The following is a 68,901-nucleotide window of genomic DNA, read 5'->3' as shown; positions in this document are numbered from 1 at the left end:
ACCTTGAGCCCATGCTCTGCAACAAGAGAAGCCACCGCAATGAGAAGCCCACACAGCGCAATGAAGTGAAGCCCCCGCTGGCCGCACCTACAGAAAAGGCCACATACAGCAACAAAGACCCAACGCAGCCAAAAATAAAATAAATTTTTAAAAATTAAAAAAAGAGAATGAAATCTTGCCATTTGTGGCAACATGGATGGACCTAGAGGGTATTATGCTAAGTGCAATAAGTCAGACAGAGAAAGACAAATACCGTATGATCTCATTTGTATGTGGAATCTAAAAAAACAAAGCAAAAGAACTAATGTCACTAAACAGAAACAGACTCATAGATACAGAGAACAAACAGGTGGTTGAAAGAGGAGGGTAGGTGAATGAGTGAAATAGGTGAGGGAGATTAAGAGGAACAGATGACCAGTTACAAAATAAATGACTCGTGGGAATGAAATATACAGCATGGGCAATACAGCGAATAACATTATAATAACTTTGTACGGTGACCGATGGTAACTAGACCATAACTAGATTTAATCTTGGTGATCATTTTCTAATGTACAGAAATATTGATATTATGCACCTGGAACTAACATAGTGTTGTAGGTCAGTTACATTTGAATTAAAATTTTTTAGTTCAAACGAAAACAGTAGTGTGCCTTGTTAACTAGAGATGCTTAGTCATACAGCAGTTCTCTAGAACATATTCATCCTGTGTAACTGTAACTTTATACCCATTGAACAACTCCCCATTCTCTCCTCCCCCATTCCTGACAATTTATGTGTGACTCTTTTAGAAACCTCACCTAATATAAGTGGAAACACCCAGTTTTGTCCTGTGACTGACTTATTTCACCTATCATAATGTCTTCTAGTTATATCCCTGTTGACACAACTGGTAGGATTTCCTTCTAATAAGTCTGAATAATATCCTACGTATATACCCCATTTTCTTTATCCATTTTTCTGTTGATGAAAATTTGCGTTGTTTTCCTATCTTGGCTCTGGTGAATAATGCTGTAATGAATATAAAGATGCATATATCGCTTCTAGATATTCATTTCCTTTTCTTTGAGTATACAGGCTCTATTATATTATATTATATTATATTATATTATATTATATTATATTATATTATATTATAATTATTGTGCTTCCTGGATCTTGTGTTTTTCACAAATTGAAGGCTTGCGGCAACTCTTTGTTGAGCAAGTCTGTTGGCACCGTATTTCCAACAGCAGTTGCTCACTTCTTGTCTTTGTGTCATATTTTAGTAATTCTCACACTATTTCAAACCCTCCATCAGCAAAGAGGTTACTGCTCGCTGAAGGCTCAGATGATGGTTAGCATTTTTTAGCAGTAAAGTATTTTTAATTTTCTTTTTGTTTTGGCTGTGCTGCACAGTACAGCACGTGGGATCTCAGTTCCCCGACCAGGGATCAAACCTGCGCACCCTGTATTGGAAGGCGGATTCTTAACCACTGGACCACCAGGGAAGTCCCTAAAGTATTTTTTTAACATGTTTATTGGAGTATAATTGTTTTACAGTGTTGTGTTAGTTTCTGCTGTATAACAAAGTGCATCAGCTGTATGTATACATATATCCCCACATGCCCTCCATCTTGCGTCTCCCTCCCACCCTCCCTATCCCACCCCTCTAGGTGTACACAAAGCACTGAGCTGATCTCCCTGTGCTATGCAGCTGCTTCCCACTAGCTGTCTGTTTTACATTTGGTAGTGTGTATATGTCCATGCCACTCTCTCACTTCGTCCCAGCTTACCCTTCCCCACCCCATGTCCTCAATTCCATTCTCTACGTCTGCGTCTTTCTTCCCGTCCTCCCACTAGGTTCATCAGAACCACTTTTTTTTTTCCTTGAGATTCCATAAATATGTGTTAGCATACAGTATTTGTTTATTTCTTTCTGAGTTACTTCACTCTGTTTCACAGACTCTAGCTCCATCCACCTCACTACAAATAGTTCAATTTCGTTTCTTTTTATGGCTGAGTCATATTCCATTGTATATATGTGCCACATCTTCTTTATCCATTCATCTGTCAGTGGCCACTTAAGTTGCTTCCATGTCCTGGCTATTGTAAATAGTGCTGCAGTGAACATTCTGGTACGTGTCTCTTTTTGAATTATGGTCTTCTCAGCGTATATGCCCAGGAGTGGGATTGCTGGATCATATGGTAGTTCTATTTTTAGTTGTTTTTTTTTGGTATAAATTTATGTATTTTATCAATTCATTACTTTTGGCTGCATTGGGTCTTCGTTGCTGTGCGCGGGCTTTCTCTAGTTGCAGCGAGCAGGCGCTTCACTGTTGCGGTGCGCGGGCTTCTCATTGCGGTGGCTTCTCTTGTTGCGGAGCGCGGGCTCTAGGCGTGCGGGCTTCAGTGGTTGTGGCATGCGGGTTCAGTGGGTGTGGCTCGCGGGCTCTAGAGTGCAAGCTTAGTAGTTGTGGCACACGGGCTTTGTTGCCCTGCGGCATGTGGGATCTTTCCGGACCAGGGCTCGAACCCGTGTCCCATGAATTGGGAGGGAGATTGTTAACCACTGCGCCACCAGGGAAGCCCTATTTTCAGTTTTTTAAGGAACCTCCATACTGTTCTCCGTAGTGGCTGTATCAATGTACATTCCCACCAACAGTGCAGGAGGAGGGTTGCCTTTTCTCCACACCCTCTCCAGCGTTTATTGTTCGTAGATTTTTTTTTTTTTTCTGTACGCGGGCCTCTCACTGTTGTGGCCTCTCCCGTTGCGGAGCACAGGCTCCAGACGCGCAGGCTCAGCGGCCATGGCTCACGGGCCCAGCCGCTCCACGGCATGTGGGATCTTCCCGGACCGGGGCACGAACCCGTGTCCCCTGCATCGGCAGGTGGACTCAACCACTGCGCCACCAGGGAAGCCCTGTTTGTAGATTTTTTGATGATGACCATTCTGAGTGGTGTGAGGTGATACCTCACTGTAGTTTTTTGGGTTTTTTTGTTTTGTTTTGTTTTGTTTTGTTTTGTTTTTTGCAGTACGCGGGCCTCTCACTGTTGTGGCCTCTCCTATTGCGGAGCACAGGCTCCGGACGCGCAGTCTCAGTGGCCATGGCTCACGGGACCAGCCGTTGCGCGGCATGTGGGATCTTCCCGGACCAGGGCACAAACCCGTGTCCCCTGCATCGGCAGGCAGACATTCAACCACTGCGCCACCAGGGAAGCCCTGTAGTTTTGATTTGCCTTTCTCTAATGGTTAGTGTTGTTGAGCATCCTTTTATGTGTTTGTTGGCAATCTTATATCTTCTTTGGAGAAATGTCCATTTAGGTCTTGTGTCCATTTTTGGATTGAGTTGTTTGTATTTTTTTTTTTTTTTTTTTTTTTTTGCGTTATGCGGGCCTCTCACTGTTGTGGCCTCTCCCCTTGCGGAGCGCAGGCTCCGGACGCACAGGCTCAGCGGCCATGGCTCACGGGCCTAGCCGCTCTGCGGCATGTGGGATCTTCCCGGACCGGGGCACGAACCCGTGTCCCCTGCATCGGCAGGCGGACTCTCAACCACTGCGCCACCAGGGAAGCCAGTTGTTTGTATTTTTGATATTGAGCTGCGTGAGCCGCTTGTATATTTTGGAGATTAATCCTTTGTCAGTTGCTTCGTTTACAAATATTTTCTCCCACTCTGAGTGTTGCTTTTTGTCTTGTTTATGGTTTCCTTTCCTGTGGAAAATCTTTTAAGATTCATTAGGTCCCATTTGTTTATCTTTGTTTTTATTTCCATTTCTCTAGGAGGTGGGTCAAAGAGGATCTTGCTGTGATTTATGTCATAGAGTGTTCTGCCTATGTTTTCCTCTAAGAGTTTGATGGTGTCTGGCCTTACATTTAGGTCTTTAATCCATTTTGAGTTTATTTTTGTGTGATGGTGTTAGGTAGTATTCTCATTTCATTCTTTTATAGGTAGCTGTCCAGTTTTCCCAGCCCCACTTATCGAAGAGGCTGTGTTTTCTCCATTGTATATTTTTGCCTACTTCATCAAAGATAAGGTGACCATATGTGCGTGGGTTTATCTCTGGGATTTCTATCCTGTTCCATTGATCTATATTTCTCTTCCCTAAAGTATATTTCAATAAAGATATGTACATTGTTCTTTTAGAACAGACTATCGCACACTTAACAGACTACAGTATAGTGTAAACATAAGCTTTTCATGCACGGGTACAGCAAAAAATTCATGTGACTCACTTTATGGCGGTATTCGCTTCATTGCAGTGTTCTGGAACTGAAGCTGCAGTGTCTCTGAGCTGGGCCTGTATACCCAGAAGTGGGATTGCTGGATCATATGGAAATTTTATTTAAAAGATTTTGAGAAAACTCCCTGCTGTTTTCCACAGTGCCTGCACGATGTTACATTCCTGCCTACAATATGCAAGGGTTACGATTTCTCTACAACCTTGACAACTCTTATCTTTAAAAATAAAAAGAAAAATTGTAGGCATTCTAACAGATGTGAGGTAGTATCTCATTATGATTTGGGTTTGCATTTCCCGGATGATTAGTGACGTTGATGTACCTGGTGCTGTGTTAAGTATTTCTAACACACATACACACCCACAAAGGGATAGAAGGAATCTTTTGGAAGTGATGAGTATATTACCGTGATGGTGGTGATGGTATCACAGGTGTGTGCATATGTCCAAACTCATCAAGTTATATAAATTAAACATGGGCTGGTTTTGTATATCAGTTGTACGTAAATAAAGCTGTAAAAGCCTAGCAACAAGTGGTGTATTTCATGAGCCGGTGAAGCCCAGGTACATCTTTTCTCCTCTCCCAGGGGCGAACCCAAGCAGCCTTTGAACTTGGCTCACTTTCTGTTTCTTTAGTTTCCCCTTCTATTACTTTTGTGTTTTCCTTTGTTTTCAGATTACAGCTCAGTGATTTCCCATTTGTCGCAGCAGTGATTCTGAGTTTGGCTCTGTCGTTTCAAGACTTTTGATGGTCTCTCCAAAGGATTAAGTTTCTACAGAACTAATCTCAGTTAGGTGAGAGGTAACAGAGGATGTAGTATGTTAGTCTTTTCTTAGTCTTTTCTGTTTGTCTGTTTGTCTACTTGGACAAGCTCAAATCAATTAAGAATCTCTTGCCCAATGGGAGGAGAATGGCTCTTTAATCTCTAGACTCAGGAGTGTTTATTCCTGACCCATGTCTAAGACTTTAGAACTGAAGGTAAAAGTTCCATTTCTCTGTATGTCTGTGTGTCTGTAATTCAAAAAGGTCTTTACCTCTGACAGTGCGAGTATGTAATCTTTTCCTACTTCTGGACCTATTAAAGTAGATTGTAGAGTCTCTTAAATTCAAGGGTTTCTGTCCTGATTGGCTTACAAAGATACAAATGTGCTTATAAAAATTATATATCCCTAAAATTCTCAGAGAGAAAGGAATTAGAACTTCTAATACTTTAAATGTGCTAGAAAAGTATTCTTATAGAAATGAAGTCAGGGAATTCCTTGGCGGTCCAGTGGTTGGGACTTGGTGCTTTCACTGCCAGGGTCCGGGTTCAGTCCCTGCTTAGGGAACTAAGATCCAGCCAGTGTCTCAGTGAAGCCAAAAAAAAAAAGTCAACTCAGAAATTTAAAGACTTCAAGTTTACATAATTTAGGTAAATCTTTGACAAATGAAGCTAGTTTCATATTTTGGGTTTAATAAAAATTTATTCCTATCTTATTTATCAGTGTTAGGCATACATTTAAAAAAATTCTACTTGGGTGTGTTCTTCCTAAATTTATATAGGTGTGCCCATCAAGTAAGCGAACATTACTTCTACTTAATATTTAAGGTTATGAAAAATGTAAATTTGTGTTTAACCACGTTTAATTTTTATTCTGACAAACTTTCTTTCAACAGTAACTATGTTTTGTACTGAGTTAGCTTGTCGATAAATTCCGAGATGTTCAGTTTACATAAACCCTTGAACTGTTATTAAATTGTGTTACTTACTGGATAATCTTTGGATACCGAGGTCATTTCTAAGCAAGACAGAAACCTGAAACACTGATTACTAAGCATAATCTCAAGTTCTATGCTCTTGCTGCATATGTTTACTTGTTACCTAGAGGCTCTGTCTGTGGGTGTGCTAATGAATGTGTTTGTCTCTGCCACTTGGAGAAGTTGTGTAAGGGATGTTTGTATCTGTGTAAAGTTGTGTTCTGTGTGTTCATGACCTCTGCTAGGCTGAAATGCTGATGTGTGATGGGCAGTTGTCAATTATTCACTTCTAGTTTTCTTCGTGAAATGGAAGTAACTTTGGTTCAAAGTTGTTATTATTATACTATGAATGAGACTTGACCAATAGTGATGTTATCAGCTGGAACCAAACTCAGGTTCAGCTGCTCATCGCTCAGAAGTCTGTGTTCCAGAGACAAGGGTTGGTGGAAGAAGAAAGACACTTTATTCAGGAAGCTGGCAACCTGGGAAGATGGTGGACTAGTGTCCCCAAAACCATCTCTCAGTTGCCAATTAGAGGGAAAAGGGGTTGATAGGGAAAAGATGGGAAGTCTCTGGGCTGTGCCGGTGGGGGCTACATGCAGAGTAGCACAGTCAGCTCTGACCATCATCTTGAAATTGGTCATGCAGTGGAGTGGTCAGTGTCATGCTGATTGTTTCAGGCGCAGTTAATCTTCAACTCCAGTGTTGGTTTGTTCCCATTTCCTTGAGGCCAGTTCCTGGAATTGTGTAAGCCATTGGTTCAGGTCTGCTCCAGATGGAGCAGCTCGTGTCATAGCTCCAGTCTGGTCATCGTACAGTTAGCTTTCTCCTCTTGTAGTGGTTTTAGTATCTGCAAAACAAGTTAGGAGTGTGTGTCTGACACTGTTACTTCTGTCCTTCGGGAGGAACTAGGGGTTCTGTGACTGCTGTTGTCCTGATCATTAACTGCTTGAACCTGTTCTTGTGTGAGTCAGGGGAGGCCTGCGAGGCTGCAGCTGTTTTACAAACAAGAGGCAGGGGAGATGGAAGGGCCCTGCAGGGTCCTGCTTGGTTCCAGCAACGGAGAGGTCCAACTTTGTATGCAAGATAATGAGATGTAGTTTTGTTTATTAACAGGAACAAAAATAGTTTGGTCCTAAAGTGAAATGACTGATTTTTCCAGCACCAGAGAGAGGATAGTGAAGGACACAACCTGAATGAATATAGAAAGGTGTAGGAGGTGGGTGGAAAGGGAATTTTATTTATCTGAGCCCAAGGTGGCTCAGTTTTGATGTTTATTCCAGAGATTTTCAAAAAAGAATTTATGGTTCTCCTCGTATCAAATATTATATTGATGCAAAGCTGGAGTTTGGTTTTCTCTCTGTATAAATGATACATTTTTTCATGGAGTATTGGTCTCTTTAATAAGTGGTTGGAAAAGTTGTTCTGTAAATCTGCCCAAACAGCAGAGATTCTGTATCTCACTGGAAGAGGTTTCTGCACCTAGTTCTGAATTCATCCAGCCTTATTATTTTTTGAAAATAAATGCACAGGGACTTCCCTGGTGGCTCAGTGGTTAAGAATCTGCCTGCCAGTGCAGGGCACATGGGTTCAAGTCCTGGTCCGGGAAGATCCCACATGCTTTTAGAAACTAGAGCACAGAAAGAGTAAGGTCATGTGAAATCTGACATGCTAAATATTGTCATAGTGTTAAGCGGTTTGAAGATTGTTGGAAGAAATTATTTGTTATTCATTCAAGAAATAAACATTTGATGAATAGTTGCAAAAAATAAAAAATTAAAAAAGCTCTAGAGCCCGCGAGCCACAACTACTGAGCCTGCAAGCCATAACTCCTCAGCCCGCGAGCCACAACTCCTGAGCCCGTGCGCCTAGAGCCCTTGCTCCGCCGCAAAGAGAAGCCATTGCAATGTGAAGCCGGCACACCGCACCGAAGAGTAGCCCCTGCTCGCCGCAACTAGAGAAAGCCTGGGCACCGCAACAAAGACCCAACTGAGCCGAAAATAAGTAACACAGAAATCTTAAGAAAATAAAAAAGAATTCTCATTGTTGTGCAACCATCCCGACCATCCATCTCCAGAATGTTTTCATCCTGTCCAACTGAAACTCTGTCCCCATTATACACTGACTCCCCATCCCCCTCCCAGCCCCTGACACCCACCATTCCACTTTCTCTATGAATTTGAACCCTCTGGGGATCTCACAGAAGTGGAATCATGTAACATTTGTCCATTTGTATCTGGCTTATCCACTTAGCATAATGTCTTCAAGTGTCGTCTGTGTGGTAGCCTGTGTCAGAATTTCCTTCCTAGACCCCAAAGCCAGTGTGGACAGTACACGGGGAGTGAGAAGGAAATAAAACCCTGGGTCTGAAGAAGTTGAGATGGATGCCAAGTGCAGTGGGAAACCAGTGGATGAGAGGTGTCGTGATCCAGTTTGCACTGAAAGGGAAACAGTTGAGTTTGGCTGCTGCATAAATGGATGGGGTGGGGATTCAGTAAGATTGGAAGTCGGGAGATCCAGATATGGTTAGGAATTTGGCGTGACAGTCCAGGAAGTCGATGTCTGAGAAGGTGGAGGGAAGTAAACAGGTTCTATTTGGAGGGAGAATCAGCAGGGCTCGTCGGGGGATCAGATTGGGGGGAGGTAGCGGGGTGGTATTTCTGTTTACTGTGTGTGCATGTGTGTGCTTATGCCTCTACTGCTGAGACTTAATTGTTTCTGCAAAGAAACACTACCCTCTCCTCTTAAAAGTGGAATTGTTAAATTTTCACTGTTTATACAAAGAAATGTCAAACAATCATTGAAAAATACACCAATGGTCTTTGTATCAATTAGAAACTTTCCTCCCTGTTTGTGGATGAATACTATCTGTTGTATGAATATACACACTACATTTTCTTGATCCATTCATCTGTCAATGAACACTTGGGTTGTTTCCACATTTTGGCTCTGAATCTTGCTTTTGAATTAGTGTTTGGGCTTTGATGAGAAGCATCTCTGTTGTTCAGGATGTGCCCAGAGTTTTCTTTTGTCTTTTGATCACTTCCATATTTCTAATTAGCCCAAGCAAAGCATACGTAGAGTCACATCAGGTCATCCAAGGTGCAGGGACTGAGTGTCTCTTTGGTTTGCACTCGTGGACTTTCTGAGATGTTCTAAGTCTCAGAGGCCATGCAAAGAGTGTCTGAGGTCCTCCAGAGCTACCACAGCCCGGCTCTCCTCAGGGTCCGGAATGCTGGGAAAAGCACTGCTGCTTGAGGACCTGTGTCCCTCTGCTGTAGACGTTGCATTGTTAGGAGGCAAATGAGTTCAGATTTGCATTCGTCATGCTTTCAACCATCACAGTTGTTTGGGTCCGTGTATAACAAAACCAAAGTTCACTCTTCCTCTTGGTTAACAGGCTTTCAAATATTAGAAGGTTGGTATTCTGTCCCCATGAAAATTTCTCTTGTATACTGTGAAATACCCTGATTGCTTTATCTAGCCTTCAGATCTGGATTTGCATAATTCCACAGCATCTCACCTTGTCCACATGTGCTACAGTCGGGTGGGACCCATCTTAAGATGTGTTGGTATGTTGTCCAAATATGGCGTAAACAGCCCAGATTGAATGTGATGTTGTAAGTGAGCAGGACCTTGTGGGGCCTTCCTGGGACGGATTCTCCCCATGTCTTCTGCCTGCTTCTTGTCGTTAGAAAATTTTAGCCTCCTAGCCTTCCGTGAGTTCAAAACAAACAATTTAATCAGAGAAGGGAGAAAGTGCAAAATGGAAGGAAAACAGTCTAAAAAGACCAAATAATACTAGTGTAGCCGTTAAACAAAGTCAAGGACCTTTAGTTCCTCCTCAAGGGCTGTAGATACTGTTCTGAGCCACATCCTTGGAGCTGTTTTGCAGAGACTGAAGCCCCCAGCCGGTGGAAGAAGTTAACTGCATGCTGCCCACAAGCACGTAGGCCCCAGACCAGCTGGAATCAGAAGGTTGATGATGTTGACCTCAGATTACCTCAATGCCAACCAATCGGAAGAATGTCCACAAGCTGACCACACACCCCTCAACCTGCCCTCCCTCACGCCCCTCTTTTGTAATTCACTTTAAACATTTTTTAAATTTTACATTGGGAGTATAGTTGATTTACAATGTTGTGTTAGTTTCCGGTATACAGCAAATGATTCAGTTATATGTATACAGATATCTATTCTTTTTCAGATTGTTTTCCCATTTAGGTTATTACCGAATTTTGTTTTTCTTTTTTCGTCGCGCTGTGTGGCTTGTAGGATCTCAGTTTGCTGACCAGGGATTGAACCCGGGCCACGGCCGTGAAAGCCAAGAATGCTAACCTCTGGGCCACCAGGGAACTCCCTAGGTTAATAGAGAATATTGAGTAGAGATCCCTGTGCTCTACAGGAGGTCCTTGTTGATTACCTGTTTTATATATAGTGGTGTGCATATGTTAGCCCCAACCTCCTGATCTATCCCTCTCCCCCACCGTTTCCCTTTGGTAACCATAAGTTTGTTTTCTATGTCTGTGAGTCTGTTTCTGTTTTGTAAAGAAGTTCATTGGTATCATTGTTTTAGATTCCACCTAGAAGTGATATCATATATGGAATTTGTCTTTATCTGTCTGACTTCCTTCACTTAGTATGATAATCTCTAGGTCCATCCGTGTTGCTGCAAATGGCATTATCTCATTCTTTTTATGGCTGAGTAGTATTCCATCGCATATATGTACCACATCTTCCTTATCCATTCCTCTGTCGATGGACATTTAAGTTGCTTCCATGTCTTGCCTATTGTCAATCGTACTGCTATACATATTGGGGTGCATGTGTCTTCTTGAATTATGGTTTTCTCTGGGTACATGCCCAGGAGTGGGATTGCTGGGTCCTGCGGTAGCTCTAGCTTTAGTGTTTTGAGGAGCCTCCACACTGTTCTGCATAGCGGCAGCCCCAGTGTACATTCCCACCAACAGCCTCACCCCATCTGTAAACACCTTTCCCTGAAGGCCACGGGGGAGTGGGGGCCTTCTGAGCCCTAGATACCTGGACCCCTTGCTTGTTGCCCTGCCGTAAACGCGGCACTTTCCTTCACGTGACCCGTGTCCGTCGATGGGCTTTAGTGCGTGCGGGCGAGTGGACCCAAGTGTGGTTCCGTAACAGCGTGTTTGGAGATCAGCAGAACTGTCACCTCTCCTCCTCTCTCTTCCTCCTGCGGATGCAGTTTAATACAACAACGGCTGTAGCTCTAGTGCAGAAATATCAGTAGGGTGAAGCAGAAGGGCTTTGTCAATACAGTCCTCTGGGCATGAGAGTCCCGTGGAGAAAATATTCCAACACAGATGCCTGGACCCAGCCTCACAGATTCTAATTCCACAGCACTGAGCCACGGCCTAATTTTAACCTTCTCAATGGACATGCTTCTGATGTGGAAATGACTGGGTGGGATGTGCCACCCAGGCTGGTGCAGTAGGGGGTCTTCAAGGCATCGTTGAATGCAATAAGCAGGAGGGAGGTGAACCGTGACCTGGATTTCAACCAGGCAGCCTCTGGCAGGGCTGTGGCCGGGCCATGGGTCCACAGCTGAGCAGACGTCTGTGTCAGCCTGCAGTCCTCCTGCCAACGGGTCCGTGACAAGCCCTCCAGCGGCCTGGTGCTGCTGCGGATGAGCAGCCCTGGGATCGGAGTTCAGCCCAGGCACCTACCTGCTACATACATAGTGCATGTGCTTGTGAGGAAACCGCCCTCTCCACCAGGAAGCCTGGAGCACATCCTCCCGTACAGCCCTCAGAGGGGACCAACCCTGCTGACACCTTGATCTCAGACTTCCAGCCTGCGTAAATGTCGGACAGAGCCTCTGTGTTGCTTAAGCCCGCCAGTCTGTCGTACTTTGTGACGCAGCCCAAGCAAACTGCTATGACCTGTATTTTGAATAAGAAGGAATTCACATGAGGCGGTCACTTTCCTGCTTCCCCAGCCTTTATTTTTTTTATTTTTATTTGTAAAAAAAAATATTTATTTCTATTAGGCTGCATCGTGTCTTAGTTGCGGAACACGGGCTTAATTGCCCTGTGGCGTGTGGGATCTTAGCTCCCGGACCAGGGTTCCTAGGCTTTGAACCCGCGTCCCCTGTATTAGAAGGCAGATTCTTTACCCCTGGATCACCAGGGAAGTCCCTCCCCTGCCTTTAAATTAAGACATGTCGCTGAGTTTCAAAGAAGAGACTGTCTTTTTCTGTTAGATGAGAAACTTGAGTTTTCTTCTTAAACGTTGCGTTTCCTGGTTGTGGTAGATGTGTTAGTGTTGAAAAAAATGGTTGAGAGACTGTAAGAGGAAAATGATTTTACAGATCCTGAAGATGGGTGCCAGTTATCTTGATAAAATTGGTATGTTAAGAGACCAAAAATAAACAGGAGAAAACACAGGTAACTACTTACGAAGTGCAGGATGGGAAAGAAAGGCTTCTTTAAGTACAGTGTCAAAGCAGATGAAAAGTATGAAGTGTAAGTGAAAGATTTGAACACAAAATATTAACTGTATAAGAGAATGTGAGAGTAAAAAATTAAGTTCAAAACATAAAGAAAACAGGATTTGACAGATACACACTTGTATATGTAAAATAGATAAACAATAGGGACCTACTGTATAGCACAAGGAACTATGTTCAATATCTTGTAATAACCCATAATGGAAAAGAACCTGAAAAAGAATACGTATATTCTTACATAAATACATGTAACCGAATCACTTTGCTGTACACCTGAAACATTGTAAACCAACTATGCTTCAATAAAAATAGATAACTGACAAAGTAGGGAAATTATCTGTATTTTATAGAAATGTAGGTACAAAAAGAGAAAGCTTTATATTGTAAATATCCATATATATGAAGAGATCTTAATGAAACCAAACTAAAAGGTGGCCATTGCTGCTTCTGGTCAAGGTGAAATCGCAGGGTCCAGGTTTACCCTCCTAGCTTCAACAACTTTGAAAAGGGGGAAATGTATGAAATGACGGCTTTTCGCCTTTTGGAGAGAGGGGTGAGTCGTGAGAGACATCAGCTCACTGCTGGACATCCTATTCATAGGGATGACTCTGTACTTATTATTCCCTTTTTTAGATCATTTCCTCAAGACAACTTGTAATAGAAATACTTGCAGAGAGTGTCCAGGGCAAAGTACAGGGCAGGGGGCTGGGGAGCCCAGCATGTCTCTGGGCTGAAGGGGTAGAGTGAGGTGTTGAGGTGGGCACAGCAGCTGGGGTTCACAGGTCGCCCCAGTCTTCTGCTGAGACCCGGTCAGTGCACGTGGGTGAGGTGAGAACTGGAGGCCTGGTGGGGGGCTGATGGGCGCACTGCCCATCCAAGGTGCTTCCAAGCAAGGTACTCAGTGTATCTGACGTCTTTACGTGGTGAAAATGGAAAATGTGAGAAATGGGCCCTGGATGTTTGCCAGGCTCAGGCTCAGAGGAGGCGTGGTCGCTGTCATCCCCACACAAGCAGCATTTCATCGGTGAGAATTCAGGCAGAGGCCACAGTCAAGGGCAGCAAGAAGCGGAAAAGACCATTCCTGGCTCTAAGCAGCCACTTCCAAGAGCAGTTTTGGAGAAGCACCCATGTTGTGCAGGATTAATTTAATGTGGCAGTTCAGCTGGGGAAACCAGGAATGGGTTATGTGCTTATTCATTTGGATGAATCATCACTTCTTATTTCCGTTTTTAGAGGATTTCCTCAAGACGCTTGTAATATAAATACTTCCTCTGTCCTTTTCGTAAGTATCTAAATCTTTTCAAAAGCTAAATCACTCTCTTGCCAGCAGTACGACCCAGGAATGTTTTTGTTAAGGACCTGAGAGCTATCTTCTTTATCTCTCTGTCACCAGGCGAGTTTAGGCTAGGTGTTAGGCACTTTGCTCTGAGCTGTAAGTACCTGCTTGTCCTAGAGATAGGAGAAGTTGTCTTTCTCCTTTGGATAAAGGGTATTAACTAGCATGGACAGCCACCGAGATTACCAGGTGAATTTAGGATGTACTCTGGAAGAATGTATGCCATTTTTCTGGTGTTGTCAGGTGTTTTCACATGAAACAAGTTCCCGTTTATCTTGAGAACATGTATGCAACAGATTTTATCTGCTGAGCTATAAAAAAAAAAGATGAGATTGATTTCATTTGCACAAATATTAGTGGTTCGCCTTTGGTGCACAACACAGTCCGGTTTAATGGTTATTCAACAGTAAAACGGTTTTCTTTATCTCTACATTTGTGGAGAGGACTTTCTCGGTTGGCGGGAGATTTTATTTTTATTTTTATGTTAATTACTTAATTAATTAATGAGACTGCGCTTCACAGCATGCGCGGTCTTAGTTCCCAAACGAGGAATCAAACACGTGCCCCCTGCAGTGGAACCTAGGAGTCTTCCCCACTGGACCGCCAGGGAAGTCCCTGGAGATTTTATTTTTAACCTTTCCCCTAGCACCCCTTAAGGAACAGTTGGCCAAGAACAGTTATATTATTTCACCCCCAAAATGTGATAAATCATTACCCTTATGATTCCATTTTTGAAAAATGATATTTTTACCTAACATAAACAGTATCCTGTTTAAGAGGTAAGATCCCAGGTATCTGTTTTCTGTTTTCGGTTTGTGTGTACCTTCTGATTTTCGTACAGTTTTGAATGCGTTGGTTGTGTAATCTAAACAGCTACAATTTCTATTTTCTTTTCCTTCCGTGGGTAATATTAGTTTGTATCATGGCTGGGCATTTATTGTATCGTAGGATTTGAATGAAAGTTGTAGCGTTTCAGTTAAGCGAACATGATACACTCCTTCCCCTGTCCTGATGGTGGGGGAATCTCAGATGTAACCCGAAATGTCTCAGAGCAGGGAAAGGACCAGGGACCCTGGAGGCCATCACACAGCCCCCACTTGAGGCCACACCTTTCCTTGATCCCTAACACGAGTGAAGACAAATGGGCAATTGAGCCCCTGGTCCAGGCGGCCCACCCTCGCAGCACAGCAGCTCTTCACCGCCAGATGACATGGAGATACTGAAGTCGCTGATTAACTTGACGGCGCGGAGACTTCTGGGAAATAGAGTCCTGGTACTTGTCCTGCTCTCAGGGCGGGCTTTGTCAGGCGGACTTCCGGCGTCCTCCTGCGCAGGTGCGCCTCACGGTTTGTGCGTGTTGGCGCACGCGCACCGTCGCCGCGCCGCGCTCGCTTCCTGTGCGTCCCCAGGTCGTCGCTGGCAGTCGTTCTCCCGTCTCGGCCTCTTGCGGGCGGGCATTTCGGGGCCTGCGGGGCTGGACGCAGTCCGGCCTAGGCGGCAGCCAGCAAAAACGGGCTGTGCGCGCGAGGATTTTCGCGGGCCGGGCGGAGGCTGGAACTGTGACCCCCGAGCTCGAGCCGCGGAGCCCGCGTTTGGGCCGGAGTGGCCGAGCGGCCGGCGGCGGTGCAGTGCCCGACCGTCTGCAGCGCGCGGCAAAGCGAGGTCCTGGGAGGGACGTGGGCCTGAAGGGAGCTTGTACCGTAGGCCCAGAGCCGGCTCCTCTGGCCCAGTGGTCTCGGGAGGCGGAGCGGAGGGATCACGAAAGAGGAGCGCGCCTGAGGAGCAGCCCCCGGACCGGATCCTCGGGAGTCCGGGTCCGGTCAGCGAGTCGCGACGGGGTAGGTGTTGCGTCTGCAGGCGGTCGTGGACCCTGCGGCCCTTGGAGAGCGGGGCTTGGGGTAGCCCGCCCCGGGCCCCGCGGTAGAGCCACCGGGAGGGTTTGACCGCTTCCCGGAGGTGGAGGGGCCGGGCTGGAGGATAGGGCCGGCTGCTCCGGATGGGGCTCCCCTGGGACTTGTGAGCTGCGGGTGTCCTGGGGGAACAGGGGCCACAGGCTCGGCCGGGACGTGCCGCGTCCTCCCCTCCGTCCCAACCCCAATCCTCCTCCTCCTCCCCCTCCTGTCGCCGTCTCGGCATCTCGCACGTGTGTCTCAAGGCGCGTCAGCACCTTGGTTGTCTAATGTAAGCGTCCGCTGCCCCCCTGGGTTGTGCCCTGTGGAGTCGCACAGTGTACTTGGTGCAGGATGAGTCTGCAGGGCTTCTGTCCTGCTGCCTTGGTTGAGGAAGGAAGCGATTGGGCCTGAGAAGGGAGGTAACTTGTCCTAGATCCTCACCGGGTGTGCACGTGGGGTCGCTCACAGGACTTCAAACTCCTAGGGCAGGTGTTCTGTCCACTTAAAGTCAGTTTTAATAAAAGAGTTTTTTGAGCGTCGCACTTAAGTTTGTAAAGTTTGTACAAATAACTGAAAGACTGAAACGCACCTGAGTGTGTCCCTTTATTCTGGGTGTCCTGTGGATTTTCTGATCTAAGTTGTTAACAGGCTTAGAACAGATAAACTGTAAGCATTTTTAAATTTCGTATTTAATGACGGAGGTTTATTTTAATAGGATTCAATGTACACTCGCTACTGAAAACAAAAGTATCCCTTCAGGTACCACAGTCACGTGGGAGTTACAGACCTGAGGGTGGTCGCTCCCTCCTTATTCTAACAGGCCCTTCTGAAGGTGAAAGGGCGGGTCTCCCACAGGTGTCTCTTGTGGAGCGCGGGGCGGGTGCTCGTGCACCCCGAGGCGCTTCAGTCGTAGCTTCACTGCCTGCGTTTTCCTTCTCCAGGTCCGCCTCCACTGTCACAGTCCTGCACGTTGTTCCAAGAGCAGCGGAAAATGAATCGGCCTCTGGTGAGTTTTGCTGTTTACATATTTACCTGCTGCTGTTCTTTTGTGATAACACCTTGGGAGGCGAATAGTTCAAACTTTAAAATGGGAAAGTAGGAGTAAGTAAAAGATGTGGTTAGACAAAGCGTAGAGGAGGAGGTCAGTACCAAGTGTTTCTGGCAAGTTCTATGTGTAGATCCCACGTTCCTCTTATAGCCAAAGTACAAGCCTCGTGTTCCTGACATTTGTGGCAAAACACCCTCCCTTGCTGACTTACATCGTCCTGCCGAAGCACTTTTGTTCTCGGGCGTTAAAGGTTTCCTCGAGGATCCCGCTGTAGGCCGCGAGCCTTCCTGAGCGACAGCCCCTAACGTGTTGACATTGGTGCCTTCCTTGTGCTTCCTGTAAGCCGAGAGCGTGCTGTCCAGGGAGCACTCAGTGCATATAAGTTGTCTGTTCAGTAGAACACCGTTGTCACATAGGTACATTGTTTTCAGTGCTCAGTCGAGGGATGCAATGAGGATCATCTGGAAGAACAGCCTTGTCACCCTTCCAGTAAATTTCCCTCTGTGTCTCTTACAATCTAACAGGGTCGCGTTACACACCGTGCAGTGAGGTCTCTGGCAAAGATTCCTGGTTTCCCAGCTGAACTGTAGCGTGCAGCCTGCGGTCTTGGTTCTGCCCCTCCCCGGAACCTGATCCGGTTGAGGTGACCTGGCATCCAGCATACAAACCAGTGGAGATTTGCCAGTCGTCACCTCAGACCACTGTCGCCTTGCCATCCGCAGAGTCTGCTCTGTGGGTTTCTGTGACAGGTCTCTCCTTGCTGTCTTCCTGACTGACTCTGTCTTCCGCCCTCTGTGTGTGTTGTCTTTTCACCCTTGGTCCATGACTCTCCACCCCGTCTGATCTCACCCTCTGGCGCTTTTCCCCTGCAGCTCTGTCAGTTTTCCCACCTGGACCAGACAGATGCCTCTGTCCAGCCACTCGCCAGCATCTCTATGGAGTCTGTCCAGAGGGCACCTCAGATTACTAGATCCAGTAGATCCAAGAATGATTGTTTACAGCTCCCCCGCCCCCTTGCCTTCTTGTTTTGTCGCTGGCGGCTTATCGTTGCATCATCCAGCCTGTCACCCTACCCAGAAAAATGGGTTCATTCTAAAGTCCTTCTCCATCCTCTGTTACCACGTTGTCGTATTAGGCTTGTTAATGTCGTCTTCTAAATGGTTTTTATTCGTTCTCCTCCATCCCATACTTGCTACCATTAAAATAGCTTATCTTTTCGTTTCTGTAGTTACAGAAACTTTTTTTCTGTGCTGCTCCGTTTCCTCCAGCAGCTCAAGTGTATTCTTCACGCTGAGTATTTCTCCCAAAATATGAATCACAGCGTTTTGTCTGCATGTGGGAAGCACTTTAGAGGTTCCCTGGGTGACTGGATAAAGGAGGTTGCCGTTCTATGGAGCCATTAACCATCGAGCCCAGCACTGGGGGGAGGTCGTACCTCGCTGATGATGCGTTTGGATGGATCTGTGGGGTAAAACCCTGATCGGAGAGGCTTAGGAGAGAGGAGCGGGAGAACTGGGTTTGTTCTGTTCCCAACTTTTTCAAGACGTTTTGCTGTGACGGGGAAAAGAGAAATTGGACAGTAGCGGGGGTAGGAGCTGAGGTCCGGGGAGGATGTTGTGTTGTGTTGTGTTATGTTGTGTTGTGTTGTGTTGTGATGGGAGAAATAACTGGGAATGATCCAGTAGATGCGTGTGGGGGAGGGGAGAGCTGCTGCCCGGGGTCCTGGAGTGGGGAGGGGATGGCAGAGCTGGGTTGCAGGTGGGCAAGCCCTCCGATGGCTTCTCTGTTCTCAGGGAAGCAGCTCCTCAGCTGAGGGTGAGGGTGAGGTTGGGGGTTTGAGGAGAGGGCAGAGCTCTGGGGCCCAATGGACATTTTCTGCTCTGCTGATGGAAGGGTCCCCAGAGGAAGTGTCCTGCTTGCCTCGCTCTTGGCTTGGAGACCATTCACACCATCTAGTGTTGTGTCTTTTTTCTTAGACATAAACATCAAATGTTTTCAGGTTCTGCATGTGATCTTAAGAAGCAGTCCTGTGCTTCCAGGAGCTTCTCTTCTCCTCAGGGAAGGCACTTCACAGACGTAATTACAGGAGAGGAATAAAATCCTGCCCGTCGATGCATAGGGAAATCCGGAGTGCTGATAAAACAGAGCCTAGTTTTATTTCTTTATTTATTTTGACTTTTATTTATTTATTAATTCATTTTTGTCTGCGTTGGGTGTTTGTTGCTGTGCGCGGGCTTTTTCCTCTAGTTGCGTCAAGCGGGGGCTCCTTTTCATGTCGGTGCGTGGGCTTCTCATTGCGTTGGCTTCTCTGATTGCGGAGCTCACCTTCTCGGCATGCGGGCTTCCGTAGTTGTGGCTGGCGGGCTCAGTAGGTGTGCCTCGTGGGCTCTAGAGCGCAGGCTCAGTAGTTGTGGCTCACGGGCTTAGTTGCTCCACAGTATGTAGGATATTCCCAGATCAGGGTTCGAACCCATGTGCCCGCCATTGGCAGATGGATTCTTAACCACTGAGCCACCAGGGAAGTCCGAAAGCCTGGTTATAAATGCATTTTCAGAGCTCAGGGCTCAGTGACTCGGGGAAGGGTGACGGCCCTCAAGTGACCAGGACTTGGGTAGCTGCAGAGGTTAACGAGGCTCTCAGAGCAGCGTGAGGTGGACTGGATGAGGCTCCTGAGTTGCTGGTAAGGACCTCCTTCCTTAGGATGTGGGCCTCCCGTCAGGAACAGCGGGACGTGAATGCAGGCAGACCCTGAGGTTGACTGAAGAGCCTCCCCTCTGTGCTGCTTTTGGTTTCATCCTGTGGAGAAACTGAAACCTTGTAATTGGGACCGTCAGTCATCTGATCAAAAGATGTCATGTGTAGAGACGGTGGTCGGCATGAAACGCGGGGTGGGGTGCGGTGGGTCAAGTCAGGGGGACTCTGGGCTCCAGCGCGATGCCCGACAGGAAGGGGCGAGGCCACAGCGTGTTCCCGCTCATCCTGGGCCCAGGTAAGCAGTATGGACGTTCCCTTGGGTTTTTTCTGAATCGTGAATGAGGTTGAGAGTATTTTCACGTGCTTAGAAGCTGTTTCTTCTTTTTAATTGATAGACAGTTTTTAGAGCAGTTTTAGGGTTCCAGGAGAATGGAGCAGACAGCTGTTTCCTATCCCCGTCCCTCTGGGTTCCCTCCCTGGGGAACATCTCTCGCCTGTGTGGCGCGTCATCTCAGTGATGGATCAGCATTGACACCTAGTTCTCCCCTGGAGTCTGTAGTTTATATTAAGGCTCACTCTCAGCCACCACTGCAGTGCCACCCAGAACCATTTCACTGCCCGAAACATCCCTGGGGGCCACCTGTTCACCCGCCCAGTGCCCCCAAGCCCCTGACAGCTGCTGGTCTTGTTACTGTCTGTGTATTTTTGCCTTTCCAGAATGTCACATAGTTGGAATCCTTCAGTCTGTGGTCTTTTCAGACTGGTGTATTTTTTTTATATGAAGGGCCTGTTCATGTCCACTGACTGTCTTCCTGCCCCAGGACTGTCTTGTTTTGTTTTGTTTTGTTCTGTTTTGTTTTCCTTGTTTTATGGGCTTTCAGAGGCGTCTTAAATGTTTCTATATTTTTCCAGTTGGGGTCATGTTAGTAAACATTGTTTTCCAAGGTTTTTTGTCTTTTTCCTGTATTTTCCAGCATTGCTATGTAATTCATTACTTTTTTTTACTGTGAGAATTTGAATACTATGCACTTCAAAAGTTTCTCAAAATCAGCACATTTTTGTTCATAAGATTTCTAGTTGAAGAGCACCCTCCTTGGTCAGTACTGGGGTGCAGCTTCTTTGTGGGGGAAGGCGGGGGAGGGGGGAGGAATGCATCGGTCTCCTGGTTCCCTTTCTGTTGGGTCTCAGTTCCCCTTTCTGGTTCTGGGCACTGCATCAGCCACTCTCCTGGGACAGGCCAGGCAGGTGGGGTGCTCAGTTCCTGGCTCTGGAGGCTGTGTGTGTCTGAGAACACCTTTGTTTTTCCCTGACGAGCAAGAGGATTCTTGGTTGGGGAGTGGCGTCCTAGGACTGTGGCCCTTGGGTTCCTGCCGTTCTGTGTCATTTGGGCTGCAGCCACGCGTGGGAGATCTCTGGCACACAGACGCAGCTGTTAAAGTCCTCTTGGGGTTTTGTCATTTACAGTCCTCTGAGGAATACTCCTTTTCTGTAATGGAATTCCATTGCTTAAGCTTTCTAGCCACTCATGAAAAGAATCTCAGAAAGGAAAGGAGACCAGTCCTCTCTGCCCCCAAGCAGGGCAGTGAGCCGACACTGTTAACCTAACGCTGAGAAAGTGGCTTGTGGGAAATGTGTAACCAGTTCTGAGTTCTGTGATGACAAGGCTGTCTGTGGAATCTTACTGTACCAAGTGCTATTTTTTTTTAATTAATTTATTTATTGCTGTGTTGGGTCTTCGTTTCTGTGTGAGGGCTTTCTCTAGTTGTGGCAAGCGGGGGCCACTCTTCATCGCGGTGCGCGGGCCTCTCACTGTCACGGCCTCTCTTGTTGCGGAGCACAGGCTCCAGATGCGCAGGCTCAGTAGTTGTGCCTCACGGGCCCAGTTGCTCCGCGGCATGTGGGATCTTCCCAGACCAGGGCTCGAACCCGTGTCCCCTGCATTGGCAGGCAGATTCTCAACCACTGCGCCACCGGGAAGCCCCCAAGTGCTATTTTAAGACACATACATCCTGGGTTGTTCCCTTGTGTTTTGAAACTAACCTAAAATCCCTAAATATTTGCGGTTCTGATTGCTTTCTTAATTTGTTAACCAGGTTTCCTGAAATCCATTTTCTTAAACTTTAAGATGAAACAAGAGTACAATTTTCTAATCTTCCCTTTACATAGAAGTGAACGTGGGCAAGCCACTTAACCCATCACCAAATAGAAAATCATCTGGAACATTCACATTAATGCTGTTTTCAAGCAGCAACAGTGCATATATTTTTATGCCCATTACCAGTGAAAACTATAATGTTTTCTTATCGTGCTGTTTTTTTTCTCATCAGGCAAAATGACAAGCAATTAGAAAAGCCCCACAAATCACACATTTTGTGAAATTACAAATGCAGAACCGGAAAGTAGCATAAGGTGTGCGTGATTCTACTCAGGCATTAAGATTAGAGGAGTTGATGGTCTCATCCCGCACTCTCTTGCATTTGGGAATAACTTTCAGTGTGTGAACGTGTGGGCCCTCAGTCTTCATCCGGGCAGCCACAGGTGTGGCCAGTGACGCCTGAATGGAAGATGCACAGAGCTTCTGGAAGACTTGCTGTCAATTTCTGAGTCAGGCTTCTCGAGGCTGAGCCGAGGCAGTTCTGCACAGACGCTCGTCTGCCTTGGGTGGCAACCAGCTCTTCCCCCCGGCCCCCCTCACCCCCCCCACCTGTGTCCTGTCAGCAGCTGGGCACCCTCAGCCTTCCCAGGCCAGCAAAGCCTGGGTCCCGGACATCTCTGCATCTGGAGCTGGGGGTCAGGTGACCTGGTGTCTCAGGGGACCTTGCTAACAGGACCCATCCTGCCTCTTTGATTGTTCCACATAAAGAACTTTGATTTTCAGTCAATGTCAGGAGTTTGTGGCCATCTTAAACGGCCTCTGAGCTTGGCATGGTCTTTTCCTTAACCTCTTCCACACCATTCCTCCCTCCACGTTCTTTTGAAATCACCTGAACTTTTTTGTTTTTAACATGCTGGTCCTGTGTTGTATTCCTTTCTTGGCCATTGCACAAACTTAACAGCCACATTACATTTAGTTTTTACTTCTCTGTTTTCTGCTCATATCTCTCCTCCTTTAAAGAGTAATGGGATACACTTTAGATTATCAACAATAATAGTAGGTATCACTGAGAAGCGTGTTATGTCCAAAGAACTATGTTAAGTTCTTTCCATGGATGAACCCATTTGATACTGGTCTGTATCATTATGTGATAGGTACCATTATTATCTTTATTTCAGAGGTGATTGTACAGAAGGAAACAGTTTGTAATGACTGGTGTGAGTGTTTGTGAATTTATTCAAAAGATCCTCGCTAAAACGTCTGGGTGTGGCAATCTCTGGTTCCTTTGTGAGCTCTTGTCCCTTGTCAGGAGTGTGCTCCTCCCCTGGAAGGTATTGGTGGGAAGAAGGCATTCCAAGTCCCCAGCTGGGAATTAGGGGCCCCTGAACCAAGCTGTCCCCGACAGCTCGTTTGGCAGGTCAGGGTCAGACCGCTGCAGGCTTATCTTCATAGTAAAATACGGAACTAGGATGTGTTGCCTGGCTTGCTTGTTGCTTTGGTAAGTGTGGCAAATACTGCAGCTCGGCTCCTTCTGTGAGCGGTAGGAGAAGCTTAGGGCAGGAACGGGACACGTGTGTCCGGAGTTTAGGAGAGAAGCCTGGGCTGGTCATATAAATTTGGGAAATGTTGACATGTAGATGGTAATTAAAGCCATGAGGCCAGATGGGATCACCATCAAAGCAAAGTGTAAAAGAAAATAATTGATCCCCAGGCCCCTCTAACTTGAGGATGACTCAGGGGAGAGGTGTAGCCAGCCAACGAGACTGAGAAGGAGTGGCCGGGGAGGTAAGAGGAGGAGGACCACACTGTTAACAGTCTGGAAGCAAAGCCAAGGGGCACAGTGTATCCCGGGTTTGCACGCATGCCCTCAGGCCTGTGCTCCTCGGGGGCAGGGGCTTTGTCTGCTCTTGTAGGCCCCCAACAGCCAGGATTGCTCCTGGCTCACAGTGTAAGACAATATTTTCTTTCTTTGCTGCACACTGAACGAACTCATGGCAGTGTATCGTATTTATTTTCCTCCCACGAGATCCATAACATAAAAGAGGTATACAGTGTTAACTTCCCCGGTGAGCTGGGTGAGCTCTTGTCCCCGTCTTCTCCACGTCACCCAGTTCCCATCACGGTGCCATTGCAGGGGCCAGTGTCATTCACGGACGTGGCCGTGGACTTCACCCAGGAGGAGTGGCAGCAGCTGGACCCTGAGCAGAGGACAACCTACAGGGATGTGATGCTGGAGAACTACAGCCACCTGGTCTCCGTGGGTGAGCAGAGCCTGCTTTCTGAGTTGCTGAGATAAACAGGAGTTCCCTCTAACTTACTGACTTTAACTTTGAATTGAATGGGACAAATGTGAGTAATCTGGGGCACCAGGCAGGAGGGCATTTGGTCTTTGCCTCCAAGTAGGTTCTAATTTTGGTACAGCACAGATGGCCACTTCTCTTGTGTAGCTCGAAAGGCAGCCCTTCGCTTAGACGACAGATCTGGAAGCCCAGCAGCCAGGCTCAAGTTCTCTCTCATTTCTGTTAACAGGGTGTCACATTATCAAACCGGAAGTGATCACCAAGTTGGAGAAAGGAGAAGAGCCATGGATAGTGGGAGGAGAATTCCTACTTCAGAGTTACCCAGGTGTGTGAGTGAGGCAGTGAGGAGGTCGGTAACTCGGAAGTGTTTTTCCCTGGAATTGTGTAATGGTGCCAAGCCTTAGACGTGACCAAGGAGAGTTGCTTGTGTGCTTTAGCTACGCAGATCTCGCTCCCAAAGACTTCCTCCTTCCCCACAAAAGCTTATGTTGGTAGAGCTTCTCCACGCTTGCTTCTACCCAGAACCAAACCCACTCACTTCTTCTTCCTCTTAAACCTCAGATCTTCTTGTTCTTACAGCATATTCAGTAACCTCTTATCGTAGGTTCTTTTTGCTTTCAGGCATTCATAGTCTTACTAGAGAATAACTCGTGACTCTCCATATTCTCATTACTTCCCTTTTTTCTTCTTTCCCTTGAAATGCCTCAGACTTGTTTCTGTCCGCAGTTTCACTTCTCACTTCTCCTTCCTTGAGGTCAGAGGTCAAACCCCCGTCCTGTGCATAAACCAGTAAACTCAGTTCACCTTTGCTGTCATGAGCACGGGTGCTGGTCATTCCTGAGACGAGTGCTGCTGGAGTTCGGTGTCTCCCCCTTCCCCCAAATGCCCATTTTCATCTTGCCTCCTATTTACTGTTCTGTGGCCAGGGCCTGGAATGCTGTCCTGTTGGAGTAGGTGCGGAGTCGTGGGTCATTTATCCTCCCACCCCCGCCCCCTCCAGAAATTCCTCTGAAGGATCTGCTTCGCCCTTTGGTGGTTTGTTCCCCGACTTCTTCAAAGGGCTCCTCCTGTCTCAAGTCTTGAGGGTTTTTGTCTGTTTAATGCTGCATTGTCCACCCTGTCCTTTGGTTCAGTGTTTCCCGTGGGAGCAGTAGGCGCTCCTTCATTCTGACTGGATTTGCAAGATGTGTTCATCTGCTTTTCTAATCCATCTTATCACTAGTCTCATAGGGTAAGCCTACAGCGATTCCCTGTTGATTCCTAAAAGGAATTTACATTCCTCCTCCTTTAAGGATTACCCAATATTGGCCCTGTGTTACCTGGAAATATTAATTTTCTAGTGTTTCCCGGAACTCTGGATAAACTCCCTTTGGTCCACACTTTCTAAATGTCTTGTTTCATTGGGGTGTGGGTTATTTGTCCAGATGACACATTCTTTAAGTCTGAACTCAAATATTCAACCCCTCCTTGAAGTTTTTCCTTCCAGCCCTAATCATCACTCCAGTCTTTTCTTTCTCTTGACTTTGACTCCACCTCATCATGGTGATGCCTTAAAAAAAAGCTAGGTCTGATCAAGGAATCTGTTATTTGATTATGTATTTTTTGCTTGAGCTTCTGCACACACACACCCCAAAATCCAATAAAGAAAAGGCCATGTTCTCTCCCCTCATCATAGTATGTAACATATAGTACATGTTTATTTCTTTATCTGAGGAGCCAGGTAGGTGAAAGAACCTTCTTGTCCATTCAGTCAGAAATAATTTATAGGCAGGTATTTCTTTTTACTTTATTATTTTTATTTTTTATTGAAGTATAGTCAGTTTATAGTGTTGTGTTAGTTTCAGGTGTAGAGCAAAGTGATTCAGATACAGGCATTTATTTCTAAATATGCATGTCTAGGTTGACATCCCATATATTCTGCTGGTAGTCGGAAGATGTCCATATGATTAAGATTAAGAACAACTATGATTTCTATTGAGGGGTTCAAAAGAAATAGGAAATAGAGCCATACTTTCTAAGAGGTTTTGGTTAAGAAAAGAGAACAGAGATGCATGGGTAATTTAGAACTCAGCATTGCACATGGGATGTTAATGTTCCAGTGCAAGGATGAATCAAAAATGTATGGAGAGTAATCATTTTCAACTTTAAGGGGAAATGGAGCTAATTAACTTGAGAAAGGACTTGAATAGTATTTTTTTTTAAGCATGGACACACCCTAAAAGATAGGGTTTGAGTGGATCAAGGCTGGAAGTCTGGCAAATTTAGTAAAACAATAGGAGCAGAGATCTGTGGTTGAACGTAAGCTGGGGCATTGCTGGTACCAGACATTTCGGTGTAGGTGACAGTGCCTTAGCCTGTGATCTGTCTCTCCACTTGATGTGAAGTGTCATGGTGTAAAGTGCTGATCCATCTCCTGAGACTGATTCCTCCTTGTCCTTGTCGAGTGGCTAAACTCATTGTCGCCCCATCAGTTCACCTGTTTGCTGTGAGTCCTTTCACATCTAAGAGTTGGTCATTCACCCAGCATCCTTTGTCTTCTCATCATTGCTCCACGTTTGTATTTTACCTTCTACACCCAGTTTTGAACAAAATCTTAAAAGTAGCAAAGATCAGAGGTGCTTGTGTTTTTTTATATTTATTTTTAATTTTTATTTATTTTTGGCTGCGTTGGGTCTTCGTTGCTGTGTGTGGGCTTTCTCTAGTTGCGGCGAGCAGAGGCTACTCTTTGTTGCAGTGTGCAAGCTTCTCATTGCGGTGGCTTCTCTTGTTGCGGAGCATGGGCTGTACATATGCGAGCTTCAGTAGTTGTGGCATGCAGGCTCTAGAGCGCAGGCTTAGTAGTTGTGGCACATGGGCTTAGTTGCTCTGTGGCATGTGGGATCTTCCCAGACCAGGGCTTGAACTCGTGTGCCCTGCACTTACAGGCAGATTCTTAACCACTGCGCCATCACGGAAGCCTGGTGCTTGTGCTTTTGTCAGCTTTCCTCACCACTGGAGATTGTGGAGGTTGTGTGTGTGTGCATGTGGGTGCTTATTCCAAACCAAAAGAATAAGGGAAAAAAGTAAACTTGGAATTGTTTTCATCTGTCCATGAAGCTAGCACCTGTGCCACAAAGAAATGGCTTGTGACTTGAAATGGCTTGTGTACAAGTCACATCTCATATCTTATATAGGAAGTTGTATAAAAATTGGTTAATTTTGCCTCTTTTTAGAAGAAGACTGGGAAGCCCATGATCTGATAGAGGGAGCCCAGGAAAATGAAGACAAACATTCAAGGCAAACTGAATCTGTCAACAACAAAACCCTGATTGAAGAGAGAGGTAATGTTTTTGATAAGACTTTTAATGTGGAAACAAACCCTGTTCCTTCAAGAAAAATATCCTGTAAATGTGACTCATATGGAAAGAGTTTAAAATCTACTTCAGAATATATTAGTAGTGATGGAAGCTATGCAAGAATGAAGCCTGATGAATGTAGTGCATGTGGGAAATCACTTCTCCATGTTAAGCTTGAAAAAACTCATCCAGGAGATAAACCTTATGAATTTAATCAAAATAGGGAGGCTTATGCTCTAAATGAAGGAAGTTTTTATCAGAACATTCATGTTTTAGAGAAACCCTTTGAATATATGGAATATCAGAAAGCCTTTCAAAAGGGTACAGTGTTTGTTAATCATATGGAGGAGAAGCCCTACAAGTGGAACGAATCTGAAATAGCCTTTCTCCAAATGTCAAACCTCAGTGTGCACCAGAGAGCTCATATGGAAGTGAAGCCCTATGAATGCAATGCATGTGGGAAATCCTTCTGTAAAAAGTCAAAATTTATTATACACCAGAGGACTCATACAGGAGAGAAACCTTATGAATGTAACCAATGTGGGAAATCTTTCTGCCAGAAGGGAACCCTCACTGTACATCAGCGAACACACACAGGGGAGAAGCCCTATGAATGTACTGAATGTGGGAAAACCTTCTACCAGAAGTTACACCTCATTCAACATCAGAGAACTCACTCAGGAGAGAAGCCCTATGAATGTAGTTATTGTGGAAAATCCTTTTGCCAGAAGACACATCTCACACAACACCAGAGAACACATTCAGGAGAGAGACCCTATGTTTGTCATGACTGTGGAAAAACCTTCTCCCAGAAGTCAGCACTTAACGACCATCAGAAAATTCACACAGGTGTGAAACTCTATAAGTGCAACGAGTGTGGGAAATGCTTTTGCCGCAAGTCTACTCTGACTACACACCAGAGGACACACACAGGAGAGAAACCCTACGAGTGCAATGAATGTGGGAAATTCTTCTCTCGGTTGTCATATCTCACTGTACATTACAGAACTCATTCAGGAGAGAAGCCCTATGAATGTAACGAATGTGGGAAAACCTTCTACCTGAACTCAGCCCTCATGAGACATCAGAGAGTCCACACAGGAGAGAAGCCCTATGAATGTAATGAATGTGGAAAGTTATTCTCCCAGTTGTCATACCTCACTATACATCATAGAACTCACTCAGGAGTGAAACCCTATGAATGTAACGAATGTGGGAAGACCTTCTACCAGAATTCAGCCCTTTGTAGACATCGGAGAATACATAAAGGAGAGAAGCCCTATGAATGTTACATTTGTGGGAAGTTCTTCTCTCAGATGTCATACCTCACTATACATCATAGAATTCATTCAGGAGAGAAGCCCTATGAATGTAATGAATGTGGGAAAACCTTCTGCCAGAATTCAGCCCTTAATAGACATCAGAGAACACACACAGGAGAGAAAGCCTATGAGTGTTATGAATGTGGGAAGTTCTTCTCTCAGATGTCATATCTCACTATCCACCATCGAATTCATTCAGGAGAGAAACCTTTTGAATGTAACGAATGTGGGAAAGCCTTCTCTCGGATGTCATACCTTACAGTACATTATAGAACTCATTCAGGAGAGAAGCCCTATGAATGTAACGAATGTGGGAAAAAATTCTACCACAAATCAGCCTTCAATAGCCATCAGAGAGTTCACAGGAGAGGGAATATGAACATACTTGATGTGGGAAGGCTTCTCTGAAGTCACACCTCATTTAATGTCACAGAACCCTCAATATTCCCACCATCCTAAGAGAGTTCACACAGGTGAGTGTGGACAAGCCTTCGAGTCAGACTTGGAATCTGGAAGTTCACAGGATGGAAACCACAACTGTAACTAGGCCCCATGATGGGTTGACAGGAGTAAAAATTTATTGATACTTAAATTGTACATAGTCTCACCATGGATTCAAACTGTTTCACCTATCAGGGAATTCAGACCAAGGGAAAATCTCTCAACTTAAGGAATGTGGAGAACATATTCTGTTGGAAATTATGAATACTGAAAGTTATGTTTCTGATAAAATATAAAGCTTTTGTAAAAAAGCCACAGAAGATGGCTGTTGTGAATAAACATGCTCCTTATGTAAATAGAAGCTGTAAAGTTGTCAGGTAGCTAATCAAGACAGCAACATGGCAACATTAAGCTCATACATGAGTGGGTCCTGAGGATGTAGGACTAACGCTTTTGAGGATGTTTTGGTCTGTTTGCTTTTTAAGATGCTGCATTCCAGGAATTGTATGTTCAGTTTGAATCATGTTTGAAAGGGCATCCTATCCTTATTAGAATAGTTTCTAAGGCATATGGTAATGACCCATTTTAAGTAGCACTACTATGTTAGTATCTTAATATGCATTGTTACTGAACTAATATTTGAAAGATATGCAGTATGCTTCTTTTTGTAATCTTCCCTGGCATTTATAAATGCATTTTATCATTGTTAATGAACTAAGTCTTCCATAAGGGAGCCAGTGTTTTTAATAATGTTTTCAACTGTATCTGAGTTAGCAAGAGAGAGAAATCTATGCAAAAAATAGAAAATGGCATAGGTAATTTACAGTTGTTAATGCCAGAAGTCTGTAGTGAGGAACATGGGACTCATTGCACTCAGTACTGTTTTTTAGATGTACCTAAAATAGTTTAATCTAATTTTTTTCACCTACTGTTTTTTATTTAGATGCTTACGTAAGTGTAAGTGTGCAGAGCACACATGATGTGTAACCTAGGAATTAACTGTAATTTTATTTGACGCGATGGTGTTTTTAAACACCGTGCTTTGCTCCTTCCTGAATGGATTAAGAGTGGGTTCATACGGGTTTGTAGCTGGCATTGTTGGGTGACCACCGTACTCACTCGCTCCTTGTTGTTGGCTGGCCAAGTTTGGGTATCCATTCCTCCTGACAGAACAGAAAAAAGCCTGGTTAGTTTCAGTCGATAATGATAATCCCTTTCTCATGGCCAGCAACTGGCTTAAGAGTGGTCCAAGGACCCAATTCTAGACAAATAAAGGAATCATCTGACAGGTTATTTCTGGAAAAGTTTTCTTCAAAGCTTCAAGGAATCATGCTGGGGGAAATGGAACCTTGTTGAACTTTTCCTTGTCCGGATGTGATGCCTGGCTCTGTCTTTCAGCAATGAATTATGATGTAATTTGCACATGGCAGAGCAGAAAGATTGGAAGAACCTGGGACCTGGACAATGCTCTTGAGCCACTGAACCAGCCAGCCATGTAGCCATTCCACCTCTGGACTGTTTCTTTTCTGAAAGACTAAATTTATTTTTAAGCTGATTGATTTAGGTTGCTTTTAGGGATAACTAAAGATACAGAGTTTGTAGGAGTTACGCGATTGAGAAGTGGACTTTAGGCAAATCATTTATTTTGAGCTGTTGATTTCGAAATTATCTTATTTTCTGTAAATTTTGGTGTGAATAGTTTAAGCATTACAAAACCCGAAACCATTAAATGTGTATGTTTCCCTGAATTGTTATGTTACTGACCTAAGAACCTCTGGAACCTGATACGATGTCAGGTATATCTTTCTTTTGATAATGCATGACATAAATTTTGTGTAGGTTAATTTGTTATTCATGGATCATTGCTACCATGTTGTTGACAATATATGGTGTGAGGTAAGGACCTACTTCTGTTGTCCAGTGATTAGCCTGATAGCCTGTATTATTTGAGTAATTCACCCCTTACCACAGAGATGAAATGCCATGTTTCTCATGTATTTCTATCACTCATGGCACCTGTTTTTGTTGCTTATCACTTTTCCACCTTATTTGTCTAGATGATCTTGAGTCTGCTACATAACAGGAATTAAAATTCTGGTAGAGTGTATAATAGTTTTGTGTAGCAAATACATATGCATTGTATATTTGTTGAAATGATATTTACAGAGGTTTCCTACACTAGTGGGAAGTAGCTTCAATACACAGTATGCATTTTAAGTAAAATATTTGAAAAGTTTAAATGGTTTACCACATTCTTTTTCTCTTACGGAGTGCCTGACATGAAAGGGTCCTATACATGTAAGTGGTCCTCAACTGCCTCTTCAGTAATGCAGTCGTGGGATTTATTGTTTCAGAGATGTCAGTGTTTTCATATTATTACATCTCTGAAGTTAGGATCTATAGCATGTTCTGATTCAACTGGCATTGATTTTTTTTCTTCCTTAGAGGTACTTAAAATAATGGGTTGTCTTAGGTTTGATGGAATGCAATATTTGACAAGTTTTTAACTATTCCCGGCAAGGCCTCAGTTCATGAAAGAAGGCCCTACAGGGGATGGTTCTGTTTCCCCACCCAGCAGCAAACCGACTGTGGGATGGGGGCAGAGCAGGCGTACGTGCTCTTCATGCACAGCGACCTCAGACTGTGGAGTGTGAGCAGATGTGGAGCTCCCAGGGGGCTTCCAAGGGCTGAGCAGGAGGTCGACCCCCCCTGGCACATAGAGGTGAGATTCCCCCGGTTTTTTTTGTTTGTTTTTTCAGTTATCCTAGTGTTAGTGAAATGGTGGTTCATTTGTTGCTTCTGTGGCCTCTCAAACAGGTGAAAATGAAGACGATTCCTAACACCAGGGCCCTCTTCTGAGGCCAGAGAGAGTCACCCTCTCTTTATTCCACCTCAGCGTGGCTGGCTGGGCTGTCCACTCTAGCGCCCCAAAGAAGGTTGTGTGGATAGATATTCGTAAGGATGTATTGGTATGTTTGTATACTGTGGAAGTATGCAAAACAATACAGGCATCTGGGAAACTAACCTGGAAATACCTTTTAAATTCAATAATATGTGTGCTTTATCATGCAGTAGTACCCCAATCTGTTGATAGATCCCAGAGAAATTCTATACACAGGAGGATGTATAGGATGTATATACAGGGAATTTCACCACAGCAGGACTTCTGAGATATCCTAGGTGACGTTCATTAGAAGAGGTGAGTAAAATGTGGATCAAGCAGTGGGGTGGTGTCCGGCAGTTAGCAGTGTGTGCTCTGTTGTAGCACAGCTGATTGACACTTTTAGATATGAATGAAAAAAAAAAAGGATGGAATGAGATTTCATGCAACTAAAAAATGTTTACGTCAATTAAAGTTACACACACACCCTCATAGAGGCTACAGTAGTATGTGCTTAAGGTCATACCTTCATCAGTGTGAGGAGTACCTGTGGGGGGAAGGGATGGAATTGGGGTTTGGCATGAAGAAACAGTGGGGTCCACACAGAAACCAATGCTGATAATAAGTGTGTTTTTACCTGAGTAGTACAGTTAACACTGTGCCCAGGACTCCTCCAGAAATATGAAAACATGCACACAGGAAAATTAAAGGCCCCTAATTAAAATCCCCAATAATGTTTTATTCTATTCAGCTTTAGCCAGAATTTTAAAGCTTAGGTACCTAAATGATGCCTCCTGTGCCTTTTCTGGAAACCAAGCCAACTTTCAGGGAAATGGCACAGCGGCTTGTAAAAAACGTCCTTGCGATGAAAGAGTTGAGCATGTGGGTGCATCACGTGGTAGAACTCGGTGTAATAAACCGGGCTGCCGACTGTACTGCAGTGCCACCCTGCTGACTGTACTGCAGTGCCACCCTGCTTTGTTTATTTCCCCCTTCAGTTTCAACTGCCACATCACTGGAGATGTGACTTCTCAACTTACCTTTCAGGTAGGTGTGGCCAGGTGCTTATGTTGGAGCCCATTAGGGAAATCTGTGTCATCCTCTGGGTCACATTCTTAAAAGTTGGTTCTTCACTGCCTTTCCTCCTTCCCTTGCTCGGGCTGTGACTGATAGAACTTATTATTATTTTGATTTTTAAAAAAACTAAAACATATAAAAACCATCCTTGGTTTATGCTGTACAAAACAGAGGCAGTGGGCCACATCTGGCCTATGATCCATATTATTTTGCCTGCTCCTGCTTAGGGGACGGAAAAGTAATACGTTAAAGGGAAACTCTGCTCTGGATAACACCATGGAACGGGATGGGGAAGGTCCCCTACCTCCCTGGACCCCCTGGTTTGGAATTGTACATGAGATTTCAACCTCTCTTGGTTCAGCCCCTTTGCTTGGCAGCCAATCTGACACTTACACAGAATTAGCCAACAAAAAATGAACAGCAGTCATGTCTTCTAAAATGCAACCTATGCCTTCCTCCAAAACTTAGTGGTGCACTAATGATGAAATACAAGAGTGACTCTTAGAAAGTAAAAGGCAGCCCACTCAAAATCTTTTCAACAAAAATCAACAAGATTATTTGTGGAACCAACAGAATCCTAATAAATACTAGCACACTATAATAGTGTTAAATTCCTAATAAAATATGCAGTATTTTACCTTCAGAAAAATGTGTGCGCACCACCCCCCCCAAAGAAAAGGAAAATGTTCACCCAGATCTTGGTTTGTAATTATTCTCCACTAAATGGAACCAGAGCTCTTAAGAGTAAAAGCTTATTCCAATGCTGATTAGGAAAATTAAGTGTAGAACAGTCATTTGTACTAGTAATCAGGAGGTGCTCGAAAACTGACAGGAAGTAATTTCACCAAAAATGGCAGAGTAGAGAAATTTGTCCGTCCCCCCACCCCCAACATGAACGATTAATGAGCTGGCAACGTTGGCAAAACTCTAGAATCTAGTCCAGGACTTAGAACCACCAAGGAAGCTTGAGAAGGGTAACGCTTTGCAATGAGAAAGCTGCCCACCCACCGTCCCCCACATCTCAGGTCAGCAGCCCGACTGATGGCAGCCTGAGTCCCAGGCACAGGTGGGGGCAGGGCAAGAATGAGACTTTACCCCACAGGGCTGTGCTTGTGGGCCTCACCTGTGGGCTGCTGTCTGTAACTCAGTAACAGGGCTTCCCTTTGTTGTTTCCTTGACTCGGACCAGTCTTCCCAGAGGGCTGGTGCTGAAGGCATTTAAAGGCACAAGTCCTGGGGGTGGGGGCAGCAACCTGGGGCAGGATGACAGTCAAAGTGAGCAGATGTATTGAGAAGCCTGGGAAGGGACAGGTTGGAAAATGGAGTTGTGTGTGGCAATACGGGCTTTTGGAAAGCTTCCTAGTGCACATCGTGTGTGCCCAGGTGAGACACAGCTCAGAAAAGACCTGAAAAGTCCCTATGCTCTCACCTGGACTGGCCTGCAGGCTCCATGTAAGCTGGAAGTGAAGGTTAAGGCAGAGTGGAACCAACCTGGCTAAGTGCTGAAGGAGTGCCCAACACAGAGCCAGCCTGCAAAACTGGGGGAATGTCCCCTTTTTTTTGGCTCCAGGTGTTTACAGAAGCTGAGAAGCTAATGGAACAGAATTAAGTGGTGACACAATATACAGATTCAATGCAATCCCTAACAAGTTACCAATGGCATTTTTTACAGAACTAGAACAAAAATTTTTTATGTTTGCACAGAAACACAAAAGGCCCCGAATATCCAAAGTAATCCTGAGAAAGAAAAATGGAGCTGGAGGAATCAGGTGCCCTGACAAAGCTATAGTAATCAAAACAGTATGGTACTGACACAAAAACAAATATAGAGCAATGGAACAGGACAGAAAGCCCAGAAATAAACCCACGCACCTATGGTCACCTAATTTACAACAAAGGAGGCAAGAATATACGAGAAGACAGTCTCTTCAATAAGTGGAGCTGGGAAAACTGGACAACTACATGTAAAAGAATGAAATCACAACATTCTCTAATACCATACACAAAAACTCAAAATGGATTAAAGACCTAAGTGTAAGTAAGGCCAGACACTATAGAACTCTAAGGGGGAAAACATAGGCAGAACACGCTTTGACATAAATCACAGCAGTATCTTTTTGGATCCACCCCCTAGAATAACGAAAATAAAAACAAACAAAAAACCAAATGGGACCTAATTAAATTTAAAAGCTTTTGCACAACTAAGGAAATGATAACAAAAAGTCAACCCACAGATGGGGGAAAAAATATTTGTAAACAAAGCCACTGACAAGGAATTAGTCTCCAAAATATAAAAACAGCTCGTGCAGCTCAGTATCAAAATAACCCAATCAAAAAATGGGCAGAGGATCTAAATAGATATTGCTCCAAAGAAGACATACAGGTGGCCAAAAAGCACATTAAAAGATGCTCAGCATCACTAATTATTAGAGAAATACAAATCAAAACTACAGTGAGGTTATCACCTCACACTGATCGTAGTGGCCATCACCAAAAAGTCTATAAACAATAAATGCTGGAGAGGGTGTGAAGAAAAGAGAACCCTCCTGCACTGTTGGTGGGAATGTAAATTGGTGCAGCCACTATGGAGAACAGTATAGAGGTTCCTTAAGGAACTAAAAATAGAACTACCGTAGGATCCAGCAATCTCACTCCTGGGCATATATCCAGAGAAAACCATAACTCAAAAAGATACATGCACCCAATGTTCATAGCAGCACTATTTACAATAGCCAAGGCATGGAAGCAACCTAAGTGCCCATCAACAGAGAAATGGATAAAGAAAACGTGGTACATATATACAATGGAATATTACCCAGACACAAAGAATGAAATAACACTATTTGTAGCGACATGGACGGACCTAGAGATTATCGTACTAAGTTAAGTCAGTCAAAGACAAATATATCACTTATATGTGGAATCTAAAAAAAAATGTTACAAACGAGCTTATTTACAAAACAGATTCACAGACTTCAAAAACTTATGGTTACCAAAGGGGAAAGGTAGGCGGAGGGATAAATTAGGAGTTTGGGATTAACATATACACGCTACTATATATAAGGTAGATAACCAACAAGGACCTATTGTATAGCACAGGGAACTATATTCAATAACATAATAAATCACAATGGAAAAGAATATGAAAAAGAATACATATTTTATGAATTTTTATGAATCACTTTGCTGTACACCAGAAACTAACATGACACTGTAAATCAACTATACTCCAGTATAAAATAAAAACTAAAAAGAGTTAAGTGGCCACACATGACAAAGAATATAGACTTATAAAAATAGTTTAGGGCTTCCCTGGTGGCGCAGTGGTTGGGAGTCCGCCTGCCGATGCAGGGGACACGGGTTCGTGCCCCGATCCCGGAAGATCCCACATGCCGCGGAGCGGCTGGGCCCGCGAGCCATGGCCGCGGAGCCTGTGTGTCCGGAGCCTTGCTCCGCAACGGGAGAGGCCACAGCAGTGAGAGGCCCGCGTACAGCAAAAAAAAAAAAAAAAAAATAGTTTAGAAAAATCAATAAGGACGCAAACGACAAGAACCCATAACAAAAAATCCCTGTGGCAGGGGGAGAATCTGATTTCCAGAGTTCCCATGTTATATTTTAAATGTCTAGTTTTCAGCAAAAAATTACAAAACATGCAAAGAAAGTATAGCCCACTCACAGGAAAAAGACCAACAGAAACCATCTCTGAGCCCTGCCTCTGGTTGGGGGGGGAAGTGGTCCAGCCAGTAGGATTAGGAGTGCAACTCAGTAGGCAGCTACTTTAGACTAAATTTAAATTCAATCAATCCCAAAAAGCTCTGGAGAGGAGCCCAGTAAATCCGTTCTAAAGGTCGCCTCTAAGAACTAATGTGGGAAAAGCCAAGAAAGTCTTGAAAAATAGAAATGAAGAGGGACTTGGAGAAGTGTTACAAAGCAAGAGCAATTAAAATGCCACTTTAGTTAATTAACACAAGTGTAAAATATGAACTATATAAATAAAACAAAAATCTGGAAAGAACCAGAGTACTTACAATCTGTGAGTCAGGACATAGAAGGCAAATAAGACAATGTAACCAAGCTGCCTGCAGCTCCAAGGTCAAAACAGACCAACCACTGGTCTACAATCACCTGCTGTTGCAAACCCCTGTGAGAACTCCCGTTGGCTCTCCCTGGCCTCCCAGATTAAGTGTCCATTCTGGGAACAACCAAACTGGGCCAGGAGGACGGTGCTGTGACTGGCCCACCGGGGAATGTGCCAGCTCTGGGGTCTCAGCTTCTTTCTGGAAGGATGTAGGGAACGGTGCTGAGCAGGCAGGAAGCAAAGCCACTACACATGAAAATTTAAGCCACAGTAAAGATCGTATTTCAAATCAGCGACAAAAAGATTAGTTAAATGGTGTAAGGACAAGTAGCAATTCATTAGAAAAATAAAAATCAGACCCTTACTTACATCAAGCCACATCTGGTCAAGAAAAAAGTGGTTAAAGATCAATGAAAAATTCATTTAATTTTTAAAAGGTTGTTTCATATAAAGAGAAAGAATACTTAATATGTAACCAGGTGCCAGGAGGAAACCTCCTGCACTCTATTTCTCTCAAACAAGAAATAACATTATTTCTTCATTACATGGAAATTTACAAAGCAGAAAACAGCTGGCTGAATCATTTTCTCAAAAGAAATTATTCTTGCCTCCAAATTCCTATATCTAACACTTGTGAATGACATAATTTAAAAAAATGCAAACCTCTGCAATGTTAGCATGCCTTACAGCCCCAAGTGACAGAAAAATCTCAACTCCAACAGGCTTACACATGACCTCAAGTCTTCCCAATACAGAGCAGCTTCAGAGCTGGTAAGGTCACCACTCTGGGTCATCACTGCCCACCTTCTTCCATCTCTCTGCTCCCCATCTTCAGAGGACTAGCTCTGAGTCACAAGATGCAACCAACGGGGGGCTTCCCTGGTGGTCCAGTGGTTAAGAATCCTCCTTCCAATGCAGGGGGACACAGGTTCTAACCCTGGTCGGGGAACTAAGATCCCACATGCCGTGGGGCAACTAAGCCTGCATGCCACAACTACTGAGCCCGAGCACTACAGCTAGAGAGAAGCCCAGGCACCGCAGCCAAGAGCCCACATGCCACGACAAAGGCCCAACGCAGGCAAAAACAATAAATAATATTTTTTTAAAAAAAGCAACCAAAGGCTTGTATCTGGACAGACAATGCCATTCTGCTCATGACTTAAAAAAATCACCCAGAACTTTCCCCTAAACATCCTAGGGGCCATTGCCAGAGATAGTCCCTGGTGAAGGGAGGAAAAACAGGCCACATCAAGGCTCTCCCAAAAGGAGGGAGTTCAGAGTAGTAGCCTTCCAACCTGCTGCCAGGAAACAGGGAAAAGCAGAAAGCAAGAGTCAGGGCACAGTACCCAGCACTCTATTAGGCAAATGGTTCCGGGGTTCCTAATGCCTGGGCTACAAGCACTGTACCTCTGTAGGTAGCCCTTAGAGTCCCACCAGCAGCAGGAAAAGTAAGGGTGCATGTGGCACAATTCTCAGCATAAGGAGCACTGCTGTTCTCAGTACTGCTGAGCACAGCCTTGTGCTGGTAACATTGCTGTACCCACATTCGCATATTTAGTGGACATTTTCATCACACAGCTAAACCCAAGACACTTTTTTTTTTGGAAAGGCATTGTTTGGCTCTTTGCTTGTTTGTTTTTGCGGTACTCGGGCCTCTCACTGTTGTGGCCTCTCCCGTTGTGGAGCACAGGCTCCGGACGCGCAGGCTCAGCAGCCATAGCTCATGGGCCCAGCTGCTCCACGGCATGTGGGATCTTCCCAGACCGGGGCCCGAACCCATGTCCCCTGCATCGACAGGCGGACTCTCAGCCACTGCGCCACCAGGGAAGCCCTGTTTGGCTTCTTTATTGAAGAGCAAATCAGTAACAATGGGAACTTTTATATACGTACACCAGAAGACAGTAAGAGAGTAGATGAGTGATGTGATACTTTTCCAAAACCTTTTACAAAAATTTTCAGAGCTCTTTTAAGAAAAATCTAGTGAATACTCATGTGCCTACCACTAAGTTCAACACTTGCTATAATTTTGCTATTTTTACTTCATTTACTTACATATGCATTTTTCCCCTGGACCACTTCAATGCTGCAGATATCATGAGCTCATCTCTCCAGTCAGCAAATGTGTCCTCAGAAACACACACTAACATTCATAACCACAATTATCACTTAAGAAAATTAACTCTAGTCCCCTAATATCATCGAATTCCCATCCCACATTCACTTTCCTCCAGTTATCTCCAAAGTATCCACGTACTGAACCAGATGTGTTTTGGATCCAATCAAGGTTCATGCACTACATTTGATCATGTCTCTTTAGTTTCTCTGAATCGAAAAATCTTTCCCTGCGTTTCTTTTTAAAAATGACACTGACTTGTGAAGACCAGGCCAGCTTTCTTGAAAAATACCCTGCATTCCAGATTTGTCTGTTTTCTCCAAAAAAAAAGCTGTTCCTCTATCTCCTGTTTCCTGTAAAGACTAATAAACACTTGATTAGATTCACATTAAATATTTTGGTAAGAGTACTCCACGGTGCAGTGTAAGTACTTCATATTACATCTAATCAAAAGACATAATGTCACTGCTGCTCATTTGATCACTTGGTTAAAGTGGGGCAATCATTCAGTTGTCCAGGTTCACTTTTCCTAGCTTCAGTGTGTAAGATGTCTGTGGGGGACACTCTGGCTCTATACAAACACCGCTTCCTTTCCATCTAATGATCTAGATGCACCAGAGGTTGCAAATTAGCAGTCAGTCCTTCTACATTTATGAGCTGGCATTTTTCTACAATAGAAGTCTTCCCACAACTGGAGATGAAAAGCTGCTCCTACTAAAAGGACAGGGTGAAAACCTAGTTCTTCTAATTACAGAGTAAGGAGTTTTAAGATTTGCCTCCAATGCTGGAAATGAACTGAGCTGCAGACTCGGATTTTTGTTTATTCAAATGTGATAGTCATTTTGTCTGACCATCAAATTACCTCACCTTTGACCTCTGACACATCCCCATTGACGTTCACGTGCTTCCTTGGTTTTTGACCAAGATGTCCCAGGCTCATCCTGCACACTCAGGGCCCAGACCTAGACTCAGCTTTCTCCAGGGAGTCCTGGTGCCTTGGAGGGGGCAATGCTGGACAGAGCTATGAAATACATAATTTTTTAAATGAGCAATATTTTCAATCTATATTTCATTATAGGGAGTTTTACATAAATTCTTTGATTTTTATGGTTGTCTCTTTTAAACTGGAAGTTTTAATTCCTAGTAACTTTAATAATGTATTTTTGCTTTATCCTACAATATATACAAAATAGATTCAAATAAATACCAATATTATTAAGAAGAAAATTGATGATTTTATAATTTTTTACAGGTCTTTTTGTCCTTAAACACATCCCATTAAGGGTGTGTAGTCATAATATGGAGTTCAGAAGTTTATTCAAAGAATTATTTCTTTTGTGTGGTTGAGTTGCCAATTTGATATCTTTTGTGTGGTTGAGTTGCCAATTTGATATTAAGTTGTTTGTTTTCAATTTCAGAATCTTTTATTTTTACTTTTGAATATATAAATAATTTACATTTGTTCAAAAGTCAAAACTTCATGAAAAGGTAAAATCAAAGAAACCCTGCTTCCACCCCTATCTCTACCACCCTGTTCACTTCGGCCTCCATAGGTATTTAATAGTTTGTAGTTTATCCTTCTAGGGTTTTCCTTTGCAAAAATAAGTAATTGTGTATATGTGTGAGAATCCTCTCAATTCTTACACAAAAGGTAGCACGCTGGATAGTTTTCTATACTTTGATTTTCTCAATAATATGTTGTGGTAAAGTACTTCAAATATGTCAGGTATTTCACTTAAAATGTATACTGTATACCAAAATACAAACACTGGTGGCATTTAGTGTGAGAAATCTGTCATAATAATTATTGAGCTATGGGGAGATATCTCCTACTGACAACCATTTTGACATCCACCATGTAAATCAAACACACAACATAGGTATGTTGCTAACACGCCTAAGCCTTCTTACCTCAGGTACACTTCACGTGCCTAATGCTGTCAGTCTGCTGCTGCAACCTGTGTTTCCAAAGGCTTCATATTACAAAAAGAGTATCATTGGCATTAGACAGATCTTAAGTCACATTTTCAAAAGTTGGTGCCACATGAGAATCATGACTTCCAGTATTACATTATTCCTGGAGGGAAAAAATGTATCCATATTTCCTAAATTGATAGATTTCCCCTCAGTATTAACTCCTTATATAATAAAGTTTGGTTTTCTTCTTGAACGCTTATACATAAAACATTTATACAGTTTCACTCCAATATCAATTATCTGATGTTCAGTAAGTTGTGACTTTGTAAATGCTTTAATGTTTCTGATGCCTTTCCCCTGTGATTTCTCTGAAGCATATAGTGGATCTGTAGGTGGATACTAATAACGTCCTCAGGGAATCTCTCTCCTGACAAGTCCTCTGATATGAGAGCTTACAGTTTCTCCTGTGAGTTCTCTCAGGTGTGACAAAATATGACTTTATACAGGAGTATTTTCCACATTTGCTGACACTTTGGGTATCTCTCTTGTGTGAATTACCTCATGTTTAGAGAGAGTTGAATTCTTGCAGAAGGCTTTCCCACATTCATAACATTCATAGGGTTTCTCCCCCGTGTGTGTTCGCTGGTGCACCATGAGTGTTGACTTCATACAGAAGGATTTCCCACATCTCTTACATTCATAGGGCTTCTCCCGTGTGGGTCCTCTGATGATTAATGAGGTTTGACGTCACGTAAAATGTTTTCCCACATTTATTACATTCAAAGAGGTTCTTCCCTGTGTGAGTTCTCTGATGTACAGTGAGGTGTGATTTCATAAAGACCTTACATTCATTACATTTATAAGGTTTCTCCTCTGTATGAGTTCTCTGATGTATGGTTAGGGCTGACTTATAAGAGAAAGATTTCCCACATTTATTGCACTCATGGGGCTTCTCTCCAGTGTGTGTTCTCTGATGTTCAATAAGGTGTGACTTCTGGAAGAAATTTTTCCCCCATTCTTTACATTCGTAAGGTTTCTCCCCTGTGTGTATTCTCTGGTGCTGACTGAGGGCTGACTTCATATAGAAGGCTTTCCCACATTCATTACACTTACAGGGTTTCTCCCCTGTATGAGTTCTCTGGTGTACAGTTAAGGTTGACTTATGGCGAAAGGTCCTCTGACATTCATTACATTCGTAGGGTTTCTCTTCTGAGGGTGTCCTCTGATGCTCAGTGAGGTTTGACTTTCATAGAAGAGGCTTTCCCACATTCTTTACATACATGGGGTTTCTTTCCTGTGTGATTTATCTGATGAATATTAAGTAGTGACTTCACATAGAATGACTTTTGAAAGGTTTCTCCCCAGTGAGTTCTCTGGTGTATAATGAGGGTTGACTTCGTAAGGAAGGCTTTCTCACATGCATTACGTTTGTGTGGTTTCTCCCATGTGAGTTTTCTGATATTTAGTGAGCGCCGACTTTTTGTAGTAGCACTTCTCACATTCATTGCACCCGTAGGGTTTCTCCCCCGTGTGAGTTCTTTGATGTACAGTGATGATCGAATTCATAGTGAAGGATTTGCCACACTCATTACACTCAGGGTTTCAATCCCGTGTGAATTTTCTGATGTTTAGTGAGATTTGACTTCACACAGGTTTTCCCACATTCACTACAGGCATAGGGTTTCTTTCCTGTATGGGATACTTGATGTATAATCAGGGCTGACTTATAGCAGAAGGATTTCCCTCATTCAGTACACTTATAGGGTTTCTCTTCTGTATGCTTCCCCTGACGTACTTGTAGGGTTGACTTATAGTAGAAGGATTTGCCACACTCAGTACATTTGTAGGGTTTCTCCCCTGTGTGTGTTCTCTGATGATCAGCAAATTGTGACTTCTGTGAGAAAGTTTTCCCACATTCATTCCATTTGAAAGGTTTCTCCCCTGTATGCATTTTCTGATGCTTAGTTAGGTTTGATTTGACACAGAAGGATTTCCCACAGTCCTTACATTCGTATGGTTTCTCTCTTGTGTGAGTTCTCTGATGATGGTTGAAGTTTGATTTTGCATAGAAGGACTTCCCACAATCCTTACATTGATAGGGCTTCTCTCCTGTGTGAATTCTCTGATGGACCTTCAGGGCTGAGCTATGACAAAAAGATTTCTTGCATTCATTACATACATGAAGCTTTTCTGACTGTGTCCTCTGCTGGTCAGTAATGGCTGACTTTCCAGGGGCTTTATCACATTCATGGGGTTTCTCTCCTGTGTGAGTTCTCTGAGGGTCAGTGGGTTGTGATTTCTGGAAGGTTTTCCCACACTTATTACTTTCACATGGTTCCTCTCTTGTGTGTGTCTTCTGATGTTGAGTGAGGTGGGATTCCTGGTAAAAAGATTTCTTGCAGTGACTGCATTCGAATGTTCTCTCTCCCGTGTGAGTTTTATGAAGTTGAGTGAGATGGGGCTTCTTGCTGGAATTATTCTCATTTTCATTTGATTTGTGGGTTTCCTCCTCCACGTTAACTTCCTGATATTTAAAGAGGGTTGACTTCTCACACTCATTAACTTCAGAATGATTCTCCCTTGTGTGAATTTCCTGCTGGACTTTAAGGGTTGACTTGTCACTGGTATTTTCCCCCTGTTCCTTATAATCCTGGGGCTTCTCTTCTGTTTGGGTCCTCTGAGGTGTGATGATGGCTGCCTCACTAAGGACAGCTGACCCACATTCATGACCTTCAACAGGTGGTCCCAGAGGCTGAATTTTCTGTTGCCCAGTAGGGTCTTCATTATGACTTAGAGATTTTCCATCTTGGTTATGTTCATCAGATTTCTTTCCAGGATGAGTATTTTCTTGATTATTATCAAGAAGCAACTTCCCACATGCATTAATTTCATTAAAGTTCTTACTTGAATGATTTTTATCACTAATAACAGATTCTGAAACATTTTCAAACTCATTCCATGTAAGTCATATTGACAGGGTGTTTTTCTGAAAACATTATCTCTCTTCTTAGTCAGTGTTTTTTGTTGATGAGTGAAACTCGCCACAAATGTTTACCTTGGTTTTCCTGGCTTCTGTCTATAAGGTCATAAATAAGAAAAATTAGGTGTACTTTAAAAATGCTAACACATTTCCAATGTAAATAAAATTTATTACATCAGTGATTCTCATTTTTTAGTCCCAAGCTCCTAGGATGAAATCCCCAAATCCCAAGCATATGTATCTCCTTAGATCAGAAAAAAGAAAAATAGAAAACACCTGCTATAGTGGAAAAGGGAGAGTAAAACTATAATGCACACACATATATTTGCTGTCTTGAAAATAAGACCTTCAGAACTAAAAAGAGAAGAAGAAACTAAACACAAGGAACAGTGAGCTGAGGGAAACTCATAGATAACTGGGTTATTATCCCAATGAAAACCATGAACAGGAAGTAGAGTGAGAAATATTAGTGTACATAGATTTCAGGAGAAATATCAGAGGAAGTCTTAGGTGTGGGATAAAACAAACTATCTGTACATATACAGATACAACCCACTATCTGTAAGCCAATGGGCAAAATAAGACATATTAGTTGTTCAAGATATCCTTACAAAAATACACAATAACTATTTTTTAAAATATTTATTCCCAATCACAAGCCACAAGTCTGATAGGTTCTTACATTCAGAAGTCTGCTTTTCAGCTTTGGTTCTACTAAAAACTCAGACGTCCTCCAGGAAATGTATCTCTCCCCTTTCCTCCCCGCTTCTTCCCTCTCTCCCCCTCCCTTCCTCACATACTTTTTTCAAATGATGCCTCCAACTCCATCTTCTCCAACACTGAAATAGTCACTACCTATACTTTTTATTATCGCACTATGGAAAGGACTACCTTTATCCAATAGCACTTGGTAACACTGAATTTCAATATATACCACACAATTTTGTTTCTACCAACTACAGCCTATGCTCCTAGCAGGTTTTAATGTATCTCCAGTTGCCTTTGAGTCCCTCTGGGTAGACATTCAGTTGGTGACCCTCAAAAAGCATCAGAATTACCTGGAAATTTTTCTTAATTTAATTTTTATTTTGTATTGGAGTACGGTTGATTTACAATGTTGTGTTAGTTTCAGGTGTACAGCAAAGTGATTCAGTTATACATATACACATACCTATTCTTTTTTAGATTCTTTCCCCATATAGGTTATTAGAGAGTACTGAGTAGATTTCCCTGTGCTATATGGTAGGCCTTTGTTGATTATCTACTTTATATATAGTAGTGTGTATATGTTAATCCCAACCTCCTAATTTATCCCTCCCCCACAGAATAACCTGGAAATTTTTATTCAAAACATGGAGTATAGCTTCCCTGGTGGCACAGAGAGTAAGAACCCGCCTGCCAGTGCAGGTGATATGGGTTCAGGCCCTGGTCCGGGAAGATCCCACATGCCGCAGAGCAACTAAGCCTGTGCACCACAACTACTGAGCCTGTGCTCTAGAGCCTGTGAGCCACAACTACTGAGCCCATGCGCCTAGAGCCCATGCTCCGCAACGAGAAGCCACCACAATGAGAAGCCCACGCACCGCAACAAAGAGTAGCCCCCGCTCGCCGCAACTAGAGAAAGCCCGCGCACAGCAACAAAGACCCAATGTAGCCAAAAATAAACAAATAAAAAATTTATTTAAACAAAATAACAAAACATGGAGTATAGACTATCATAGCCCCATGTCAATCCATGTACCCTATGAATCAGAATCTACAGGTAAGTGATGTGGGCCTATGTACTTAGGAAATGCTTTCTGAATAAACGTATCTATCAGCATTAATAGATGAGCATATCTATTATATATTATACATCAAATTAAGGAAGAGTTAAAAAAAAGAGGCCCCCCAGATGGGGACAAAAGCCTCAGCAATAACCAGATGCTCTCAGGTGTCACAGTATATGATGAGGTCTGAATTCCTTGTGGCTCAGCTGCTAAGTGAAATGGGAATTCTAAGAGGGGAGAGAGTAAGAAGCACTTCAAAACAGAGGTGAGAAAAAAAAACAAAAAGAAAAAGAAAAAACTGAAGAAAAAAAAAACAGAGGTGAGTACTTGAGCTCAAACATAAACTAAGTGTAAAATACACACAACGAGCATTAACTACATGCCAGGCACAGTCCTAAGCCCTTTCTTAAGGATCTGGACAGGCAAACCTCAAGAAGAGGTGCAGATGTGGGTAAGATGTATGAGCAGTATTTAGAAGGAGGATCATGTGGAACTTACCATGAATTTTTAAGTAACATCAACAAAAAAGGATGAATATGGACTGATACGTTTAAGAAGAGGTATCTTAAGTAATAGAGAACAACCCTAGGATTATATAAGGCCAGCAACAAGACGAAACAGATGCTTTAGATTTAAAAATATATACTTACAATTAGGAATGAAATAAGGCATCAGAGAATAAGGTTCTGGTTTTGAGTAAGGTCACTGGAAGGTAAGAATAAAAGCTATAGAAGACAGTTTTCAAAAGAAAATTAAAAATAAGAGGAACTATGGACAGATCAGTATTACAGGTGCTTTTCATGGTTGTCAGATACGGAAGAAGAGAAGTGTTAGAACCCAAGTAAGTGGAAATAAGGAATGTGAGAAGATTTACAATTTGGAAGAAATGATTTTAGGGTTAGTTTTTGCCACACTGACAACGGAAGGACTAGAACACCTCAGGTAAAACGGAGAGTAGAGGGCAGATGAGGCAGAGATAGAGGACGTGGGAATTTTTCAGTCACTGGGTAAAGCGAAAACCTTAACTCTTAGGAACAGATGAGGTACAGGGAAGGGACATTGTAAGACCTAGTTCTTGACAAACTCTTCCCAGGAGACAGAATGATCATGTGATCAAAACTGCTTGCTATTGAAAGACGTCTTAATTTTTGCCAAATTTGAGCACAGAAAATGCTATTTCACTGTCATACTTTTTACTTCTCTTATTACCAATGAAGTTGTAGATATTCTCATTTATCATTTGTGTTTTTGTTTCCCACTTGTGTCTCCTTTTCATGTATGTCTTTTGTCCACTTCTCTGTTGGGTTGTTTGACTTTTTCTTATGAATTGTAGGAGTTCATTATTCAACAAACTTTTATTGAATGCTAAACTGTGGCTGGCACTATCCTAGACAGTGGAAACATAGACATGAAAGAAAAAAAACCCTGTTCTCATGAAGTTTACATTCCAGTGGGAGAAAGCAGAAATTAAGTAAAATGAATAATGTATAATGCCTTATTTAAATTTGTTTGAGAAAAGCCATGAATGTATTTTGGATATTAAGCCTTTGCTGGTTATATATGTTACAAATAACTTCTCTCACTCTATGCCATGAATCTTGAATTTTTATGGTGTTTTGTAATGAGTGCATGTTCTTAATATAATCTATTTTTTTCTTCTAAAACAGTATTTTTTGTGCTGAGAACCCTTTCATAAGGATTGTACATAGATGATGATACATACATATCAAGAGCGTACACATATTCCCCTTTTATATAGTTATAATCATATTCCACTATACTTTCTTCTAGAAGTTTTATATATTTTACTTTTAAATTGATTTCTCTATAATGGTAAAAGACAAATGTTTTCTCCATATGAATGATTTTCTCAACAGCACTTATTGAATTACCTCCCCTTTGTCTGTTTCTCACATATCTCATTTCCATATGCGTGGAGCTAGTTCTGGAACCTTACTTCTGATCCGTTTATTCTTACATCAATATCACACTACAGCCAATAGCTAGCACTGAATTTGAAAGGGCAAGCTCCCCCTAGTTTTTCTTAGCCTTCTAAACTGCTTTGTTTATTTTGGGACTTGGCTATTCCACACAAATTTTAAAATTTTATATCTAATAATCCTAAAATCTTAAGTCCTTTATGTTTTAATTCTATCCTGATAATCCCCACTTCAGTTTTAGACTTAGTTCTCACTTAAATAAATAGCACTCAAAAACAATCTTCTGCTATTTTATACTTTACCATTTCTTGATTAAAGTTCATGTTCTAGAAAATTCTTTACAAAGAATTCATGAGAACAATATTTCCCTGTATTCTTGCATGTTCAAACTTACTGTTGTTACTTTAGCTGAATAACATTTTGTCTACATATAAAGTTATTGGGATTTACTTTTAGTTCTTAAGGATTTTGTAATTCTTTCTCCACTGCTTTTAAAAGCACTGGATGTTATTATGGACGTCTGAGATCAACTTGATTTTTTTTCTCCCCCTTAAAAATGACTGGGGAGTTCCCTGGTGGTCTAGTGGTTAGGATTCAGTGCTTTTGCTGTCGTGGCCCAGGTTCAAACCCTGGTCAGGGAACTGAGATCCTGCAAGCCAAGCAGCACAGCCAGAATTTAAAAGAAAAAAGACTTAATTCAAGTGCTGGGGATCTAATGTAGAGCATGGTGACTGTAGTTAACAATATGGTATTTACCCTTGAATGCTGTTGCAAATATATCTGAATCATTCTCACCCCCCCCCAAAACACACATACAAATTACCTGTTAACTACGTAAGGTGATGGATGTGTTAATTATCTTAATCTTGGTAACCATTCTACAATGTATGTACATCAAATCATCACACTGTACGTTTTAAATATATACAATTATATTTGTCAATATTCCTCAACAAAGTTTTAAATGACTTAATTGTTTGGTTTTGCAGACCAAAAAGAATCTTTCTTTCTTTAAAAATCTAGTAACTTCCCTAGGATACACCATGGTGGCGACAACTGAGTTAGTTTCCCCTAAGTTAGTCCTTTTCATGTAGACTCCAGTCTTCTTTCATACCAGGAAGTTTCCTTGAAATGTATCTCTAAATATTTGTTCTATTCAATTATCTCTGGCTTTCCACATGGGAGACTGGATGGTGTGCATGCTGAACCTCCTTTTCCAGTCTTCCACATGTGACCCCTTTAACTGTGCCCCAATTCCCATTCCATCTGCTCACTTCCTGTGCTTCTCTCTTCCAGGCCCCTCACTATGTTTTCAGCTCCTTGTGCTCCTTCCAATTCTACACATTTTACTGTCAGGATGTTTCTTCTTCCAGTTCATTCCTGAGCACTGGAAGCTTTCAGACAATCTCCTGTTTCTCTTCATCTCTCCCCTCAGTGCTTATATATGGTTCCTTGTGCTTTTGCATCATAAAGGCAATTGCTTCATTAAGCTGTGAAACATTCATAGTGAGATACTTGGTCACAATATTTCTCTCTTCTATGACAATATTTTTCAGGTGCATGTTCTTCACTTACGAATTTTTTTTTTTGGCCTTTTCTTTTTTCCTCTTTCTCCCTTTTTTTTTTCTTAGGAAAATGTCCATGCATCCTGCACTGGCTGCTTAGGACCAAGGACTTAACATTGTATGTGATTATCTTTTATTTCTCTCAGAAAACCTCTGGGCATTTTCACGGGCAAAGTCTCATTTATCCCCCAAATGCTACAAAGACCAATACTTTACACAGTTAAGGGTTATGTGTGTGATTCCACCCTGAATCCCACTTCTCTGCTTCTCAGAACCAAAGCAGGTAACAAGGAAGTTCCTGCCACAATCTTGTTCAATCCCTTCCTGATGTTTTACCAAGGGTTAGTAACCTTGCATTTCCTTCTGAGGTCAGCAGCCCTGGAAGTCTCTCTCTGGTTCCAATTCCAGGTGCCTGTACCCAGCCTGATTTTTTTATTGCTTTCAACAGTTCTTCCCCTTATGTCATGGTTTCAAGTTTAGCTATTTCTCAGATTTATACAAAATACCAGTCTGCAATTCATTTCTCAATCTCCTAGTTGGTTTTAGATGGTTTACAGGAACAAAGGGGGAAAACGCTGACTTCATATTTCCAATTTCAAACTAGAAATTCATTGTGTCCTTCTTGACAAGCACCTTTCTTGGCCTCCAGACATCTCTCTGGGTTTTCTTCTCTGTTACGCTTGTGACTCCTACATGTTGTAAGGCTGTGGGTTGCAGCCTCTTTTCCTGTCTATCCACATCCACTCCCCAAGGCCCAGTTATGTCTGCATACCACCTTTCAACTCATGACTTTCAAATTTAATCTGCACTCCTGTCTGTTCTCCAACTCCAGATCTGTATGTCCAAGGGCCTCATCAACAACTAAATTTGAATAATTAATTATCATCTCAAGTCACTGACACTTCTCAAAGTCACTTCCTAAAAAATTTGCCCTGAACTGCTTCTCCCCACTTTTCCCATCTCAGTGAACACCTCCCACCCCAGCAGGTGGCTCAGACTAAATACTGAGGTCATCCTCGGCTCCCCACCCCGTTCTCTCACTCCACATCCTACCCAACAACAAATCCTACTCTCCAAACATGGAGCCACATGTCATCACATCTACCCCCCACTTCACATCTGAGCCACTGCAAACACTTCTTTGCAGTCGAGAGCTGAAACCGTCAACATCCACACAGCTTACTCTCTGCATTACCATGACTACTGTTCTACTGTGTTCACCGGCAGACTTTCCTGCTCCATGAAACTCATGCCCAGGAAGATAAAAGTTGCAAATGATTTTACTGTTCATTTCAGAAGCTTCCTCAAAGCCCTTTTAAACAAACTTCTCACCTTTCCCATAGATACTATACTACTTATTCTCCAAGACCTGTCCACAAATCCTAAACTGTTAAATCATAATTCTTACCCAAAGGTTATCAAGCCCCTGAATTAAAAAAATATATTTTAAACTATACTCTCAAATCTCATAAATAACCTGACTTTGTTCACTCTTTTCCAAGATGCTAAGACTGTCAGGGTGAGCAATAAATTAAGATTTGCCTCAACAATGGTGGTGGTCAGTGTTTCAGGAGCCAGCATTTCACTGTCTTTATGCTTTTACTTTGTCCACCACCCTTGTCCCTGTCCCCAATTTTCTCTGCATAGTAGCAAAGAAATTCTTTTAAAACACACTCTTTTGGGGCTTCCCTGGTGGCGCAGTGGTTGGGAATCCACCTGCCAATGCAGGGGACACGGGTTCGAGCCCTGGTCTGGGAAGATCCCACATGCCGCAGAGGAACTAAGCTCGTTAGCCACAATTACTGAGCCTGCGCATCTGGAGCCTGTGCTCCGCAACAGGAGAGGCCGTGACAATGAGAAGCCCAAGCACCGCGATGAAGAGTGGGCCCCGCTCGCCGCAAATGGAGAAAGCCCTCACGCAGAAACGAAGACCCAACACAGCCAATAAATAAATTAATTAATTAAAAAAAATACTCTTGCAGAAATCCAGTAATAGCTACCCAACTCGCCCCAAATGAAGTCAAAGCCCTCGCCGTGTCCTGTAAGACATCATTTGGCCCCTGGCTACCTGTCTGATGTCACCTCCCACCAGCATCCCTCTAAGGTGCTCCCCTGCCACCACTCTGACATCCCTGTTTTTCTCAGAGCACTTCCAACAAACTCCTGCTGCAGGAACTTGGCCCTGTGGCTGTTCCATCGCCTGGAACCCCCAGAATCCACATGACTCACCTCCTTACTTCTTTATCTGCTCTAATGCTGACTTCATCAGAAAGGCATTCTCCAGCCACCTTTTACAAGAGCACACCCCGCTCTCTATCTCCTGCTTTAGTTCTTTTCACCATTCTCGTCACCACTGGACGTGTAAACTTATTTATTCACGTCTCCTCCTCCTGCTAGCTTGTAAGCTATAGGAGCTCAGGAACAGTGTTTGTTCATCGGTGTATCTCCAACACCAGGAGCATGGGTGGCACAGAGTAAGCATATCTGCAAAATGAATTAATAAATGCCTGCAGGGAAAACTGAAAAGAAAATAGTCCATGAAAATGGAGAGAAGATGAATACTAGAAAGGAGAAACCAAGAACAAAGGTCATGAGGCAGGCAGGGGGTCAACACTGGGCACAAGAATGGTCACCTTCCCTAACAGTCAGCCCAGAGAGGAAAGCGCTGGTACTTAAGAGTGGTGGACGGAAATGTGGTTCAGGTTATCTGAGGCAGGCTGGCTTGCCATTCAGTTACTTCCCAAGGTCTGAAGCCCCTACACAGAATTACTGAGACAGAGACCAAAGGTCTCAACTTCTGGACCAATCCAACTGGGTCTGCTTTTCCAGTGGCTTCTTTTTTTTCACCTGATAGTGACTAACTCACCTGGATCGCTCCGGCATGGAAATGCTCTCTCTAATGGCCACGGCTCTTCTTGCTCTAGCTTGAAAATCACCTCTGGTTTGCTGATACAGTACCCTGTGAGTGAGATACAGGGTTAAGACTTCAGACAAGCTGCTTGGACATTGGGGCCCTGAAGGACAATGAAGGTGCCAGTTCAGGATTCACATGATAATGGTGCCCATTTGAACCTTTCTTTAGGGAAGTGAGAACAGAAACATTCTTTCTGTGCTCAATAGCAGCAATCATTTCTGACCCATGAGGTGTACAAATATCATAAAGCTCCACCAAGGGATCATAAGTTTTGGCAGCTAAGAAAAGAAATGCACACTGTGAGGCACTACACAGGGAAGACTCCTCACCCACGGAGACCAGGTGGCTGTAGTTTTCCAGCATCACATCCTGGTACAGGGTCCTCTGCATACAGGTCAGCTGTAGCCACTCATCCCAGGTGAAGTCCACAGTCACGTCCTTGAATGACACGGATCCCTGGCCAGCACACTTCTGTTCAAGCCAAAGAGATGATCAGTATTGGGTGATGTGAGAGAGATGGGAAATAATTCTTAACATGTTGATTTTGAGAGTTTACCATAAATATTATATAGGCTGCCTATTCTATACCTTGTTTTGTGGTTTACTTTGTGGGATAAAGTGATATCATAATAGGAAAATCCAGATGGTATATTAACATATTAATTCAAACAAAAAAAACCTGAAGTTTCTACCATGTGTCTGAAACTGCCCTAGCCTGCCAATATTGAGCTAAATCAATCTTTTTTTTTTTTTTTTTTTGCACGGTACACGGTCCTCTGTTGTGGCCTCTCCCGTTGCAGAGCACAGGCTCCAGACACGCAGGCTCAGCGGCCATGGCTCACGGGCCCAGCTGCTCCACGGCATGTGGGATCTTCCCGGACCAGGGCACAAACCCGTGTCCCCTGCATCAGCAGGCGGACTCTCAACCACTGCGCCACCAGGGAAGCCCCTAAATCAATCATTTTTATTTGGCCTTTAAGGAGCTTAAATCTTGATAAGGAGACAAATCATACCTATGAATAATTATCATGTAATATGGTATTATTAGAGCTATGCTAGAATCAGTATTATATAATGTAGGAGATATGACTATTTTGTATTGTCAGGTTGGGATTCACAATAGCAGATCTTAATTAATGTGGTGCAAGCACATACACAAAGTCAAAGAGGTATGAAAAACACAGCAGTATGACAGGAACGGGAACAGGGCAGGGCCACAAGAAGAGGAATAACTGCAAATGTGTTCAGCAGCACATTGTGCAGTAATTCTGGACTCATCCATGTAGTTGAGTGGTCTCCAAAATACTTCATCACCATCTTGGCAGTAAAGTTTTGAGCACTCCCAATTTATTCATTTTTAATAAGTACTATATACATTCTGCTAATCCACATGATAATGATAAGCTTAATTTATCTTTTTTTCCTCATTAAAAGTTTAAATGTAATCGACCTCCTGTTTTCTTCCCAATGGAGAAGAAAGCACTGAGATATCCTGTGCCTCCACAGGTGGGAGGTGTGACCACTGAAGAAATAAGGAGCTGGTGAAGACACGCATGCAATCACCATGGTAGCTATAACGTTTACACTAAACAGCAGCAAGGAAGGTCTCAAATCAACAACCGAACATTACAATTTAAGGAACTAGAAAAAGAACAAATTAAACCCAAAGCTAGCAGAAAGAAGGAAATAATAAAGATTAGAGCAGATGTAAACAAAATAGAAAACAGAAAAACAGAGAAAATGAAACCAAAAACTGTTTTTTAAAAAAGATGAACAAATTTGACAAACTTTTACCTAGATGGAGTAAGAAAAAAAGAGGAAAGACTCAAATTACTAAAATCAGAAATGAAGATATGAACATTACTAACGATTCTGCTGAAATAAAAAGGATTATGGGAGAGTACTATGAAAACTGTACACCAATAAATTGGATTACCAAGATGAAATGGAAAAATTTTTAGAAACATAAAATCTACCAAGACTAAATCATGAGGAAAATAGGCACTCTGAATACACCTATAACTAGTATGGAAATTGGATCGGTAACCAAAAATATTCTGACAAAAAAAAGTCCTGGACCATGGCTTCACTGGTTCATTTTACCAAACATGTAAAGAAAAGCTAATACTGGGACGTCCCTGGCAGTCCAGTGGTTAAGACTCCACGCTTCCACTGCAGGGGGCATGGGTTTGATCCCTGGTCAGGGAACAAAGATTCCACATGCTGCACAGCACAACCAAAGAAAGAAAGTAGAGCTAATACAAATCCTTCTCAAACTTTTCCAAAAAACTGAAGAGGAGTGAACGCTTCCTAACTCATTCTATGAGGTCAGCATCACCCTTATAACAAAGCCACACATAGATGTTGCAAGAAAACTACAGACCAATATCTCTTATGATACTACAAAGCTACAGTACTAAAAATGGTGTGGTACTGGCATAAAAACAAACAGACCAAAGCAATAAAATAGAGAGCCCAGAAATAAATCCTCAAATTTATGCTCAAATGCTTTTTGACAAGGTTGTCAAGACCATTCAATGGCGAAAAGATAGTCGTTTCAGCAAATGGACTGAGAATACTGAATAGACACATGCAGAAGAATAAAGTTGGATCTTAACCTCAAATAAAAAAATTAACTCAAAATCGATCAAAGACCTAAATGTAAGACTTAAAACTATAAAACTTTTAGAAGAAAGCAGGGCAAAAGCTTCATGACACAGTATCTGGCTATGATTTCTCAGATATGACACCAAAGGCACAGGGAACAAAAGAAAAAACAGACAAACTGGACTCCCTGAAAACTAAAAATGTTCTGCATCAAAAGACACTATCAACAGAGTAAAATGCAACCCACAGAATGGGAGAAAATATCTGCAAATCATATGTCTGGTAAGGGATTAATATCCAGAATATATAAAGAACCCCTAAAACTAAACACCAAAAACTTCCCGAACATCCAACTCAAAATGGACAAAGGACCTGGACATCGCTCCAAAGAGAATACACAAATAGCCAATAAGCACATGAAAAGATGCTCAATATCACTGATCATTCGTGGAATGCAAATTAAAACTACAATGAAACACCACCTCACTATGAAAACAAAAAACAAAACATAACAACCACTACAAAATAACAAGTGCTGGAGAGGATGTGTAGCCATGGGAACTCTTGTGCACTGTTGGTGGGGATGTGAAACAGTACAGCTGTTACAGAAAAGGGTGTGGCAGTTCCTTAAAAAATTAAAAACAGAATTACCATATGACCAAGCAATTCCACTTCTGGGTATATATCCAAAAGAACAGAAAGCAGGATCTTAAAAAAATATCTGGGGCTTCACTGGTGGCGCAGTGGTTGAGAATCTGCCTGCCAATGCAGGGGACATGGGTTTGAGCCCTGGTCTGGGATGATCCCACATGCTGCGGAGCAACTAGGCCCGTGAGCCACAACTACTGAGCCTGCGTGTCTGGAGCTTGTGCTCCACAACAAGAGAAGCCATGACAGTGAGAGGACTGCGTACCATGATGAAGAGTGGCCCCCGCTCACCGCAACTAGAGAAAGCCCACACACAGAAACGAAGACCCAACACAGCCAAAAATAAATAAATTAATTAAATTTAAAAAAAAAAGAAATATCTGTACACCCATGTTCATAGCAGCATTACTCACATTAACTAAAATGTGAAAGCAACTCAAGTGTTCATTGACAGATGAATAAATAAGCAAAATGTGTTATGTATATACAATAGAAAGGAAGGAAATTTTCACATATGCTACAACATGGATGAACCTTGAGGACATTATGCTAAGTGAAATAAGACAAGCACAAAACGACAAATACTACATAAAACCATTTATATGAGGTACTTAGAATAGTCAAAATCATAGAGACAGAGAATATAATGATGGTTGCCAGGGGCTAGGAGGAGGAAGGAATGTGAAGTTATCGTTTAATGGGTACAGAGTTTTAGCTTTATAAGATAAAGAGTCATGTGGATGGATGGTAGTGACGGTTGCACAACATTATAAATGTACTTATTTAACACTACTGAATACTTAAAATGGTTAAAGTGATTTTTTTTAAATTTTTTGGAGTATAGTTGATTTACAATGTTGTGTTAGTTTCAGGTGTACAGCAAAGTGAATCAGTTTATACATATACATGTATCCACTCTTTTTTAGATTTTTTTCCTACGTAGACCATTACAGAGTATTGAGTAGAGTTCCCTGTGCTATACAGTAGGTCCTTATTAGTTATCTAAAAATCATAAATTTTGTATGTGTATTTTACCACAACAAAAAAACTGAGGGGGGCCTCCCTGGTGGCGCAGTGGTTGAGAGTCCGCCTGCCGATGCAGGGGATACGGGTTCGTGCCCCGGTCTGGGAGGATCCCATATGCCGCGGAGCGGCTGGGCCCGTGAGCCATGGCCGCTGGGCCTGCGCATCCGGAGCCTGTGCTCCGCAACGGGAGAGGCCACAACAGTGAGAGGCCCGCATACCGCAAAAAAAAAAAAAAAAAAACTGAGGGGGTGAAAACTCCATTGAAGGTAAGAGTTTGAACACCCCTCCCCCACCATGTACATGGATGGAGAAAGACACACCATGATAATACTAATCAAAAGAAAGCAGGAGTGGAGTGGCTATATTATTTTCAGACATAGCAGACTTCAAAGTAAGAAAAGTTATCAAGGATAAAGAAAGTCATTCATAATGATAAAGGGGTCAAATCTCCAAGAAGAGGTAATAATCCTTAACATGTATGCACCTAACAACAAAGTGTCAAATACATCAGGCAAAAAGTGATAGAACTACAAGGAGAAACAGACGGAATCTAATGTTGGAGACTTCAACACAGCTCTATCACAAACAGCGGGCAGAAAATCAGTAAAGACACAAAGACAAACCTCATTTTACTGTGCTTCGCAGATACTGCCTTTTTTTTTTTTAATACAAGTTGAAGGTTTGTGGCAACCCTGCATCGAGCAAGTCTACTGCCATCATTTTTCTAACAGCATCATTTTTTTTTTTTTTTTTTTTTTTTCGGTACGCGGGCCTCTCACTGTTGTGGCCTCTCTCGTTGCGGAGCACAGGCTCTGGACGCGCAGGCTCAGCGGCCATGGCTAACGGGCCTAGCCGCTCCGCGGCATGTAGGATCTTCCCAGACCGGGGCACGAACCCATGTCCCCTGCATCGGCAGGCGGATTCTCAACCACTGCGCCACCAGGGAAGCCCCAAAATTCGACATCTTTTTTTTTTTTTTTTTTTTTTTTGCTGTACGCAGGCCTCTCACTGTTGTGGCCTCTCCCGTTGTGGAGCACAGGCTCCAGACGGGCAGGCTCAGTGGCTATGGCTCACGGGCCCAGCCACTCTGCGGCATGTGGGATCTTCCCAGACCAGGGCACGAACCCGTGTCCCCTGCATCGGCAGGCGGACTCTCAACCACTGCGCCACCAGGGAAGCCCTGACTAACAGCATCATTTTTTAAATTAAGTTATGTGCATTTTTTAGGCATAATATTGCACACTTAACAGACTACAGTACAGTGTAAACATAATTTTTATAGGCACTGGAAAACCGAAAAATTTGTGTGACCCATTTTATTATGATATTCGCTTTACTAAGATGGTTTGGAACCAAACCCACAATATCTCTGAGGTTTGCCTGTAGTTGAACTCAACAACACCATCAGTCAATTGGCTCTAACTGATATCTATAGACTGCTTCATCCAACAAAAGCACAATACACATTCTTCTCAAACTCACATGGAATATTCACCAAGATGGACCACATTCTGGGCCATAAACCACACCTTAATAAATTTAAAAGAACAGAAATCATACAATGTCTAACCTCTCAGACCACAATGGAATTAAACTATAAATCAGTAACAGAAAGATAGCTGAAAAACTCTAAAATACAAGATTAAACAACACATTTCTAAGTAACACATGGGTGAAAGAAGAAATCTCAAAAGAAATTTTAAAATATTTTGAACTAAATGAAAATTAAAACACAATTTATTGTGTGATGCAGCAAAATCAATACTTAGAAATCTATAGCATTATAGTGCATATATTTAGAAAAAAGAAAGATCTAAAATCAGTCATCTAAGATTCCACCTTAGGAAACTAGATGAAGAACAAATTAAATCAAAACTAAGCAGAAGGGCTTCCCTGGTGGCGCAGTGGTTGAGAGTCCACCTGCCGATGCAGGGGACGCTGGTTCTGTGCCCCGGTCTGGGAAGATCCCACATGCCGCGGACCGGCTGGGCCCGTGAGCCATGGCCACTGAGCCTGCGCGTCCGGAGCCTGTGCTCCGCAACGGGAGAGGCCACAACAGTGAGAGGGCCGTGTACCGCAAAAAAAAAAAAAAAAAAAAAAAAAAAAAACTAAGCAGAAGAAAAGAAATAATAAAAACTGGAATAGAATCAAAATGAAATTTCAAAAGAAACTGAAAATAGGAAATCAATGGAGAAAAATCAATGAAACCAAAAGCCGATTCTTTGAAAAGATCAATAAAATTAATAAACCTCTAGCTAGACTAAGAAAAAGAGAGAACACAAATTACTAATATCAGAAATGAAAGTGGGGATATAACTACAGATCCCATTGACATTAAAATAATAAAGAAATATAATGAATAACTCTCTGCCCACAAATTTGACAACGATGAAGTGGACCAATCTGTTCAAAGTCACAATCTACCCAACTCACACAAGAACAAATATACAATCTAAATAAGTCTGTATTTGTTTGTTTGTTTGTTTGTTTTGCGTTACACGGGCCTCTCACTGTTGCAGCCCCTCCCACTGAGGAGCACAGGCTCCGGACGCGCAGGCTCAGCAGCCATGGTTCACAGGCCCAGCCGCTCCGCGGCATGTGGGATCCTCCCGGACTGGGACACGAACCCGCGTCCCCTGCATCGGCAGGCGGACTCTCAACCACTGCGCCACCAGGGAAGCCCAAGTCTGTATTTTTAAATTGAGTCAATAATTAATAACCTTCCAAAACAAAAAGAACCAAGCCTAGGTGGGTTCACTCATAAATTCTACCAAACACTTATGAAAGAAATTATACTAAATATCTACAATCTCTTTCAGAAAATAGAAACAGGGAATAGTTCCTACCTCTTTGTCTCAAGACAAAGACATTACAAGATAAGAAAACCAGAGACAAATATCTCTCATGAATATAGACGCAAAAATCCTTGACAAAATATAAAAAGAAATACACACCACAAACAAGTGGGATTTATTCCAGATATCAAAGCTGGCTCAACATTCAAAAATCAATTAATATAATCCATCACATCAATAGGCTACAGAACAAAAATCACATGATCATATCAAAAGACACAAAAAAAGCATTTGAGAAATGATAAAAAAAAGAAACTCTCGGGACTTCCCTGGTGGTGCAGTGGTTAAGAATCCACTTGCCAGCGTAGGGGACACAGGTTCAAACCCTGGTCTGGGAAGATCCCACATGCCACAGAGCAACTAAGCCTGCGCACACAACTACTGAGCCTGCGCTCTAGAGCCCACGTGCCACAACTACTGGAGCCGATGCACCATAACTACTGAAGCTGACGTGCCCTAGAGCCCACACACCGCAACTACTGAGCCCACACGCCTCAACTACAGAAGCCTGTGCACTCTAGGGCCAGTGTGCCGCAACTACTGAGGCTGCATGCTGCAACTACTGAAGCCTGTGCACCTAGAGCCCATGCTCCGCAACAAGAGAAGCCACCGCAATGAGAAGCCCATGCACCACATTGAAGAGTAGCCCCTGCTCGCCGCACCTAGAGAAAGCCCACACACAGCAATGAAGACCCAACACAGCCAAAATAAATAAATAAACTCTCGGTAAACTAGGAACAAAGAGGAACTTCCTCAACTTGATAAAGAATATCTACAAAAGCCTACAGATGACATCATACTTAATGGTGAGAAACTAGCAGCTTTCCCACTAATATAAGGAACAAGGCAAGGATGTCCCCTTTCACCACTCCTTTTCAACACTGTACTGGAAGTCCTAACTAATGCAACAAGACAAGAAAAGGAAACAAAAGGTATACTGATTAGGAAGGAATAAAACTGTCTTTGTTGTCAGATGGCAAAATCGTCTATGTAGAAAATCTGAAAGAATCAACAAAAAAGTCCTGAAACTATTAAGCAATTATAGCAATTTTGCAGGGCACAAGGTTAATATATAGAAGTCAATCATTTTTCTATATAACAGCAATGAACAAGTGGAATTTGAAATTAAAAACAGTATCATTGGGCTTCCCTGGTGGCGCAGTGGTTGAGAGTCCGCCTGCTGATACAGGGGACGCGGGTTCGTGCCCCGGTCCGGGAGGATCCCACATGCCGCGGAGTGGCTGGGCCCGTGAGCCATGGCCACTGGGCCTGCGCATCCGGAGCCTGTGCTCCGCAACGAGAGAGGCCACAACAGTGAGAGGCCCGCATACTGCAAAAAAAATAAATAAATAAAAATTAAAAAATAAGCAATAATTTCTTAAAAAAAAAAAAAAAAAAAACAGTATCATTTACATTCACTCCGCCCCCAAATGAAATACTTATGTATAAATCTAACAAAATACATACAAGATGTATATGAGGAAAATTGTAAAACTCTGATGAAAGAAATAGAGGAACTAAATAAATGGAGAGATATTACATGTTTGTGGACAGGAAGACTCAGTGTTACCATGATGTCAGTTCTTCCAAACCTGATCTACAGGTTCAATGAAATCTCAAAATCCCAGTCAATTATTTTGTGGATATCAACAAACTGGTTCTAAACTTTTAAATAGGCAAAAGACCCAGAATAGCCAAACAATATCAAAAGAGAGGAACAAGGTTGGAGGACAGACACTACCTGACTTAAGTAAGGCCTTACTGTAAAGCTACAGTAATAAAGACAGTGAAAGGACAAATAGATCAATGAAACAAACTAGAGATCCAAGAAATAGACCCACATACATGTAGTCAACTGATCTTTGACAAAGGAACAAAGACAATACAATGGAGCAAAGACAGTCTTTTCAAAAAATGGTGCTGGAATAACTGGACATCCACATGCAAAAAAAAAATCTAAACACAGACTTTACCCCCATCACAAAAGTTAACTAAAAATGGATCACAAACTTAACTGTAAAATACAAAATTACAAAAGTCCTAGAAGATAACACAGGAGAAAATCTGATGACTTGCAGTTTAGCAATCACTTTTTAGACACAGCACCATGAAATAAATAACTGATAAGCTGTATTTCCATTAAAATGAAAAATTTCCACTCTGTCAAAGACACTGTCAAGAGAGTTGAAAGACAAGCCACAAACTGGGAGAAAATATCTGCAACAGACACAGCTGATAAAGGATTATTATCCAAAATATACAAAGAACATTTAAAACTCAACAATAAGAAAACAAACAACCCAAGACTTTAAGGGACTGCTTACCAAAGAAGATATACAGATGACAAACAATAAGCATATGAAAAGATGCTCCACATCACATGTCATTAGGGAACTGCAAATTAAACCAATGAGATTCCACTATACACCTGTTAGAATGCCCAAGATCCAGAACAATGACAACACCAAATGCTGGTGAGGATGTGGAGCAACAGGAATTCTCATTCACTGCTGGTGGGAATGCAAAATGGCACAGCTACTTTGGGAGATAGTTTGATGGTTTCTTACAAAGATAAACATGCTTTCACCATATGACCCAGCAATCATGCTCCCTGGTATTCACCCAATGAAGTTAAAAACTTATGTCCACACAAAAACCTGTAAACGGATGCTTATGGTAGCCTTATTCTCAACTTCCCAAATTTGGAAGCAACCAAGATGTTCTTCGGTAGGTGAATGGATAAACTGTGGTACATCCAGACAATGGAATACTATTCAGCACTAAAACAGAATGAGCTATCAAGCCATGAAAAGAAACAAAGGAATCTTAAATAAGTATTACTAGGTCAAAAAAAGCCAATCTGAAAAAGCTACATACTGTATGATTCCAACTATGCGACATTCTGGAAAAGGCAAAACAATGGAGACAATGAAGTGGTTGGTGGGGGGAGGGGAGGCAGGGAGGGAAGTGGGGGATGAACAGGTGGAGCACAGAGGAGTTTTAAATGTAGTGAAACTACCCTGTATGATACTATAATGGTGAATACATGTGATACATTCATCAAGACCCACAGAATGTACAACACCAAGAGTGAACCCTAATGTAAACTATAGATTGTGGGTGACAATGATGTGTCAGCGTAGGTTCATCCACTTTAACAAGCATACCGTCTGGTGGGGATTGTTGATAATGGGGAAGGCTGTAGGTTGCTGGGGGCAGGTGGTATATGGGAAATCTCTGTACCTTCAGCCCAACCTTGCTGTAAACCTAATACTGCTCAAACACGAATTCTTACAAAAGCAACAATAACAAAAATACTCCACCTTGCATGATCCAAGATAGCATTCAGAGAAGGGAAAGGAGACCCCATTTCTCCTGGATGGCCCTGCTCTGTATTCAGGTAGAATGATTATCCAGTCAGAGCAGAGTTTGGTTCCCAAGCCTTCCATTTGCTTATTCAGCCACAAACACGTGATGAGCACCTACCAGGAGCAAGGCACAGGGTGAGGAATGAAAAATATGAAGATGAACACGGCATGCAACTGGACTTTGAAGGGCTAATGGCCTGTCAACGCAGACACAAACAGGTAATTTCCATACAATGGACAAAGTGCAGTGACAGGGACAGCAGAGGCATTGTGGAGCACAGAGAGGAAGGGGGGACAAAGAAAGAGGAGAGGGCTTCCTGGAAGAGATCTCCCCCAAGTTAGCTCCTGAGAGATGAACTGGAGACTCAGGAAAGGAAGTGGAGCAGGGCTCCCAGGTCAGCCCGCAGGACAGAGACATGAGTGAGACGCACAGGTGGGCGGTAACCGGATGTGTTCAGGAAGTTATGTCAGGTTTGGGGTCACTGGAGACCACTGTTACATGTTTACTCTTTAAATGTCACCTTCTCCTCTAAACTGTGAACTCCACCAAAAAGGGACCAGGTCTCTACATCGTTTTGAGCAGAGTCTGTGGCGCACAGTTCAGTACCTCACACACTAATCAATCACTGTTGAATAAAATGTAGAATATGAGAATTTTAAAAAATATTTAGTAAAACAGAGAAATAGGAAGTGGTTCTGTTCTCAACAGCCTTAATTTCATAAGAACTCAGCCTTTCCCCTCTGGAGGGCCAGAAGCTATTCAAGTGGTTTCCATACTGAAGTGGCATCACCTGAATAGCATTTCAGATTACTCAGGAGGACAGACTTAACCTCGGGGAGAAGGAAGCAAAAAACTGTTCCAACAGTGCTGGGGAGAGAAGATGAAGCTCTGATAAGTGGAGAAAGAATTAAGTAGAAAAGACAGGTTTAAGAAATGATGACGTCTTAAAGGTAGTGGAGCCTAGATGCCACCCAGGATGAGGTGAGGGGTGGAAAGGATAGGATGAATCCCATTTTGGTGGCTTTTTATCTATTTCCACTTTTCCATCTTAATATATGAACACCCTAATAAAAGCCATGAAATCCACTGGAAAATGAAATAGGGTATAGAGAAAAGAAATACTTCACCTGGGATTTGTTCATTTTCTGTTGTTCTTGGAAGACTGTCAAACCTGGGAAGGCATTCCTGGAAGAGGAGGAAAGAGGAACAGGATGATGAGAGCTCCTCAACGCTCTTCCTAAAAACTTCCACACGCCAGCTGGGTAACCTTTAATCCTGGAGGAGGAGAGGAAGGTTAACAACTGCCCCTTCGTGACTCCTTAAACCCACAATGTTCCCTACTCCTTTAACTATTTATGTTCCCCTCTCACTAACACAGAAACACTGAAAGCAGAATTATTAAGCAACTGATAGCATCTCAAAATATGATGCCTTCATTAAAACATATAGCAGGGGGAAAAACCCTAAAAGCTATTTTGCGTAACTGTTTTACTACCAAGATGTTAACCCCCTGAGTCCAAGAATCCTCATAAAGTTTTGAGAAAAGGGATAGGTGCCTTAAACTTGTTTTTTTAAAAAGAAAAACTGTTTCTTCTAACTTGCTGTTTCTCAAAAGGATTTTTTTAATATGTATCTATTTATTTTTTTATGGCTGCACCGGGTCTTAATTGCAGCACAGGGGATCTTTAGTTGAAGCATGTGGACTTCTTAGTTGCAGCAGGCATGCGGGATCTAATTCCCTGACCAGGGATCAACCCGGGCCCCTGGATTGGAAGCATGGAGTCTTAACCACTGGACCATCAGGGACATCCTCAAAAGGATTTTTTTAAGAGGAAACGTGTGGACAGCACATGCCAGGACTTCTGTGTGTCTCTTACCAATTCTTCACAAGTCATTTCCCCTTTCAGGCTTTTTCCCTCCTGTCAAATGAAAAAATAAAGATAATCCTGGCAAACCGTCTGGGAACTACTACTCTTGACTCTAAGAACAGGAGCGACAGAAAAGCACTGCCCAGCTTCTGGAAAGAACTGGTGGAGAATGAAGGGAGGGGAGGGTGCCATTTGGGGTGGGGTTAAAGATAAAAGCTTCCCAGCTGCGGAATCCCCCGGCATCCCACCACTCCCCCACCACATGTCTCACTCAGTCCCAGCTGCCTTCTCTCTTCCAAAGTGACTCACAGCTGATGGTGGTGAAATCACTCCAGCCTCGGCCCTCCGGGCGATACGCTCCTTTTCGGGGTTTCTTCCGCTTCTCTTCTGAAGCTCCGATGGGTCTTGGGTCAGAGGCTACAGGGAGCGGGGGTTCTTCCCTGTGAGATTCCCGTTCCTGGAGTCCCCCTCCTTCCGGCTCAGTAGAGATGCTCTGTTCCAGTAGAGCCTAGGGGACAAATTCACTTCAGCGGGAACCTTCATCCGGGTGCCAGATCTGCCTCTCGGAGAACACGCAGCACCAGAGACCTCAGGCCGCACTTCTACGACCGCAGAGGAGGCTGAGGACAAAGGCGGGCCGGCCGCGGCTCAAGAGCCCTCGGCCCCTGGACGGCACAGCTGCGGGGCGTCTCCGGACAGCGCTGGGCCAGACGGATACCAGTCTAAAGGAACTAAGGAAACCCGGGATGCAAACCGCCGCCGCAAGCCTCGTATTCGGGCCCGAGGAACGCGCGCCACGCCGAGCCGAGCAGCATCACGGGGCTCGTCTTACCTCCCCGGGCTGCGGGGCCCAATGGGGTCTGTCGCTCAGTCCTCTGGGCCGCGTTCGGGCCTCCTCGGCGATTACGAGGATGGAGACGCCGCAGCCAGCGCGGCCTCTCCCACAAACGCGGCCCTTCCCGCGCGTTCGCTCGGGACCCCCAGTCTCCCCCCATTCAGTGTGGACGCGGCCCAGGCGGCGCTGCCTCTGCCTCCGCCCCGCGCCCCTCTTCGCAGCCTCCGGAGGCCCACGCTTAACAGGGCGCCGACCTCCAGGGCCTACCGCCCGCCCCACGCGCGGCCGCGCCCAGACAGTCCCGAGACCACCAGGGAGCCCCGCCGAGGACCGACGCGCGCCTGCGCACAGAGCCCGACGCCGTTTTAGGTCCTCGGCGAGCTCCGCCCACTGTGGGGCGGGGCCTGCGCGGGGCCCTACCCTCCCTACCCCCAACCCCCCCTACATCGCCCCAACTCCCACAACCCCGTCGCTCCCACGTCATCCCCACCTCTCCTCGTCCGACCTCACCTGCCCCTCCCCCTCCACGCCCCCGCCCCTACATCACCCCCACAGCACCCCAGCCCCTACCGCTCTGCATCACCATCACCACGACCTGGAGATGAGGGGCCTCCTCGCAGCCGCCAGCTAGAGAGAGATTTAAGAACACAGATGAAAAAGTTAACCAAATTAGCCCAGCCAAACAATTTGTTTTTTCTTCTTTTTTTTTTTGGCATTGCTGCCGGGCTTGTGGGATGTTAGGTCCCCTACCAGGGATGGAACCCGCCCCGCCGCAGTGAGAGCTTGGAGTCCTTACCACTGGACCGCCAGGGAATTCCCCAAGCAATTTTTTTAAAATGTGAATGAAAAAGAAGTAAGGGGGGGTGCAAAATTTAAGATTCAATACACGAAAATTGAAGGTTAGTCAAAATGCACACAAGGGAAGGGAGGGGGGAAGTATCTCACACAGTCTCCCAGAGATGACTGTGCTGAACCATTAGGCGCGCATCTTTCTGACATTTTTACCATAAGGAAAAAATTCAAAAGGATCATGAGCTAGAGAACAGGCCTAGGAGGAAGGGTATTTAGCACTTTACCAAATGGAAGGGGCCTTTGGGATTGGTGGGAAGTATTCAGTATACTATGTTAGCTCAACAAGTGACTGCACTCAAATACAATTAGTGTTAAATTCCTAGTTCACACATTAGAATAAATGAGTTTTACCTGGATTCAAGATCTTTAAATTCAAAAGAAAGTTCTTAAAGCAGAGTGAATTTTAGAAATATATAATCAATAGGGAAAACATATGACAACAGAAAAACCATTAAACTAAAAACTGTTATTTTAGAAAGTTACACATTTCAGTTTCAGATTAAAAATTGGAACAAGTTTAAAGACAAACTAAGAAAAGGTCTTTATAACATACATAAGAAACAAAGACTTTATAATTTTAATGTATTAGCAGCTCTTATAAATAATTGAAAAGATCAACCTTATCGTCACTTCTTTAAGATATGAAAAGGGAATTAATAAAAGACAGGCCAGGGCCTCCCTGGTGGCGCAGTGGTTGAGAGTCCGCCTGCCGATGCAGGGGATACGGGTTCGTGCCCCGGTCTGGGAGGATCCCATATGCCGCGGAGCGGCTGGGCCCGTGAGCCATGGCCGCTGGGCCTGCGCATCCGGAGCCTGTGCTCCGCAACGGGAGAGGCCACAACAGTGAGAGGCCCGCATACCGCAAAAAGAAAAAAAAAAAAAAAGAAAAAAAAAAAAAAAAAAAAAAAAAAAAAGACAGGCTGTATCAATAAGTGAACAATAAATATATTAAAGAGTCTCTTGTGATAAATAAAAGACATCAAAATTTAAGATATTTTTTGAAAGTAAAATTTGAAAAGAATAAAATAATAGGAATATCCAGGACTTCCCTGGTGGCGCAGTGGTTAAGAATCCGCCTGTCAATGCAGGGGACATGGGTTTTATCCCTGATCCGGGAATATCCCACATGCTGCGGAACAACTAAGCCCGTGAGCCACAACTACTGAGCCCATGAGCCACAGCTATGGAAGCCCACGTGCCTGGAGCCCGTACTCCGCAACAAGAGAATCCAATGCAATGAGAAGCCCACACACTGCAACGAAGAGTAGTCCCCGCTTGATGCAACTAGAGAAAGCCCGCACGCAGCAACGAACACCTAATGCAACCATAAATAAATAAACAAACAAACAAATAAATAAAAGAACAGAACTTAATGCCTGTTGGGTTGAGCTACTCAGAGTCTGAGGTCAGTGATTTGTCACAGCAAAGCCTAAGACACTGTACCAAGCTCTTCCCACATGTACCTCGCAGCAACCCTATCATGTAGATGTGCTGCCCTATATATGTGGGGAAACTGAGGCTTTTAGAGGTTCAGTCACCTGCAGAGGTCATAAAACTGTGACCATTTCCCTCAAATTCAGCTCTTAAGCATAACGCCAGATTCGTACCACTAACAAAAGTACCGGTTCCGCCATGCCGCCAAACTTATGGGAGCTCCATCCAAGGGGCCACGTCTCTCTTTGACCATGAGGAAGGACAGACATCCAGAATAAAGAGGCCAACTGAGTCAGAAGAAGAAACATGAGCCCGTATCCTCATGATGTCTTCTTCCCTCCTCTTACACCTAAAAAGTGAGAACAGAAGTGGGTAAGGACACAGCTGCATCTGTATCACTTTCCGTCCTTCACCTTTAAGGAGGAGAGGGAAAAAAGCACTCATTCCCTGAGGAAATCCACCTGGACCCTCCCAGAGCTCCCTCTCTGCCCTCCTCCTTGGGGACTAGAGCATCCCGATAATGCTCTTTCTCCACATTTACTGAATAAGCTGGATTTCAGCCCAAAGGTTCTGTATCTGTGAGGGACACTGACCCTACTTCTTAGGAGAGTCTCGAGGAGCATATAAAGGGCAGAAATTCAGAAGCACGAGAAAAGCAACCACGTCCCAGGGCACTTAGTTAAGTTAGGGGGAAAACATTCAACTTTGTTTTGAAAGGAAAGGCATGCACGTGAAGTCCTGGGTAAATTCAGGCGCCCAGGCTGGATTCGAACCCCAGAGACCAGGATCTTCCATCACCCCAGGTTGGAGTCCCACTGATGTCCAAGGTCAAGGGTCAGAGGCAGAGGTGAGGCTCCTCCAGACTTGACTTGGGCCCACAGGGGCACTGGGAGGGGTCAAGGCCTCGGCCCGGTTAGAGGGACCCTGCCTGCGGGTCCCCCACCCCTGTGCTCCGTGAGCAGGCCAAGGAGAGGACACCAGCCTGGGCCCGGGAGCAAAAGAGGTCGGGAAAACTGCCGGGACCTGAGGGGAGGCATGCTGGGAGTCACCCCCGGGGTCCTGCCCCTCCCTCCGCGGAGCTCAGCCACCCGCTGGCCTCCGGGCTCCACCGCGGGCTGACTGATGAGGGCCTGGGGGAAGGAAGCAAGATGGCGGCCGGGGAGAAGGCGGGAAGAACTTCAGAGACTCAGCCAATCCAGAGGGAGAATCGCGTGGACCGCCTGCCTCAGCCAATCCTAGGAGAGCAGAATGGCTCTTGGAAACTCCGCCTCAGC

At 43.6% G+C, this 68,901-nt stretch overlaps 2 protein-coding genes across 4 annotated transcripts; one reads left to right on the top strand and one right to left on the bottom strand.

Annotated features, from left to right (window-relative positions):
• Positions 1 to 14,909: 14,909 nt before the first annotated feature.
• ZNF12 (zinc finger protein 12) lies at positions 14,910 to 54,153 on the top strand. 2 transcript variants are annotated; one of them, XM_081257719.1, is made up of 6 exons: positions 14,910 to 15,107; positions 16,607 to 16,671; positions 23,637 to 23,763; positions 24,032 to 24,127; positions 27,015 to 27,122; positions 53,640 to 54,153. In XM_081257719.1, exons 1-6 carry the CDS (start codon positions 14,984 to 14,986, stop codon positions 53,657 to 53,659), a joined length of 540 nt encoding a protein of 179 aa, XP_081113845.1. In that variant the 5' UTR covers positions 14,910 to 14,983; the 3' UTR covers positions 53,660 to 54,153. The 2 variants fall into 2 exon arrangements, with proteins under 2 accessions (XP_081113845.1, XP_081113844.1); XM_081257718.1 differs by lacking the exon at positions 53,640 to 54,153 and having other exon boundaries at positions 14,918 to 15,107; positions 27,015 to 31,830.
• Positions 48,566 to 64,989, bottom strand: LOC308629640 (zinc finger protein 37A-like). 2 transcript variants are annotated; one of them, XM_081257720.1, is made up of 6 exons: positions 64,816 to 64,989; positions 63,766 to 63,823; positions 62,593 to 62,751; positions 52,463 to 52,604; positions 52,086 to 52,178; positions 48,566 to 49,144 (listed from the first exon to the last, which is right to left on the bottom strand). In XM_081257720.1, the coding sequence occupies exons 2-6, from the start codon at positions 63,778 to 63,780 to the stop codon at positions 49,140 to 49,142; spliced, it is 414 nt and encodes a 137-aa protein (XP_081113846.1). In that variant the 5' UTR covers positions 63,781 to 63,823; positions 64,816 to 64,989; the 3' UTR covers positions 48,566 to 49,139. The 2 variants fall into 2 exon arrangements, 1 of the variants encoding a protein (XP_081113846.1); XR_014017693.1 differs by lacking the exons at positions 48,566 to 49,144; positions 52,086 to 52,178; positions 62,593 to 62,751 and having other exon boundaries at positions 52,549 to 52,604; positions 63,766 to 63,913.
• Positions 64,990 to 68,901: the final 3,912 nt, after the last annotated feature.

The sequence above is a fragment of the Mesoplodon bidens genome, assembly GCF_964165515.1.
Source record: "Mesoplodon bidens genome assembly, chromosome: 15".
Taxonomy (NCBI): Eukaryota; Metazoa; Chordata; class Mammalia; order Artiodactyla; family Ziphiidae; genus Mesoplodon; species Mesoplodon bidens.
Note: the sequence above shows the minus strand (reverse complement) of the source record. Positions and strands in the feature narration are given on the sequence as shown.

Coding starts and splice junctions, on each gene's coding strand:
- ZNF12 (XM_081257718.1), top strand. CDS start 14,984: ATGGAGATACTGAAGTCGCTGATTAACTTGACGGCGCGGAGACTTCTG. Junction 15,108..16,606: donor TCCGGCGTCCTCCTGCGCAG/GTGCGCCTCACG, acceptor TTCCTTCTCCAG/GTCCGCCTCCACTGTCACAG. Junction 16,672..23,636: donor GGAAAATGAATCGGCCTCTG/GTGAGTTTTGCT, acceptor GTGCCATTGCAG/GGGCCAGTGTCATTCACGGA.
- LOC308629640 (XM_081257720.1), bottom strand. Junction 52,605..62,592: donor GCTATCTTGGATCATGCAAG/GTGGAGTATTTT, acceptor TGGCTTGAACAG/AAGTGTGCTGGCCAGGGATC. Junction 52,179..52,462: donor CAGCCACCTGGTCTCCGTGG/GTGAGGAGTCTT, acceptor TCTCACTCACAG/GGTACTGTATCAGCAAACCA.